General features: G+C 35.8%; 1 protein-coding gene and 1 non-coding gene across 3 annotated transcripts; one reads left to right on the top strand and one right to left on the bottom strand.

The window, feature by feature from the left end:
* The first annotated feature begins 22931 nt into the window (after positions 1 to 22931).
* Positions 22932 to 38093, top strand: LOC145611882 (uncharacterized). 2 transcript variants are annotated; one of them, XM_081667263.1, is made up of 8 exons: positions 22932 to 23226; positions 23402 to 24728; positions 27712 to 29032; positions 31652 to 31931; positions 34815 to 34922; positions 35006 to 35284; positions 36351 to 36494; positions 37328 to 38093. In XM_081667263.1, the coding sequence occupies exons 2-8, from the start codon at positions 23561 to 23563 to the stop codon at positions 37514 to 37516; spliced, it is 3489 nt and encodes a 1162-aa protein (XP_081523389.1). In that variant the 5' UTR covers positions 22932 to 23226; positions 23402 to 23560; the 3' UTR covers positions 37517 to 38093. The 2 variants fall into 2 exon arrangements, with proteins under 2 accessions (XP_081523389.1, XP_081523387.1); XM_081667261.1 differs by having other exon boundaries at positions 22932 to 23221.
* A 33354-nt stretch (positions 38094 to 71447) lies between these two features.
* Positions 71448 to 71553, bottom strand: LOC145612810 (small nucleolar RNA R71). The gene has a single exon (XR_014106726.1). It is a non-coding gene; the product is annotated as a small nucleolar RNA R71 (small nucleolar RNA).
* Between the last annotated feature and the right edge of the window lie 536 nt (positions 71554 to 72089).

Raw genomic sequence — 72089 nt, forward strand, 5'->3', positions numbered from 1 at the left:
ACTAATATTTGTGATTACCATAATATTCAGTAGGAAATTTTTTTTTGCGACTGAAGGATACGAGTAGTCGCTAATTTTGCGACTCATTTTACAGTCGTTGCAATGCGGGCGCTAAATTGCGACGCTCTTATTTTTTTTGCGACAAATTTGTAGTTGATGGGGTTGATTATTTTGAATTATTTTTTTATTTAAAAATTTGCGACTAATATTGCAACTAAGGTAGTCGCTACCATTATTTTTGTAATTTATAAAAGATATTTTAAAAAAAACCCTTAGTATATGAGTAGTTGCCGCAAAAAAAATTAAAAAAAAAAACCTTAAAAACAATTTGTTGCCGTAAAAAAATTTAAGGAAAAAAACTTAATCACTCTTTAAAAAATTATCTTCTTAAACATAGTACAGAGTACAGACACTCTTCTTCGTAAAAAAAAATGCAAAAGGCTTCATTTCAAAGAATCAACCCTCATTGTTGCTCTTCATCTTCCTCCGCTACACCACCACGTCTCTTCCCAGGTAAGTTGTTTAAATGCCTGACGTCCCTTCCACCCTTCGCTTATTGAATTTTGCCAGCTACGATTTTTAGGGTTATTGTTGATTTTTTCGTTCAACTATTGATTTTAATGTGGTTTCCATGGTTTAATTGATGTCAATTAATTAAAAATCATTCACAATTGATTGAGTATGCAAAAAGCCCTAATTATTTTCAATGTAAAAGTCCCAATTCTGGTAATTTCGACACTTTTTTTTTTCTCTCCACTAGTTATTAAATGTGTAATTTCTGAAGAGGGGGGGTTTGTTGGTTGTTTGTTAATTACATTCTCGTTTTGTTCTGAAATCCTATTCATTAGTGGGTATTGAGGTTCGCTAGTTCTAATTGAATTCTTTTTTTTTTCTCCGATATTATTCTGTTTTTTAGCCTAATTTGTTGCTGGTTGGTTGTCATAACAATGGTTGTGGGTGGTTGCTGCAATGATGTGGTGTTATATACTTGAGTTGTGGGGGCAGCAAGTTACGGGCTAGAATAACAGTAGTTTAATTGAGTGCGGAAGCATTTTCTATTTTTGTTGCTGAATTGTGAAAAACCTGTTTGGATGCATCTTGTCATGACCTTCCCCAAGTATAGAAGATAGCATGTCATGTGAATAAGTATAGAAGATAGTTCGTAAGTCTTACTTAATTATTTGTGATTGTACTTTCTGGTAAGTTAATTGTTGCTTTTCAGTATTTTAACTCGAATTATTATGTTAGCAAGTATGTTAACGAATAGGATAATGCTTCCAACTATTTAAAACTCTACCAGAAAGTTATTATAATTCTGAAACTGCTTTGTTGATTGAGCTATTCGATCTATTGTGAACTTAATGATGTATGTTCTCCTTCTCTTTATTTTCTGTATATGTCTATTTCAGTGTGAGTGTGTACACTTGACTGTTTGTGCCTAGGTTATGTTTGTTGCAATGTTATATTCAGCAATGGAATATTGGGGATTATATGTTACAAGTGGGTAAAGGTTTGTCTTAAGACTCTAAATTACAGAAGTTAGCTTTTCAGCCTTGTATTGAAGCTATAATGTTCATAACGTTTATTTATAACTTTCTCTTCATTGAAATCATTTTTTGTCTATGCTTAAAAATTGATATGAGTTTGAACACTTTTTGCTACTGGATAATGGAATACTATTGTAGGGAATATTTCAAGCATTACGATAACCCCAAACTTGAACCCCACTGTGATCATACACTAAAGTACGGTGGCGTTCCATAGGGAAAGACAAAGGGCAAAAAGAGTCGCCAACAAGTTTTAGGAACTTGTAAACCCAAAAGACAATCCAAAAGGACCATCAACTACTCCATAAGGTCTTGAACCAAATAGGGTCCGGGGATGAGGGTATGAATCCAATCTACAAAAGAAAGGACCCGCCCTATAAAATAGGCCTCGACTTTGTTCTGCTCGTATTCATGTGCGCTTTTCGAATAACATACAAACATTATATTAAACCTAACCTGTTTATCTATGTTGGTTGAATATTAATGCACAAATAATACTATTATTGGCAATCAATGGAGTTAAAATCACATTAGCCTAAACCAAATTATTAATTATCTTATTAAGCGTGATTTCAAGTACAAATTCCCTTTAACAATCATAAAAGGCGTGATCAAGCAATAACAATAAAATATAATCAAGCAACATAACGGTAAACAATAAATAATAATAACAATAATAACATGATAAGGCATAATAAAGCTTAATAATGATAGCAAGATCCTAGGCATGATACTAACAAGATTAATAACAAATCCTAGCATGTCACTAAACAATAAAGATCAAAGTTTTAAACCTAACATGGTACTAACATGATATTAGAAAGAGTAAAGCAATAAAAGGCACCCTAAACATGATTCTAGAAAGCATAAAATAACATTCTAACATGATACTAGGAATTAAATACAATAATAAACATGCTTTCTACACTGAAAGAGAGTAATAAGATTACATACTTTGAAGCCTCGTACCTCTTTCTAATAACAAAATACACAAGTTAGTAAACTTCAATGAAAAATCAATAAAGAATAATTAAAGAATTAAATTGAAATCAAATTAAATAAAGTTTTGACTAGTTTTGGACCAAACCCTCAGAAAATATCAAACCTTGCACGTCTAGGGCGAAGGCAACTTCGAACTTGGCTAAGAGACTCTAAGTCTTGTGAATGCGAAATATTGTATGTAAAAAGCTAGTTTAGAAAGAGAGGGAGAAAGAAAGCATATATTGCTCAAGAGAGAAAAGAGAGAATTGAGGAAGAGTTAATGAGAATTGATGATAGTTGATGATGAGAGTTGATAGTGATTGATGATTCTGAAAACAGGGAGTCGGACGCTATTTATAATGAAAATAGTCCGGAAAATCATAGAATTTGATAAGGAATAAAACTCCACGCTGTCGCCAGGAATTAACTCTGTCGCGACGCGACAATGTCTGTCGCGAGGCGACAGGGTCTGTTGCGTGGCGACAGACTTGTCGTTTGGCGACAGCCTGTATTAGCGCGTTTTTCTTCACGCGGAATCCGATCTTTAATCAACTTGATCTACGGAACCCGTACAGAAGATAAAATACATATTTTTAAGATAACAAAACAATATTTTATTCCAAATAAAAATCTTTTAAAGATAATTAATTATTAAATCTAACAATATTAGAATTAAAAAGAACTGTCTAGAAACTTCTAGAAAACTATAATTAATCCTAATAATTTTAGGAATAATAATTAATATTGGGCCCTCCTCTAGATCATTGGGCCGTATTAAAATAATTAACGAGGCCCAGTTTAGTATTTTGGCCATAACTTCCTCATTATTCATCGGAATTGGGCTTATAATATATCGTTGGAAAGGTCTCTTCGAGCCCCATCCAACTACACTATTATTGGACCTTAATTATGGACCAAACTAAACTGGTTCGGCTATTTTCAAATAAATAAAGTCATTTTCAAAATCAGAGAGAAAAGAATTTAATTAAAACTAAACCGCAACACTCGGCTTTCAAATCACTTTCACCTAATTCGATAATGACACAACGTACAAGGCATTCATCACTGGGTTTGGTTTTGGGGAGACACAAATGGGTGTCTACAGAAGCCCCCACTTTGACTGAGTTTGGAGAAACTTATGTTTCGAAAAACGAGAGTCAAAGTATTGATAGGGACGGAGAATGATTCAAAACGTTCTGCAATTCCAAATCATTCTTATAACGCCGATACCTGCAAACTAATCATTAGTTAAAACAGATAAAAGAGTTAAGAAACGCGTATCTTGCACCGTCGAGCACACGTCTCTTAAAGTAATCATTTTGTTGTTGCATTTGTATGTTGTTTGTGACAACCTCCACAGTGCCTCGTGAACGCCATCGTTGAAGATAACCATATGTCGTCGCCTTCAATATTCTTGGTGACAATCCTCCACAGTATTTCGGGAACATCGTCGAAAATAAATGTATGTCTTCATCTTCTAGGTGTGGCCGTACGTCGCCACGGCAGTACGTCGCCGCTATAGACAATCTCTTCTTTACCTTGAGTGACCGTCGAAGGTGACCTTACCTCGCCATCTCCACTATTTGTGACATTACCTCACCACGGCTGTATTTCGCCACTAGACAACTCTCCACATCCTAGGGAACACTGTCTATCATTGCTGCTACATCTCGAGCTTTTCCTTGAATCATGGTGACAACTTTCACAATCTTAGTGACTGTCGTCGAAGATCGCCTCATCACGAACCGCTCTTCTCAAATCTAGGTGACAACCTCCACAATCTTAGCGAATATTGTCGAAGACCGCCTCATCACGAACCGCTCTTCTCAAATATAGGTGACAACTTCCACAATCTTAGTGAATGTCGTCGAAGATCGCCCATCTCGTGCTATCTTCTCAAATCTTGATGACAACTTCCAAAATCTTAGCGAAGGTCGTCGAAGATCGCCCATCTCGTGCTATCTTATCAAATCAAGTGATACCCTTCACAATCTTAGCAAAAGCTATCAAAGACCGCTTCATCTTGAATCGTTCTTCTCAAATAATAACCTCCGCAATCATAGTGAAAGCTATTGAAGGGCGCTTCATCTCAAACCGTCCTTCTTAAATCCAAGTAATAGACTCTTTTCAATCTTAAAGCCCCCTGTTGAAGGCTCCGTCATCTCGAATCTTCAAATCTTCTTCTATCCTAGGAATTCGTTGTGAACCGTTACTTTGGTGCTTGCGATGAGTCAATACTTAGGCGCTTTAAGCTAAGTGAGACAATCTTTTGTCAGGTCGATCACTCATTGTGATTGTAATCGAGCCGACTACTAAATCATGTCAAATTGCTTAGAGGGGCTAACTGGCGTACCAAGGAACCCAAACTGCTAAAATAGGTCCATAAAGTCATTATGTGGGGCCCAGCATCTTGTCGCCGCTCTGGCGCTAGCCAGAGACAACTGTCGCCGCGATATCGTTCCGAACTTTCAATTTGGTCGTTTCCTTACAACCAAATCTGCTCAAATCTTTTGCAAATTAAGGCTCTTCACCTATGATTTACTGATCCATATAATTCTTGCTCAAACTCCTCTCATCTTGGAAGAATCTCATATATCTATATTCGCGGTTTTTCGAAAAAATCCGGGAATATTCTTGCTCGCTGGAATGTACCTGCATCTATATTTCAGACTATAGGTTTTTGCTCATCTTTTATTATCTTAGGGTTGACCTAAGGCTTAGTGTTGCTTGACTCATTGACATGACTTAACTCAAATCGTTTGACACATGTGTTAGACTCAACTCGATGTGATATGACACAACATGACTCAATGTACATGACTCGAAAATGCAAAAAAGCAAAAATTTTCCGTCATTTTTGTGGAGGGTACCGACTTTCTCCCGAAAAAGAAAGACGCGAAAAAGAATCGAAGTGTTTGATGGTGCATGTTGAATGGACTTAATCAAGTATATGCATTTGATATTATCCCTCAAGGTATAAGGATTAATTCATCCTAAACTATCTTAGTTGACTCAATTATGAAAGTATTTAGGTAAATTAGGCGCGGAGGCTAAGTACTTCATACTTTGATACAATGATGATTATAAGTGATGAGTGATGAGTGATGAGTGATATGACAAAGCATGCTTCAACGTTATGTTAAGACTTCATGACAAAGGGTTCCTAATTGGAAGTCTATTTGGTCATGTATCTGTGATGTGTGTGAAAGTGACACTAAAGTTAAGCTGCAAAGGCTAAGTGTATGGAAAAGTATTATTTGATAAGAGTCAAATAATGATGACTCTTAGGCTAGGTAGGCTAATGATGTAAGGATCAAGCCCCCAAGTCTAGCTCTAAGTAAATAGGGATGAGCATTGGAAATCCCTTGATATGATCGTGGTGTAAGTGTGTGAATGTGAAAATGAATGCATTTTTATTATGGCCGCACCTCAATATGAGGTTGCCTACGTATCCGTTAGGAATCAGGCCAAACGTAGCTCTAGCCGAACCTCGCACAAGTGTGTGTATACCTCAAAAAGGTCTTTTTTTAAGGGTTGTAACGTGGTTAGGCTAAAGGTTGAAGAAGAAGGGGATAAAGGCTCAAGACCCTAGATAAGCCCCCAAGGTGTGTAACCTTGCTTTTGAATCTTTGTATTTTTATGCTTGAGGTTTCTCATTTTTGAGCTCTCTTTTTTTATTTTTTGCTCTTCTTTTTTTTTGCTTTTGCATTTTTATTTTATTTTCATAAGTGTGGGCAATCCCGATCATGCGGTCTATCACTCACTTGGCATTCATGTTTCTCAGGCACGGTACCGAGCACTCGATAAGAGACGCAATCTGAGACATGTTCTTATCAAAGATATTTTTATATCAAAGACATTGGAACACTTGCCCTTTTGTACACCTTTATTTATTTACTTATTTTTATTTTATTCTTTTGAGATCACTCAAGCTTTCATATTTGTAAATTGCATAAGTTACACACCATCCCATCCCAAGGTTAGTAGATGTGGGTTGAAAAATGAAAGGTCTATCGTTAGACGAGGCTCAAAGTGGTTTATCAAAAAAAGGATTATATATTTAAAGGGTGAAGATATGATATGGCTACAAAGAGGTGCCTCAAATCATTGGTATACCTTGTGCTTAATTCAGCGTTTTTTTTTTTTTTTTTTTTTTTGCAATGATCATATGCAAGAAAATAAAATGCTCATTTTATTAAAAGGAAAAAAGTAAATGAAAGTCTTAGGGGAAAATGAAAAGTGTCTATGCTAGACTTTATTGGGGAAAGGAATAAAAAAAGAAATAGAAAAAACAGGTCACGAAATCTTGTCGTTAAAGCCCGCCTCTTGTCTTGTGCTTTATCATCACCCGGTCTTCTTGCCGACTGGAGGTATAGGAAGCTTGTTATTGTCGATCAAATATTGGATGGCCTCCTTTAGCTTCCAACAGCTCTCAGTAGTATGACCCCTACCTTGATGGTACTTACAATGTGCATCTGGATTCCAACTAGGCAGTCTCTTTTCAGGTGCGGGATCTTGAATAGGTCCAATGGGAGTAATGAGCCCCTTAGTATGGAGTCGATCGAAGGCAACATCATAGCTCATCCCAATAGGAGTGAATTCTTTCCTTAATTCTTTCTTAGATTCTTGGTTATTCATGGCTAAGGCTTCATTGAGGTCAAAGGTACTAACATTGTTACTAGAGTGGGTGTTTTCAGAAGAAGAAGGATTGTCGTTCTTCTTTCCTTTCCAGCCACTGTGGTTACTATTGTTAGTAGCTTTTTGTTTTGCAAGGTCATCTTCAATCTCAATGCCTATGTCATAGACTGCCCTGAAAGTGTTCAAGTTGTGTTGATATCTCAAATGCTTCGAATACTTCTCTTGTAAATTCTTGATAAACAACCTCACAACCTCCTTCTCAATAGGGACTTCAATCATTTTTGCAGTAGTTTCCCTCCATTTATTAAAGAAGGAGGTGAAACTTTCATTTTCTTTTTGTCTTAGCATCTCAAGCTGTCTATGGTCGGTTTCAATTTGTATATTGCATTGATATCTATTGACGAAAGCATTTTTTATTTCTTCCCAATTGGAGGTCTTCTCTTTATCAAGAGAAAAGTACCATTGTTGACATATAGCTTCTAAAGACAAAGAAAATACAGAATGAAAGGCTTTCTTGTCTATCCCTTTAATATTCATTATAGTTTCAAATGCTCTTAAATGAAAGTAAGGGTTATCCATGGGCTTAAATTTAGGGATGTCATTGGGATTGAATTTCTGCGGGAGAAGGTCCTTATCCACCGAGACCCCTTGTGAGCTAATCTCTTGGAATCTAAAGTCATTGGACAGCTTGCCCAAGCTTTCCTGGATTAGGTCCATTTGTTTCTGTTTTTCAGGATTATTTATTTGCAGCGATAAGTTTTGTAACATCTCAGTCAAGTTGGCTACCTATCCCTTGACCTCATTAAGTTCTTCTTGACTAGCCATTGCCTTCTTAGCTTTCCTTTTCCTACCGATTGGTTTGTCAAAAAGTAAAACTTGAACAAAGGTGTTGTCCTTGATTAAACGCCCTTCTCTCCTTGACCAAGTACTGTAGAAAGGGAAATTAGGGATAAGTTTTATACCAATTATTTTGACTCAAGCTTTATTCAACATGCAATAGATGGAAAAAGATCATGAAAGAATGAAGGGAATGATATGTATGGAGAAAGTATGTGGAGTGTAGGAAGAAGATGTAGATAAAGAAATATGGAAGAATTAGGAAAAGAATGGACCCCCAACTCAAGTGACGGAAAAACGACTCATGCATGAATCTAATACATGGTCATGGCGACATGTACAAAGTGTGTGCTAAGACTAATGAGTTTAGGTGACATGTTAAGACTTGTGTCATGACCATGTGGCTAGACTATGTGACTAGACTCAAGCAAAGACTAAGTTAAGACTTCACGTATGTGCATTAAACTGGACAGGCTGTGGTATTTTTAGTCATAACTTTTAGTCTGTGACTCTGATTGGGATGAAACCAACGCCAAATTAAAGATAAAACCCAGGGCTACAGATCCATAGGTTGTACGACTCATGGTTCTTCTTAGAACTCCGGCTATGACCAAAACAAGTTGACGCATGTGCAGTATGCGGGAATAAAAATCCGGGTTGACTTAAAGGGGTTTGACTCGACTTAAGGGAATTTTATTAGTTCAAATTAATTAATTAATTAATTAAACAAGGTCTTTGACTCTTAGTGTATGACCATTGGACTTTAAGTGTCTAAACTCAATTAAAGACTTAACATGGTTTGAACAATTAATAAATTGATAAACTGATTAGTAGACTGTGAATTGGACTCGTCGCGATGACTCGAGCAAGAACACTGGACTGTCGCTAAAACAACAGGACTGTCGCCACTGTTTAGAGCCTGTCGCCAGACGACAAAATTGTCGCCAGGCGACAGACACTAAACTGCAGCGCCACAGTCCAAATTTCTGTGCCATTGCTGGAGCATTAATCTGGACTGTTTCCAGTAATTTTACTCTAAATGGACATGCCTAAAGTCATACTAAGTCGAATTGATTAATTTATTAGCCTTTAATTAATTCAAAATTAATTAATTAGACAAAGTCCTTTTAGTCATTAGTCAATTTATTTAGTCTTTAACACAAGTCAAACAAACGGTTAACACATATATAATACATACAAGCAAGGGTGCACAAGTAGTTCACATAGTCACAATATGATGAGTTTGCAACCTAACCATGGCTCTAGTTCTCTAAAGTTCGAGGATATGGGTTAAGTCAAAAAGGTCCATGGTTAAGAATCCATATGCATTGCACACAAGCCTACCGGGAGGGTTGGAGCGAATGGACAGGATTCCGCGAGTTCGTGATGAAATCGAACTCGACTCCATGGTTTGGTGGATTCACAAACTTTGCACGTACCAAAATCTGAACTTTGCACATGATAGTGGGATATTCCATTGGGCAGGTGAAGCAGGAACCCCCAGAGGTAGAACACATATGGGTTCAGAAAAGTGAGAAAAGGACTCAATCAATAAGCAAAATCAAGCCAACAATGCTAGAAATGGTCAAAGCAAGAAGGCAGACCCCTGGCTCGGTATTGGAAGAACTTGGCGCCAGACTACAGGGACTGTCGCCGCAAAAAAGCTCCTGTCGCCAACTTTTTACGGGCGACAAGCCCTGTGTTCTAGACGCTAGTTCCTACATGCCTTGGCAAGTTTCTGTGTTCTTCGAATTTTCCAGATTTTGCATCATCTTTTCGATTCTAGTCATGAAAGATATTTCTCAAATTTCCTACGTGTAAAATTCCTATGGATTGACTCATGGGGTGCTCCCATGAGGACCTTTTAATGCATATGTTAATCAAATCACGCACATGAAATACTTAGAATTTTTCAAGTCTCATCCGCTCATTCTAAATAATTGCCAAAATTAAATAAATTTCAGGAATATAAATAGAAATCCTCCCCAGTGGAGTCGCCAAAAAACTGTAGGGAATATTTCAAGCATTATGATAACCCCAAACTTGAACTCCACTGTGATCATACACTAAAGTACGGTGGCGTTCCAAAGGGAAAGACAAAGGGCAAAAAGAGTCGCCAACAAGTTTTAGGAACTTGTAAACCCAAAAGACAATCTAAAAGGACCATCAACTACTCCATAAGGTCTTGAACCAAATAGGGTACGGGGATGAGGGTACGAATCCAATTTACAAAAGAAAGGACCCGCCCTATAAAATAGGCATCTACTTTGTTCTGCTCGTATTCATGTGCGCTTTTCGAATAACATACAAACATTATATTAAACCTAACCTGTTTATCTATGTTGGTTGAATATTAATGCACAAATAATACTATTATTGGCGATCAATTGAGTTAAAATCACATTAGCCTAAACCAAATTATTAATTATCTTATTAAGCGTGATTTCAAGTACAAATTCCCTTTAACAATCATAAAAGGCGTGATCAAGCAATAACAATAAAATATAATCAAGCAACATAACGGTAAACAATAAATAATAATAACAATAATAACATGATAAGGCATAATAAAGCTTAATAATGATAGCAAGATCCTAGGCATGATACTAACAAGATTAATAACAAATCCTAGCATGTCACTAAACAATAAAGATCAAAGTTTTAAACCTAACATGGTACTAACATGATATTAGAAAGAGTAAAGCAATAAAAGGCACCCTAAACATGATTCTAGAAAGCATAAAATAACATTCTAACATGATACTAGGAATTAAATACAATAATAAACATGCTTTCTACACTGAAAGAGAGTAATAAGATTACATACTTTGAAGCCTCGTACCTCTTTCTAATAACAAAATACACAAGTTAGTAAACTTCAATGAAAAATCAATAAAGAATAATTAAAGAATTAAATTGAAATCAAATTAAATAAAGTTTTGACTAGTTTTGGACCAAACCCTCAGAAAATATCAAACCTTGCACGTCTAGGGCGAAGGCAACTTCGAACTTGGCTAAGAGACTCTAAGTCTTGTGAATGCGAAATATTGTATGTAAAAAGCTAGTTTAGAAAGAGAGGGAGAAAGAAAGCATATATTGCTCAAGAGAGAAAAGAGAGAATTGAGGAAGAGTTAATGAGAATTGATGATAGTTGATGATGAGAGTTGATAGTGATTGATGATTCTGAAAACAGGGAGTCGGACGCTATTTATAATGAAAATAGTCCGGAAAATCATAGAATTTGATAAGGAATAAAACTCCACGCTGTCGCCAGGAATTAACTCTGTCGCGACGCGACAATGTCTGTCGCGAGGCGACAGGGTCTGTTGCGTGGCGACAGACTTGTCGTTTGGCGACAGCCTGTATTAGCGCGTTTTTCTTCACGCGGAATCCGATCTTTAATCAACTTGATCTACGGAACCCGTACAGAAGATAAAATACATATTTTTAAGATAACAAAACAATATTTTATTCCAAATAAAAATCTTTTAAAGATAATTAATTATTAAATCTAACAATATTAGAATTAAAAAGAACTGTCTAGAAACTTCTAGAAAACTATAATTAATCCTAATAATTTTAGGAATAATAATTAATATTGGGCCCTCCTCTAGATCATTGGGCCGTATTAAAATAATTAACGAGGCCCAGTTTAGTATTTTGGCCATAACTTCCTCATTATTCATCGGAATTGGGCTTATAATATATCGTTGGAAAGGTCTCTTCGAGCCCCATCCAACTACACTATTATTGGACCTTAATTATGGACCAAACTAAACTGGTTCGGCTATTTTCAAATAAATAAAGTCATTTTCAAAATCAGAGAGAAAAGAATTTAATTAAAACTAAACCGCAACACTCGGCTTTCAAATCACTTTCAACTAATTCGATAATGACACAACGTGCAAGGCATTCATCACTGGGTTTGGTTTTGGGGAGACACAAATGGGTGTCTACAACTATTGTTTCCTTAGGAACTAAATTTAATAGTTGTTATGTCTACATAATTACATGTATTTCTCAATTCTCTTATAGCTTTATTAGATTATATGCTAGTGACCAAAGCTCAAAATACTGATGCGAGAGCTTAATATTTCCACAATTATACTTTCTGGAATATAAAAGATAAGATAGAGTCATCACTTTTGAGGCGGTATCTTTATTGCCGTTGTCGTGCAAGGGCTAGTTGTTGCCATTTTTTTCTTTTTAATTTGTGTTGCTTTGCTATTATTACTATGTATTGCAGTGAAGCAAGGGCTAGCTTATTGCCACCCTGACCATTTTCCTAACTTCATATTTTATAATTCATAAAATTGATTGATTTATGACACCGTTGATTTCTTCGATTGCATTGGAATATTGGATCATAGACATTTTTGCTCTAACCTTTGTTTCCTTCACCCCATTTTTCTAATCAATAAAATATTAATGCAGCCATTGAGCATGCTAACTATTAATAGCTCAATGTGAATATCATAACTTATGCCTTAGTGTTTTTGAAATTACATGTTAATTATAATTAGGACATTTCATCATAAGCACTACATATGAATTGATATGCAGATTGTTCTCCATCACCATTTCCTTATCTTGTCTTATAACTATTTTAATTTTGTGATCTAAGCAGGTTTAGTGTGGTGGCAATGTAACACTTTACATGAATAAATTGTTGAGAGTCTTTGCGAAAGAGAAGAATACAAGGGAGTAGTTTTGTAAAAGAGCTTTATCAATATTTGTTATGCTAGTATGTCAATGAAGAGGTATAGTTTTTTTTAATGGAAGCCAATTCTTTATTGATTTCCTTTATTTGATTATCAGTGTAGAAATTTTTTTTGGTTATGGATAATATGATCCATGTTTGTTTATGACAATGATGTGTGTCATAAATGGCACACATTTGATGAGCATTTAGGTCCTTTTTATCCTCTTTTCATAGCTTTCTTGCTCAATAAATGCTCGGTTTTATGCTTTCTCTCTCTTTTCTACCTTTCTATGGTTTTCTAGTATTTTCTCCTTTATTTCTTTTATTTTCGTTATTTTAGTTGTTTTCTCTTTATTTTAGATTTTATAGATTTAGTTTTATTTTATTTTAGTTTATTTGATTTTATTTTCATTTCATTTCCTTTACTTTATTTTATTTTCATTTTATTATTTTTCCTTCCTTTATTATTTTTATTTTCATTTTATTTCTTTTACTTTTATTTGTTGGTTTTAGTTTTATTTCACTTTGTTTTATTTCTCGGTTTTATGCATGTTTTGTAGGTGTTTGTTCCAAAGTCCAAATTGGTTCTAGCTACTGCATAGTTGAACCTTCATCACCATCATGGTGATGATGGTGATGGTGATGGTGTTGAAAGCTGCCAAGAACTCCTCACTTCTCTTCCCCTGTTCCTGCTCTCCTCTTCCCCTGCTCCACACAAAGCTTCCCCTGCTCCGCACTTCACAGCAGCACCTTCTACCTCACGCAACAACACCAAGCTGCTGCTACCTCGCTCCCTCACGCAGCAACACCAACATCCGCAATTAACTCCAGCCACATACCCCGCAACACCACACACGCAGCCACTGCCCCTGCTCCATCTCCACTGCCACGCAAACTCCTAGCAGCCCCTGCTGCCCCTCCAAATCTCCCACCAGTCAGCCACCAATTGGCCCCGCAAACAGCAGCAACAGCCCCCAATTCATGCCACCAGTTAACCACCGCAACCCCCTTATTTCCCCAATTCAAACACCAATTGCGCCACCTTCCTCCGCAGCCTCCAATTCCGCCCAGCCACCTCACACAACAACAATTGAAGCATCTCCAAGCAGCCGTGCAGCTCCAGCTAGCTTCCGCAGCAAATTGTGCCACCTATCCCCTCCGGCAGCCCCGCCGCTGCTCCTCCTTCATTCACACCTCAACAGGTGCGGCCGCACTCGCAGCTCCCGCGGCCGCACTCAGTTGGGTATAAAGGAGATGCGTGGGAAGGAAGCTAGAATCTTGGGCCGTTGATTAACGGCTGTGATGGTGTGTGATTTGATGATGAAAAATGATGATGAGATGCGTGCTTGGCCGTGAGATTCATGGGATTAATTCCCATTCTTGAAGATCAGTTTCGTAGCCCCTAACTTCTATTTTTGGGGATTTTTGCTTTATTTTATTCCCATTTTATTTTTCTATTTTCCTTTTACTTTCTTTTCTTTTGTTATTTTTATTTTATTATTTCTTTCCTTTTTCTTTTCTCTTTATTTTTATTTTCTATTTTATTTTCTTTTATCCTTGTATCTATATATACCCATTTTTGGGTAGAGAGAGAAACAATTAGAGAAGTAGAATTAGAATTAGATCATTTTCCTAGCTTAGTTGAGAGCTTCTCTTTCTAGTTTAGGGTTAATTTTAGGAGTAGATTTTAGAGAGAGAAAGTGAGGAATTTCAATGGTGATTGAGAGATTGAAGATCAAATGGTGACAATTGTATTGGAGATCTACTCTATTATCAAAGAGCATTTCTAAACTCTATCTCATTTATTGCTTTGTTTAATATTCATTGTTTGGATTGTTGATTTTGATTAGAATTTGATGATTTGATGATTGATTTTGGATATTCATGTTTGTATTGGTAGAATTGATGATAATGTTTGAGTAGTTGTTTGGTTAGGGATTTGGTGAAGCTTTGATGTAATGAATTGATGTAAATTGGGGATAATTGATGGAGTTGATGATGTGATTAAACTTGGTTGATTGATCATGTGCATGTGTGTGATTAATTAGAGAGTAGCTAACTTTGATTATTGCACTAGATTGCATTGTAAGTTCACACGATTGAGGTGTCTTGTGATGTTTCCTAGCTAGAGTTTATCGTAGTTGACGCTAGTTAGACCTTTAGGAGAATAGCTTGACATGCTCTTTTGGTTGCATGATTGATTTTCCCTCACATTGCTTGACTTAGTCGACTTTCCATTCCAATTTGCATTGTTCATTGCTATTATAAGTGAATCCTAATCCCTAGCTCTTATATTTGTTTGGTTTCTTCGTTTTAGTAGTTGTTAGAGTCACCTTTTATCTCTTGTCTTCGACCTAGCTTAGGCATATAATTGGAAGCACTTAGGCATTACCGTTCCTTTGGGTTCGACCCTTGACTTACCTCTATACTTGTATTTAGGTTTGTTGAGTGTATATAAATTTTGTTTGGCTTAGGGAAGATTAGCCCAACGACCTAGTTTTTCCCACGTCAGACAAGTACTAGGAAAATACACATGTATAGTGTCTTACTTTCTTTTAGTTGCATATATCTTGTTTAAATTCGGAGTATGTACTAGTAATATTGTTGGATCTTGGAGGGAATGAGAATTGATTACATATTGGCAATGACAAATGATTATACATATTTATTTAGTGGATTGGAGTCTTCGAATGATTCAGATTTATCATCTCATTTTTTGCTAGCTAAACATTCTGTAATCTTACTGTTTAGCTAGCAAAAAATTATGCTTTGTAAAGAGCTATGATGGACATTTTCTTTTTGCAATAACTTCAAGCTAAATTACTGTGTAAGATGGTGTGGCCTGGTGTGACCTATTGGTTTATTGCTGAAATTTTTTAAAAGCATTTCAATTTAATCTGTCTTGAAATTCTATCATGGGGTGTTTGCTAGAGTAGGATTAAGTCTAAAATGTTATCTTTCTGTCATGACAAGGGTGCAATTTTGGTATGCGCTCTTCCTTGGCTGAGGAAATAAAGCAAATTTTAAATAAGATATATATAAGAGAATACTCCTTCTGCTGCTACCTTACTACTGCTGCTGCTACCACACTTGTTGCTGTTGTTACCACGCTGTTGCTACTACTGCTGCACTGCCATTAAAGCATCGCTTCCAATTCCATGCGCTACACCGTGTTATAAGAGATTAGTGTATATTATGATTAACATAATCTACCCTGTTTTTTTGTAATATAAACATAAATTGTATTAGATTGTGAACTTTTATCTATATAATTGGTTAATTATTAATTAAGCATAAATAAAGCAATTTTTTTAAAAATAAAATATTTGAGCCATTTTTTGCTCTGGTTTTGACAAAAAAAATGAAGCAAATAACCACCTTTTGCGACTATTTGTCACAAAAGTAGTCTTAAAGCATCGGTTTTCATAGTCACTAATTCATCACAAATATTTTACAACGGACAATGATTTGATTGCTAAAATTTGAAAGGTAGTCGCTAAATGGCAGTTGCAAATTCGTCGCTAAATTTGCAACTATTTAAACCGTAGTCGCAAAAGTTTGGTCTTATAGTCCCTAATCTGTTGCAAAAGTAGTCTTAAAGCATTGGTCTCCGTAGTCGCTGATCTGTCGCAAATATTTTACGACGGACAATGATTTAGTTGCTAAAATTTGAAAGTTAGTCGCTAAAAGGCAGTTGCTAAGTCGTTGCAAATTCGTCGCTAAATTTGCGACTGTTCAAAAATTAGTCGCAAAAATGGATTTGCGACGAGGTCTTTGGCAACTTACCAAAGTAGTTGCAAATCCGTCGCAAATAAAAATTATATGAACCATAATAAAATTCCTTCTCAATATTTCAAACCAAATTAAACATAATGCATTCTAACATGCCATAAATAAAAGTGTAGTCCATATAATCATGCCAAAAACATAATTTTCCAATCCATAAACCATCACAAATAATTCATGCTTCACAATTCAATCACCAACACCAATAATTCACAATATATTCCATACATAAGCCTTAACATGATACTACTTGTAATTGATAGAAATCAAGCCTAGCATGATACTACATCATCAAAATATGCTAAGTACGCGAACGAACCTTGAGTACGATCTTAAAATCGCCACGACTAATAGAAATTGCTTACTTCGAAATCTCCTACACATTAAAATCATAATAGAGTATTAAAATCCACTCTAATCAAATTTCCAGCAATATATACTATTATAAAACCCCCTCATAATTTAATTAAAATAAGCTGAAATTATATCTAAAACACCATACTTGAGTCCCAATTATGGGTAATTGAAATTCCTTCAAGAAACATAATATTAAGTGCTCTACATAAAATTCCAGCACTTTATTTTAATTAAAACTTGCTGTAAATTAGTCTTAAAACACTTTAATCAAATATCTAAACCAATATACATCATAATCCTTCAATGATTCATAAATCAAGAACCTAGGGTTTCAAAATTTGGGGCTTTTTATTTAAAACCAAATCTGAAAATTAATCAACATAATTATTATAATCAAACATCAAAATCAAATCCCAAAACTCATAAATTACAATTAGATTAAAGCATAGATTAGTTTTAAAAAAGAAAGATTAATTTTTTTTTCGGAAACCGTGAATGTCAGCAGCAGCCACCACGGCACGGCTGGGCTGCTGCCGCCCCTGCCTGTGCCGCCGCGGCTGCTGGCCGTGCACCGGTGGGCGCGGTGGTGGCCGGTGGTGTGGTGGTGGTCCGGTCGTGCAAAAAAGGGAAGGGAAAGAGGAAAAAAAGAAAGAAAGAAAAATAAGGAGAAAAGGGAGAGAAATTTACCTTGGGTTTTCTCCACTCTGGGCAAAGTTAATTTGCCTCATAAGAGGGATATTTATACCCCTTCTCTACCAACCCTTTTTCCCTAAACTTTCCTCTTTTAGTTTTTCCTAATCCCTTCCCTAATAAAACTTGTTAAATTTTTACTTTCTTAAAATAAAACCCCAACTTTTATAAAATAAAATAATTAAATATACTTTCCTTTGATAAAAATATTTCCAACTTACATGGAATAAGTGGTTAAAATACCATAATTAAAATATTAAAATTATCTAAATACTTTATAAAATACATATTTTAAATAAAATACGTATAATAATACGGGGTATTACAACAAGAATCAAACTTTGCTTGCCATGGTTCAACCCAAGATTTAAAGATTTACAAAATATCGTTTTGAGGATATGCATTAGAACAACAACAATTGCGAATATACTTAACAGAAGCTTAACCAAAGCAGTTGAAAAGATGTCATAAGAGTTATGAACTGGAAATGTTCCAAAGTTATCTTTTCTAGAAGGATTAAGGGATTATGAAATCAATGTAAAATGTTTACAAAGATAACATAATAAACCCTAAATCAACGGTATTATTCCTATAATCGCATAGAAACAAAATGTTTGTTGCTCGCGATAATGTCTTTATAGAAAGAAAACTCTTCCTACAAAGTCAAGTGGGAGTAAAGTTAGATCTCGATGAGATTCGAGACGAGCAACAAATGGATGTGGATAACACTACATCACAGACGAAGGCGCATGAAATCAGCTAATTTGATAAACCATGTGTCGAAGCAAGCTAATTCAACTAGCGAGACTTCTATCGTCCTACTAGAATGGTTGAAGAGAATAATTCTATTGTCGCTCATACCTATCATAGGTTACTTAGGATCAAAACAAACAGCTTGTTGGAATTCTGTTAAAAGGTGGATTCTAAAATTTTCCTATTGGAATGGTTGGAACCCATACCTACAAGCAAGCTTTGGACAAGTGCCAACTCAGGAAGTGGCTTAAAGCCATGAAATCCAGGATGGACTCCATGTCTGTCAAGATGTGTTAGTCCATGATAGTTTTACAAATGGGGTCAATCCTGCTAGTTGCGTAAGCCTATTCGGATTATTCTAGTTATGGAGATCAAAATTGCCTTCATGAAATGTTCTTGATGGATGTACGCATATGATACAACCTTAGAGTTTTGAAATCCAGAATTTCCTAGAAAGTTTTGCAAAATTCAGAAATTCGTTTATGGATTGAATTGAAGTAAACAGTAGGGAGTTGGAACATTCGTTTTAATAGGCAATCAAACAATTTGATTTCCTTATAAGAACGAAAGGGAATCTTGTAGAGACAAGAAGTTTAGTAGGAGCAATTGGTCTTCTTAGTCTTGTATGTAGCTGACATACAGTTCATATGAAATGACATATCAATGCTTGAATCAGTCAAGCAGTGGTTAGAAAGATTGTTTCTATATGAGAGACTTAGGAGATGTTGAATACATATTGGGGATCAAAATCCAAGAAGTGAATCTTGAAGAGTAATTGAACCTAATCAAGAGACTTATGTTGATAAGGTTCTTGATAAGTTCAAGATGCAAGACTCTAAGAGAGGAAATTATCCCATGTTTCATGGTATACACTCAGTAAAACTCAATGTCTTAAAAAGCTAGTAGAGTTGGGTTGTATGGATAGTGTACCTTATGCTTTTACAATAGGGTCCATTGTATATGCCATGAAATGTACAAAGCAAGTTGTTACATATGACTTGTGCATATGTAGCAAGTTTTCAAGCAAATTCAGAATAACCATACTGGAAGTTACCAAGAACAAATCCTTGAGTACTTGAGAAGCACTAAAGGAATTATTTTAGCTATGGTGTTAAAAGTAAACAAGTTGTCAAAAGGTTATACGGATGCAAGTTTTCCAAACAGACAAGATGATTCTAGATGTTGATCTTGATGCATATTTATCTTTGGATGGTGAAGGACAGTAAGCTTGAAGAGTTCAAAGCAGAAGACTGTTGCATACTCAATGTCAGAATATGTGTATTTAGCTACAATAAAAGTGGTTAAAGATGAAGCTTGGATCAAATTGTCATATGACTAAAAAGGTGCCTTTGCTAAAAACAAAGGAACCAGGGTCACATCACAAATCCAAACAAATGGATATGAGATATCACCTCAGTTATGAGATCATTAACCAGCGGAAGATCATGTTCTGCAAAGTTTTATTATAAGTGAGAAATCACTAAACCCCTTCCATAGATTAAGGTATGAAAGTCATATTAAAGTCTTGGATTGAAGCAAATTATGTAATTTAAGTTGTGTATGTTTTGAGAAAACATATTACATGAAAAATGCACCAATTTGCAGAATTATGTTTAAAACAGAAATTATTATTTCTCTTATTTAATTATGGTTTTGGAAATTAAATAAAATGTCCAAAATAATTATGGATTGATGGGCTCATCAGGTTGATGACCTGGTGAATTGAAACCCCACAGGTGAACAAAATTCATATATTATTTGAGTTCCTAGTTCGAGATCATTAAAGTGGACATAAATGATTTCAATAAATGGACTAGCGTGTAAGATTGATTGGATATCGCAGTTTCATGGGCTATAGGGGCATAGTGATGCTCGGTCAATCACTTGGATATGCATGAATGATGCATGATCGAACTAATAACCTACTTTGAAGTTCAAGTATAGAGCTTCCGGATATATTAGTGGATTCCTTTGACATGAGTGGAACATTGATTTCATTCAATGGATGTTATGGTTGTGGTGCACTCAAACGTCTACCCATAACCGGAGATTATAAACGGTGCTTCCAGCTGGTTATTTCAAAAGTTGAGTGGGAGCCTTGTTGCCACAAGATTGGATAGAGTCTATCTATTAAATTAGGAAATGTGTCATGGCCCCTTGAAGAGGGAGAATTCTGAAAATACGTGGCCGCGTTCAAATGCATTACTTAGTGATCGTTTGGTTTTGTAATTCTAACTCAGATTTCAAGAGACTATTTGTAAATTAATATGATCTCGACATGTGATGCAATCATATTATCAAATCGACACATATTGACTTAAGGAATTTGAATATTGCACACTTGTCTCAGACAAGTGGGAGATTGAAGGATTTATGTCTTCGTCATGTGCAATTACTAGATATATAAATGGATCAAATTATGAAGATAATTAAGTCCCAACATTTGGGTCGTCGTTTTTCCATAGCTAGAGGTACTAACGATCTTTGGACTAGTAAAATAGGCCAAAACCCAATTGGACGGATCCTATAAGGTCACACAAAGGGTCTAGATCGGGCACGAGAGGACAAGGCCTATTATGGGCCTCATCATGTAGTATGGTCGGCCATATGGAGTAGGATAAGAGAGTTTTGGGCTTCGTGACCTAGTCTAATTATAATGAGATTATAAATAGACTAGGTGCCTAGGTTTTGCTGGTAAGGAATTAAGTGATCAGTAAGATCAAACCCTTATTAGCAAACACGAAACCCAACCCTCTCAAAGTCCTCTTTCTTTCACGGCTCTCTCATCCTTCTCACGCTGGTGGTGGTTCGTGGTGGTGGTGGTGATTCGTGGTGGTCGGTCAGTTCTAAAAGGTAGTGATCGCGGTTTTCCTCAATCACTCGACCAATCTAGTATTGGTGGACGGCTTGTTCGAAGCTCGTGGACTAAGTAGAGGAGCAACACTTGGGGTTCTATTCTCTACCTGATTTTCCTGTCAAATAGCTACGTGGAATTCACGCATCAAGGTATGATTATGTGTCTTGTGTGTTATGCATGCGATTCTTGGGATTAGGTGCTTTATGAATATGATTCATGTTTTCCGCCGCGTAGTACCTATAAACTTCTACAACTCTAACTAGCTGTGGAGTTTAGCTTTCGTAGGGTGCAAGTGGAAAGTGACTGTCAAGGTTTGGTGACTGCAATTTGTGAGCAAGAAAGGGGAGGCAGCAGTCTTCATTTAATTCTAGATGATATTTATCATGTTTGTAATATAATGCTTTAGAGTTTGTGTCTTGGAGTTTTACTCGTAGGGGAGGGAATAAAGTCGCCCATGAGCTTGCTCATAGCCTCATGGGTGTGACAGGTAGGTGGTTTGGCTATCAAACTTTCCAAGTTGTATTACTTCTTTGGAACGTTGATTCCCCTACTAATGATATTTAAGTAGCTTTTTGGGCTGATTACTAAAAAAAAAAAACACAAACTATTGGGTCAGTTCAGCCTGACCAAATAGTTTGTCAGTCTAAACTTCTCACACCCTCATTTGTTTCCACCACCACCAACAATACTCCCACTTAATCCTACTTCACTCTCTCTCTCTCTTCCCTCACCTTTAACCCACCCTTATTTTCTCTCTCCTCAACTTCATGCTAAATCACTCCATTTGATTTGTTCATAATTCATGCTTGAATTGAAGATTTAAAGAGGATGGTAAAAAAAAAGTGAAAATAAACATTGTTGATTATATTTGTCCATGATTTATGCTTGAATTGGCTTGATAATTGATTGAGATTCTCGGATTTTTCGAAAATAGCCCAAAAAATCAATTTGGGGCTTTCTTGTGTGATGTATAATTGTCGAAATTGATTGTTCTATATGATTGTATGTTGAATTGTGAGCGTTTTGATAACATATGCATGTATTTTGGTTGAGAAATGAGCATGTTATTGTATACCCATGAGTTTAGTACGGGACTTTCAATGGTGATTCCACCATTGTTTACCTTTTAATTATTTTTATATATTAAATTCTATTTTCTTGATTATGTCACTATAATAAGTTGGATGATATCATCCATTGTCCATATGATATCCTGTATTAGTTCCATGATATCCTTTATTAGTTCAATGATATCTTCTATTATATAGGTTTCATGATATTATCTATAGTTTGGATGATATTCTCTATTGGTTCTATGATATCATGTATAAGCTGGATGATATCATTTATTGCCTAGATTATATCATATATAGGCCGGATGATATCCTCTATTAGTCTGTTGGATGATATCAACCAATAGAGGATATCATATAGCTAATAAAGAATATCATCCAATTAGTAGAGGATATCATCCAGCCAATAGAGGATATCATCCAACTAATAGAGATATCATCCAATTAGTAGAGGATATCATTCAACTAATAGAAATATCACCTATCAATAAAGGATATCATATAGCCAATAAAAGATATCATCCAGTTAGTAGAGGATATCATCTTGTCAATAGAGGATATCATTCCGCTAATTGAGAATATCAAAAATCCGCATTTTATCAGTTTGGACTGAAGAAATTTCGAGACGGACACAATACCTTCTCTAAAAAAAAAACCTGAGTTACTCTGTATTGTAAAGGGGTTGTAAATTGTAATTGGTTGTATGGAAATCGTTTGAAAAACGTGCAAAGCTGAAGTTTGGCAATGGAAATAACCAAACCAAAAAACTGAGTAATAAACGGCTCAAGCTAATTCGTGTCATCAAATTTTTTTCATTTCCCCAGTTATTTTCCCCCCTTTCTCAACTCTCTCTCTCCTCGTTTGTTTAATTTCTTGCCCTAATTAAGAAGATCTGCGCTTTTTTCTAGGGCTTTCTTGATCCTAATTTCAAGCCCTAATTTCGATTGTTTCCTCCAAATGTTCGTTCTATTCTGTTCAATTCAAGTTCAGCTTGATTGAGGTCAGGTATCTGATTTTTTGCAGTGATTTTTTTGATGTATTTTTTTTTTTTATAAATTTCTAACTTGATCTGGGTTTTGTGAGTCTTGCATTGTTTGTAGATTTGCACCATATTTGTTCAATGTTTCAATTTAGTGCTAAATTTTTGAAGATAAACTCAATTGGAGGTTGTTAATTTCAGGATACCTGCAATGTGACGAAGAACAACGGTTGAATTAAGACATTTTAAATTCATTTTTAATTGCTCGAGGATGTTTTCGCTTAATTTGAGTTGAATCTTGTTTTGAGTTGTGTTTGAAGGGGGCAAATTGCTGCCTGATTTGTTCTTTTAGTTGCTGTAATGGATAATACAGGCTCCGTTGATGTAATTTTGGAGTTTTTGCAAAAGAATGGATTTTCTCGGGCTGAGGCGGCACTGCGCAACGAGTTGGGTAACCGGCCCGATAATAATGGGTTCCAGAAACTAACCCTTGAAGAGGAGAGGGGTAAGAAGGCAGTAGAAGAGAATGTGGAGTTGATACCGGTTCGAAATCATGAGTCTAGTTCTTGGAATAGTTGTGATGTTTCTAAAGAGCTTATTGTCAAAGAAATAGAGTGTGGGAGTACTAGTCTTGGTAAGAAGAGTAAGTGGAACTCAAACACAACCAATGTCGAACATAGAACTTCTGGTGAAGCAGCCAGAGTGAGCGAGAAAAACTTTTCTTTCTCGAAAGAATCTGATGACACTGTGCTTGATTTATGTACTTGGAGGTATAGTCAAAACAACGGTGCTGGGAATCCCTGTAAAAGCAGCAGTACTATTGTGAATTTGGGTGTTCCTGAGTTGCAGAGTAGTGAGTCATCTAATGCAGGGAAAGTTGATTTGCGACCTGAAAATGATAGTGCTTTCCCAGAAAAGCGATTGACCTGGGTTTCTAGCTCTGGTAAAGCGACTGTGGATACAAATTACAAGACTAACCAACCAAGCAAGGTTAAAGATGTTGACAAACGAAAACGAAATGACATTATGCAGTCTAAAAGCAATTTTGGAGATGAATTGGAATCCAGAAATGAAGAGGCTTCGAATTCCTCATCAGGTCAATGGAATGAATGTGCAGTGAAGACTGTCCTGTCGTTTTCTAACATCGATGTTCCAACCACCAGTGATAGTGTTGCTGATTCTGGCACTAAGGAAGGTTGTAGGAAACCAGACATGGTTGACATTAGAGCAGCTATTAAGGAGCAAGTGGATGAGGTTGGAAGATCTCTATACCTCGCAAAGCTTCATGGGACGTGTGACAAAAAGGATCATGACTATTCGGGTTTCTCTCTGGTTTCTGAAAGTCAGAAGGAAGATTACCCAAGGTTGCCTCCTGTTAGACTCAAGTCAGAAGATAAGCCTCTGAGTGCTAATTGGGAGGAGAGATTTGATAATGATGGATCCAGCTTGAAGTTAGGTAGTGCTGATACTACTTATCTTTTAGGTTCGTATTTGGATGTTCCCGTTGGCCAAGAGATTAGCTCATCAGGTTAGCTTGTCAATTTTTATCTATTGCAATCCAGTAGAACTGTTTAAATCTTAGTTGCATATGTTTGCCAACTTTAAATGCACAATGATGTGTTGTTCTAAAGCTTCTCTAGTACATGTTCAGTTCTTGGAATAATCAGTTATATGTATATTAGTTCCAAGAAATTTTGCAATTTAATTTTTTTTTTCAGGCTTCTGATTTTTTCATTTGAAAAGAATGAATTTGTTTGATAACTTAGTTATAATCAATCTGGGGCCTCATGCCCTTACTGACTCAAGTTCCAGGTTCTGATGGGTAATGATCTCATGAAGGAAAACATGGAGCTTTTTAGTTTTTGGGGTGGGGGTGGGGGGGAAGTCTAATTTCTTGTGGCTTGTTTATTGTGGGACTTTGCATGGGATTAGGTAAATAACTGAAATAGTAAAATATATGCCAGTAAAATTTGGTAAGCAACCTACCATGCTAAGAATGAGAGAGTATAGCAGATCACTTCCTAACTACCCAGATAGGGTCATGGATTGAAAACGGGCATATATCCTAGTGTTAAACATGCTTAATATCCATTTGGGACATAAGGACATTGTTCTGAATTTGGACTAGTTATTTGGGTATACAAGTTACATGAAATGTGCTCCTATTATTTGTAAGAGTTGTGTATATGCTTTTCATGATACACACATATATATATGCACATAATTCAGGCTGACTTATTTGCTAGATATATGGGATAATCTAATGTCAAGCTCTCTATCACATCACTTTCTCCTTTCTCCTATCTGCTTTCTGTTTTTGTAATTACTTTTCAGTAGGATGTGCTCTAGATTAATGAGAAATAGAAGCAAAATTGTTGGGTATGGGTTTTATCTCCTTGTCAATGTGTGGAGTCTTCAACATTATAAAATAAAGAGTCTATCTTTTTGAAGGTGATAGTAGGTTTTATTTGCCTTCTGTAATTGCAGAGTAATAGCTTGCCCTTTCCAATTCTCTTTCCTGTGCCAAGTTGTGACTACCACCTCCACAACTCACCTCCTCTGTGATATAGACCACAATTGGTTCCCATTACCCCTTGACTCATTCCTATCCTTCAAAGCTTGGATTTAGCTATAATTATATGTAGGAATGTTTTCTTGAGCTTTAAGGTTCCATGTGTTTGATGATGTAATGTTGTATTTTCATCAAGAAGGTTGAATCCTGAAGTTCTTAGAAATTTTGTGTCACATTGTGCGCTGTATAATTTACAGCTGTATTTAGGAAAGAGAAGAGGGGGTGAATGAGTGGGGAATTATTTGAAGAGGTATGTGTGTAGTGTGTTTGGGTTGTTTTGATATCATCTTGCCCACTGTCATTGTCTTTGACCATGTTGATTTTATTGGCTGTATTATATAATTCTATTTAAGATCCAATTTGTCATGGGGATATCTATCTAGAGGCTGGACCTACATAGTTTCTGAGATTTGATGGTTTTATACTGATTTTCTGTGTCGTGTTGCTGAACCAGATCTTGATTACTTAGATTAAGCATGGGTATTATACTATTATGGGATAAACAGTCAAAATGAAGATATTGGTTGGGGGATAGCCAACCCAAAAAATTATCTTAATCATCAAATACTGTAAAATATTGCACTTCATTCTGGATTATCAAGCTTTTCTTTTGGGCTGTTCATATTTTTTCCAAAATTTAAAAGAAAAAAAAAGGGAGAACTTGGATTTCCATTGTATTCAACTATCAAATCTTCTTCTATGAAAAGTATTTTGATCTGGTTTCAATAAAAGAAGTGATTTCACAAAGGTCGAGCCTTTAGAGCCTGGAATCATAATATTTTGCTCGATTAAACTAGTGTATGTATTTCTTGTCTCTTGATCTTCACGGGAAGCATGGTATATTATTGCCTATACAAGGATCTAGTTTGTGATTTGAAACATGGAGAAAGGAGAGCTTGTTGTGGGATAAGAGGTGGAATTTGGGGAAATGAGGTGTGGGGCCAGCAAGATGTGAATGGTTGTCTCAGTATCTCAAGGAGATGTCTCTTATCATCTGCGAATCAGGTCTATGATTTAACTCTTTCCAAGGTCTCAAAACCGAGGAGTTCCATGATGTGTGTTCTAATGAATCTAAATGATGTGTTGATCGCAAGCTGTGTCTTGATACACATATAATGTTATTTTATAAAAAAATTATATTCATTGTGTGCTATTAGAGTATAGTAATAGGCTTAGAGCCGTCATAGAGAAGATTGGGTAATCTTTCACTATATCTGTATATAGCAAGTAACTTTGTAAGTGAAACACGTGATGTAGCGTTCAGTGCATGTGGGGAAGGGGGGATTCGGTGTTGTTATCTGTGATTTGGATGAGATTGTGGGTTTTGAAACAACTTGTAATGAATTGTATTAGTTCGGTTCGGTCTATTGAAAATCCTTTACATCACAGCTGAGCCGAAATTATGCAACTCTATGTTTCTCCTTTGCTGCTGAATAAATTGTGGTCAGTATTTTCTTTTCTTTTTATTATATTTTATTTTCTTTTTATTTTCAATTGGAAACTGAAAATTTGTCATGTGTAGTAATGTTTTAGATACACTAATATTTGCTATTTTGATGTGTTTATCCTCTTACTGCTTTTTTCATTTGTGCCAATCTGTATGCTGTGTGCCTGTGGAATGATGCTTGGAAAAAACATTATTTGTTAATTGCTTGACAAATTCCAAATTTGACACAGGAACTGAATCTTGCTTTTGTTGTCTGCTCAATTATTCTATGTGCATTTTTTTCTTCTTGTTTCTTTTCCCCTTTACTTCATTCCATTTCTATGGTGGACAGCTCCTTTTGATGATTCGTGTTAACCCCAAAATGAGTTTGGGACTAAGGCTTTATTTTTGTTGTTGTGCAAATCCCAAGTGACTAGTATCTTGCTTGGTTTTATTGAAAAGCTCTTTTGACATTATATAAGATCTAACTTGATATTTGATTTAATGATCCAGGTGCCAAAAGAATGACAGGAGGCAATTGGCTATCAGTCAGCCGGGGAATAACAGAAGATGCTTCAGATATGGTATCTGGCTTTGCAACAATTGGTGATGGATTAAGTGAATCTATTGATTACCCTAATGACTACTGGGACTCTGATGAGTATGATGATGACGACGATGTTGGATACATGAGACAACCTATTGAGGATGAGGCTTGGTTTTTATCTCATGAAATTGACTACCTAAGCGATAATGAAAAAGGAACTGGACATGGGAGTATTCCAGATAATCAAGAAAGAGCTATAACTAAAGTGGAGGAGGATGATCAGTCTTTTGCTGAGGAGGATTCTTATTTTTCTGGTGAGCAATATATTCATTCAAAAAACTTGGAGCCTATATCAGCTTCAGATGATCCTATTGGACTGTCTGTTACAGAGGTGTATGAGAAAGCTGATGGTAATGATATAATTGCTCATTATGATGGGCAGTTAATGGATGAAGAGGAACTGAACCTGATGCGTTCTGAACCTGTATGGCAAGGCTTCGTGACGCAGTCAGATGACATGATCATGTTGGGGGATGGCAAGGTTATGAATGAATTTGGAAGGCCTGTGCTGGATGATGGGTGCATTGATGATGACCAGCATGGTTCTGTTAGATCAATTGGTGTGGGAATCAACAGTGATGTTGCTGACTTTGGCAGTGAAGTACGTGACAGTTTAATTGGTGGAAGCAGTGAAGGGGACTTTGAGTACTTTCATGATCATGAAATTGGTTTAGGTGCATCTAAGCATCCTCAAATTAGGACAATCAAAGACAGGAAGAAAGCATCCAGGCATGATTCTGATAAATATTTGCTGGAATCTGATAAAGATACATGCTTACAACTCAGAAGTCATTCAGATGTGGGGTTTTCATTTGCTCCTCCTGCGAGAGGTGAGCCTGCAGGCTCTAGTAAACCTATGTGGTCAAGCAACAACAATAGCGTGGGCGATGAACATAATGATTGTATAAGAAACGATGGTATGCTTGCATCATGGAAACATAAAAGTAGTGGTTCTTCACCTGCCCGGAGTCCTGAAGATGAAACTAATGCTCCTGTTGTAAGATCAGCAGAATCAACTCCTTCTACACTCTCAGACTATGCGTATGTTGAAAAGGAGCGTGTGAAAAGGGCAGATGATGAAAAGACAGCAAGTATGAGAGAAGATGATGTTGGAGCATGTTTAGAGGATGAAGAAGCTGCTGCTGTTCAGGAACAAGTAAGGCAGATAAAGGCGCAGGAAGAGGAATTCGAGACTTTCAATTTGAAAATAGTGCATAGAAAGAACAGGTAAATCCTTTCTTGCAAAATAACTTTTAGATCTTTTATTCTATGTATCATATATAACGAGAAATTTGAGGAATTTGTCTTCCTCTTGCAATTAATTTTGAACCCAACTAATTGTGCTTCTTGTTATGATTTAAGAGTTTTCTTAATGTGAACTATTAGGGAAATGACGTAATGAATGGGTTGTAAGTTATAAGAGCTGATATAGTTCAGTAATAGCGTATAAAAATGTTGGTGTTTTAGAAAAAAATGATGTATCTCAACAATCTATCATGAAATTGTGTGTGGGAATTACATACTCCGTAATTCCCAGTTGGCCATTCATGATGTAACAGCCTTTAAATGACTCGATTTTATGAATTTGCATATGGGTCTAATGTAGGATTTAGGCCTGATCTTCATATTTGCTTCTCTAGTCCACTCTGGTACTGTTCACTTACATTAAACTTACTCTGGCCTGTCTTTGGACATGAAGTTAATATGTTTTAAATCCACTGAATATTCTTTATATAAATCTCTCATGCTTTTATATTTTTCCCTCAAAACACAGAAAATAAAATACTCCCTCCGGTTTCAATTATCTGCAACATAGACAACTTCTACGGACTCCTAGGCAAAACTTTTAGGGAAGTTTAATGATAAGTTAGGGTGTTTAATTAAGTTGGAAAAAAGGAGGGAAATAGGAGAGAGAAAGTGGTGCATGTGACTTAATTTTGCATGTGGGTACATTTGAGTGGGAAAAAGGAGAGAAAAGGTGGTCCCCTTTGTGTATAATTAAGATAAGTTAAACAATTTTTAAAACAAAAAAGTAAGGGTAAGGATGTCTTTTTACACTATAAATTTTACTACAAATAGAAATAAAAACATTTGTTGCAGATAATAGATAGCACCCAGTTATGGCAAATGTTGCAGATAATTGAATGCGGAGGGAGTAGTAGTTAAAAGTGAAAAGGAATTGTGCATAGTGCATGGTCAAAACCATAATGGTGAGTGGTGAACCATTGGTAAATTTGATGTCAGATAATTTTCCCAGTGTCAAGAAATGAAGTGATTTAGAGGTATGTTGACAAGAAGATCTTAACAAACCTCAGAAGGGTGGTCAGACATGGCTTTAGGCAGAAATTGTGAGGGTGAGAGAATAGCAGTGGAGCCCCTTTATTGATGTAGGACTCTTCCATTCTGTTTACTTTTTCTACACAAAACATTTTATGCGATCTTTGTGCAGGAAGTGTTCTTGTTGCATCAATTTTTTTTGCTAGCCTGAATTCAAAAATGCTGATATGGGATGGACTAAATTTTTTTCATTGGAACTTATGTTGTTGTGATAAGCTGATAACACATACTCTTTCCACATCATCCGTCCGGATAACTTTTTATGGTTTTTACTTTTTACTATGAATTCTATATATTTTTTTTAATTATTTTGTGTAGTTGCAGTTTAGTTTTATATAAAGTACTTATCAAAATTGGTGTCAGGTGTTTGCACTAGCCTTTGAAGCTTTTTTTCAGGTTTCTTCCCCTCCCATTATCAGGGCCGTTAAAGCAGGCCTAGCAGCCATTCTCTCTTTGTAGATTTTTTCTGCTCATCTTACTCCTGTTTCTTTCTTTAGGGTTTGGAATGGTGATAATCTAATTTGGAATTTGCATTTAAGGAGGTTGCCTCATGATAGGGAGAGTAGGGAGACTATTTTAACGGGTATCTTTGATTCTGTCTGTGTCTCTGATTCCCTTGTGTGTGGTAGGCGGATTTGTCAGGATCTTTATCCTGTAGCTCCGTTTATAAACACCTTTGATAATTGCTTATTCATTATCTTCTCCTTAGTCTACTTTCTTTTGGAAGCCTAAGTTTCTGAAGAGAATGAAAGGCCTTTTCTGGGTTGGTAGTTTGGTGAAACTTTATACTTAGAAGTTCATTTAATGTTCTTTATCATATGTCAAGTGAATAAGTTAAGATATGAGATAAAACCTACCAGAAAGCTTGTTGTTGTCGCCTGGGGGGTGGGGAGGAAGAGATTGTGCGTGTGGTATGGGTTTAACCTGCATAGTTTATGTATAGCTGATTTTGGTGGCGCTGGTTAATAGTGTGTTGGTGAGGGTGGTAGTGCCTTTGTGTGGGGTTGTGTTAGGTTGATGTGGTCGTGCTTGGTGGGTTCCTGTAGTGGTTTAATGGCTTTATTTTAGAGTTGGTACTAGTATTAGCTTCTGGAATATCATTCTGGTAATTTTTCACCGTCAAGAGATGGTGATTAGTTATTACTGAACCTTGCTTACTGAATTTGATTTTTTTAAAAAGAAAAATTAGCTAATAAAATAAAGCAAAGAAAATTAGCTGTTCTGACTGCTTAGAGATCAGTTCTATGAATTAATCTTATTAAGCATGTAATAGTTTGCTTGTTCTATCATTATTGTATGTTTTGCTAATCTGCAATTGAATAATACAATACATTTTGGCGCAATTTTTCATTAATTTTGCTGCCCTTCACTGACTTGTCTGTGTGGTCAAAGTCTCTTGTTGCTTGCAATATATGTTTCTTTAGCATTTATAACTCTCAAACATTTTACTTGTGTACAATGTTTCGTGCTTTTGACTTTGGTGTCCCTGGACTTGCTCTCTTTCCCCAGAACTGGCTTTGAAGAGGACAAAAATTTTCATGTAGTATTAAATTCAGTCATAGCAGGGCGCTACCATGTTACTGAGTATCTAGGATCAGCTGCATTCAGTAAAGCTATTCAAGCACATGACCTGCACACAGGCATGGATGTTTGTGTTAAGATTATCAAGAACAATAAGGATTTTTTTGACCAGAGTCTTGATGAGATAAAGCTTCTCAAGTATGTAAACAAACATGATCCTGCTGACAAGTACCACCTACTTCGGTTGTACGATTATTTCTACTACCGTGTAAGTTACTAATCTTATTATAGTACCTTCCTTTGTTCTTTTATTATTTTCTTCCCACTTTTTATCATTTTCCATGAAGTTTTCAGCATTCACCCCTTTTGTCATTTTATCTGGGTGTGATAATTGTTCCTCCTTTACTATGCATTTTAATACTTGTGCCCGTGCTACCTTTGTTTTTAGGTTATTTTGACTTTTACCACCTGTAAAAAAAAAACAAAAAAATTGCTTACCATCTTCATAAAAAAAAGTTGTATTTTACCACCACATAAAAAAATGAAAGTTGGCTTTGACCACCAATCACCAATAACTAACGGATTCCGTCCATAAATCCGTCAGTGGGCCTACCATGTCCACGTGTCACCATATTATTGGGTTTTGTTTTTTTTTTATTTTATTTAAAAATTTTACCCAATAATATGTTGACACGTGGACATGGTAGGCCCCACTAACGGATTTATGGACGGAATCCGTTAGTTGGCGGTGAGCCGGTGATTGGTGGTAAAAGCCAACATTCATTTTTTTATGTGGTGGTAAAATACACCTTTTTTTATGGAGGTGGTAAAAGCAAATTTTTCATTTTTTGCAGGTGGTAAAAGTCAAAATTTCCTTATTTTTATATCAAGCTATTCCTAATGAGATTGTGAACAAAATTATGGAAAGCAAGATATGGACTGAATTGAATTTGGATTGGCACATAAATCAGCACAGAACTAGATCATTAACATATTAAGTTTCCTAAACTTTAGATATATAGAGCCAGAATTCTGAAAACGAAGTTATTCAAGCACATGGAAATTTAATTCGGTCTGCCATTTAATGTTGATTTTGCATACAAGGGAATATAGAAAAAAAAAAAAAATTACCAAGTAATATAAAGTAAGCAAGTTGAGCTTGAAAATGTATCAACAAAAAGGGTTCAAGCCTTACTGTACAGTAACACTAGGTTGGATGACTATTGCAGTTGCGATTTCGAGCCTTGTTCCTTTTTTTGTTGATTTAATTTTGGCTTACAGTTACAATAGGTTGGACTGTTGGATGATTATTGCAGCTGCGATTTTGGGCCTTGTGCCTTCTTTTGTTGATTCAATTTTTTTTTTTTTTCTAAATTGTCTAGAGGCCCAGAGGACCCTCTTCTAAGAGAACAATGACTAACCATAGGTAGAAGGATCATGACCATCCTTTGTCCGAATCATTGGCTTTAGTCTGTTCTCCAAGTCGTGTCAGAAGTTGCTCCTGAGAATATCAGTACTTAAATGATTTAGTAATTTTGTGACAATTAACCTTTAGATTATGGAACACAGCCCTCTTTTTTTAGGCATTGTCAACAGGTCAAGTTTACTAGGTAGCAGTTCCCCTTAATTGAGGAAATTGTTCCTTGTCGTTTCTCCATTCTGGTCTGATCTCTAATTCTCTTTACCCCCAGATTAGCCCAAAAAGCAAAGTGATCAGCAAGTACATGTAGTGGCTATTGGCTTATTTTATGCTCTCCAAGACTAGTGGCTGTATTGCTTGTATAACTTAGAGGTGGAAATTTATGGGTCAGATCTGGTAGTTTACTCAGGCTATATACAGGCTAAATCTGTTTATTTTATTCAGGAAGTGGATGTCCATGATGGACCAAAACACTTTCCTATAGGAACTGTTTTATTTATTTTTTATAAACTTATTTATTGTAATATTTTTTTTAAATGCATATAATTTTTTCTAATTCTTCTGTTCTCTCTAGTACAATGTTACCAACTGATAAATGCGTAATTTATTCCCCTAAAAAAAAGTGTAAATTGTTAGGCTATCTTAATCTATGTTACTTGGACTCGGATGAAGTGTCCAATTAGACACAGGTGTCCAAGTATCGGACTCGCCCATTTTCTTGAAAAAAATTGTGTTTTTAGTTAAAAATGAAGTGTCCCAGTGTCGGTGTCGGTGTCTGACACGAGTCGTGTCGACACGGACACGTGAGGTAAATGAAAGAGTCCGAGTAACATAGATCTTAATATCAACAATTGAAGGATGGAGAAGAAGTAAATGATTAATTACTGAGCAGAAGGGATACATACTAGTTAAAGAGTACAACAAGAGGGTATAATGGAGTAAAGTAGTAAACAAGGGAAAAAATCATTAGGGTTTTGCCTACTAGTTTCCAATGTGTGAATTCTGAATGTGAGGTGATTTTGGTGCAATATAATGTTTAAAATCCAAAAATATTCGCTTGTTTATTTCGTCATTAATGCTTAGATACGAGGGTGCATTCTTGAAATCTTCTTCTGCCTACCTTCTCCTTTCTTCATGAGTCCAGATGATCATATATTCAATATTGTAATGGAGCTTGGTCGCAGAGTAATCAGTGCAGTTGTTCTGTGGTTTATAGTTAGGGTGAGGTGACAGCCAGTGTATGAAGCATGTAGAGTTGGGACAAAGTTTGATGCTGATAAGGTAGATGGGAGAAGTGCGCATGGCAACACTTTAACCTTTCTATACATCCAAACAAGCATTTCTTAAGAAGTACGATATTTATAAACTTTTTAACCAACTGGTACATCCCTATGCCTTCCCTTCCACTTTCCTTTCCACCATCACCTTGTAGCCACTAATTCTTTGAAACAAGTTTTTCTAATGCACAACATATTTATCAGGTTGCTTAATACGTTTCTTTTAGTCTTTGACATGCTTTCCAGTGGTGGTATTTGTAGAACATAACCTGTACTTGCTGCCTTGTTTATTTGGTCTTCAAACTGAATGTCCATATACCTATGTCAATATTCACTAGAGTTTCTCCAATAATTTCAAAAACAGTGTAACCTGCCAAATGCAAGTTTGATGTTAAGGTCTCCAGTTTCTTGGTTTATAAAAGCTACGAGCTAACAAAATAATTTGTTGTTGCAGGAACATTTGTTAATTGTTTGTGAACTACTCAAGGCAAACTTGTACGAGTTTCACAAGTTTAACAGAGAATCTGGTGGGGAGGTCTATTTTACTATGCCAAGATTGCAGGTTGAGAGAGTGCTACTTTGTGGTGTTACTTTTTTCTAGCATAATTTGGAGCTCTTTTAATATTATAATTCTTATTTATGCAGTCAATAACAATTCAAGTTTTGGAGGCACTTCAGTTCTTGCATGGCCTTGGATTAATACATTGTGACTTGAAGCCTGAGAATATTCTAGTTAAAAGCTATAGCAGATGTGAAGTGAAAGTTATTGATCTGGGAAGCAGCTGTTTTGAAACAGATCATCTATGCTCATATGTTCAGTCGAGGTCATACCGAGCACCAGAGGTTATATTAGGCTTGCCGTATGACAAAAAGATAGATGTATGGTCTCTTGGTTGCATCTTGGCAGAACTTTGCACAGGCAATGTAAGTTCCCAGGGTGTTGATTCTGTTTTACTTTGCTGACATAATTATTATGGTTACATATATGCAATAGTTGGTGTTTATACTATATGATACATTATGTTACTTTTGGCTTTGCTCTGTTCATCTTAAAATAAGAATCTGGAAATACAAGTTCAATTAAGTTTATATGAGTTCCAATAAGTCTGTATGAGGCTGCGCAAGTTCAATTGATAACTCTTACTGAATCAGCCATTCTTAACATTATTGGTGGACACGTGTCAATTTCTCATAAAAAAATTTCCTGCCTAAACAACTCTAGACATCTTTTTCTATATATATATATACATATTTATATTTTTTTATGTTCCAATATTTAAAACGTTATAAAGTAATGACTACCCTCTTAAATGAAAAATAAAATATTATTTAAATGCTACGCCACAGGGCTAACCTAGTTCATATATATAATCATGTCATCTTCTTCTTAATGCCTGTTGTAGTCAGCTATATGTGCACTTGGTGTTATCACTGCTGACTTGATAATGAGACTTTCTAGGATCATCTATAAACTTATGGTCCAAAAATAATAATTGCAATGTTTTTTTTGTAGCCAACAGTATTCTGTTAAAACTCTATATACTCCAAAGAACATTTCTCAAAAAAAAAAAACACTCCAAAGAGTTATAATATGCCAAAATTTGTCAAGCTGAGTCATTCTACTTTAAAGAGCTTGAAACCACCACTATCATGAAATCGTAGTATGGAAATGCAGACCTTGTTAAAGAGTTGAGGCTTCTTTTGGTAAAGAAGAACATCAACCAGCTATGGAGCTGTGAGGCATAGAGCAGTGTTCCTGGCGTCCTTATTTTTTGATATTATAATTTTTTTTAACACTGTCTTTCAGTTTTGCTGATGACCTTTCTATACTACTCTCTCAAGTTCTATCTTTTATCATTTTACCTTGATATAGTACACTAATGTTTAAAGATTCTTAGTAAATTTGTTTTAGCTTTAATTGCATGTTATTGTACTGGGATAAAATCTTCTAGATTTAGCAGAGTTTGTACTAATGAAAATTGTCATATAGGTCCTTTTCCAAAACGATTCTCCAGCAACATTACTTGCTCGGGTTATTGGGATCATTGGCCCCATTGACCAAGACATGCTTGCAAAGGGAAGAGATACATACAAATATTTTACCAAGAATCACATGCTTTATGAACGAAACCAGGTAAGTAATTGTTTTGCTTTATCCTTAAGATACAAAATCCAAAGTGGAAATGCCATTTAATAATGCATGTTTCTACTACAATGTCCTCTTTGTGAGCCTGGTATGTACAAATATCTGATTTGTTGTCTTGAGCAAGTTCTTAACTTTGAAATTGATGGATGTTAGGCATTTATAAAAACATTCCTGCCACAAAGAAATCCAGAGTCGAGTCTAGATTACCTTTGATATCCAGGCAAAAGTGAATAATTTTTGTTTTATCTTATAACTATCTGCTTCATCATCATTTTAAATTCTCTTTTAAACTGGAATCAAGTTGGCATGAAAATCTGTTTTATGTTTCAAAGTTTTCAGTTATTTGTCCCTTCAATTACGAAGATGGAGTTGCCATGGAATTTTGGTTGTGTTTTCACTATTTAACTCTTGAATGTTCCATTCTTGTAAATCTGCGACACACCAGCAGGTTTCTGAAATACTTTGTATCTTCAAACTTTGTGGGATAGACCATGGTGTATTCTGTTTATTTCAAATAGTCATCAAAGTTTACAATATCATTTAGCATAACTGGGAAAATAAACTTTAAAAAGAATCTCAAAGTAAACAATCTTTTAACCTTTTCGACATTGTTTAATCAATTCCTGATGATTGTGATTAGAGCTTATTGGGCGTAAGCTTTTATTAGACTGTTTGATCTGATGTCCAAGGTACCGCAAACTTGGACAAGGGCTTATTGTGTTATATCATAGTGGCCGGATTGTTTTTATTTTTTTGACATTTCCACTAATGGATATGTTAGTTGAGCTTTGGTTTACCGGTGGACACATGTTCCTTTTCAGGAAACAAGCAGGCTGGAATATTTGATTCCGAAGAAGACATCCTTAAGGCATCGGCTACCAATGGGAGATCAAGGCTTCATAGACTTCGTTGCGCATTTACTTGAAATAAACCCAAGAAAGCGTCCATCTGCATTTGATGCGTTGAAGCACCCTTGGCTGTCTTACCCATATGAACCTATATCGTCTTAGAATAGTAAAAGGGCTAGGTCTAATGACGAGCAGGTCTTCCACTGAAGTACCTGTGGACCTGTGGTAACCTTTTCTGGGCTACAGAGCCTACCACGATCCAGTTCTAACTGATCATCTTTGAAGGGATCTATGATGTCATTTGTCCTTCTGCTTGGCCTGCTCAGTGCTGCAACAGGTGTTTTCGGCTCTGTTTTGTGTTCTTCCCCAACTTACAGGCTCAAGTTGTATTCTATCTGAAGCTTTGATTTGCTACTAAACTTGTGTTCTTAGCCAATTAGTCTGCGCTCATTTTTTCAATTTTCACTTTCTATTAACTTTTTTTTTTCTTTCTTTTTATTTTTTTTTATTTTTTAAATCTGAGGGATGGTTTTTCTTCTCTTTGATTTTTCTTTTATTTAATTGGGGTGGGGAGGTAACACTGTAACAGTGGGAGGACTCTTGGAGTTGGGCGGTTGTAAATGTTGTGAAATGTGATTATCCTTCTAGTTCTAGCGTTAGTCGATTATGTCTTTCTTTCTTGCTTTCTCTCTTTTGTTGATATTTTTCTTTATATATAGTTTTTTAATTTTTTATTGAATCATTATTACTTCCTCTATTTTATTTCTTGTATCACGTTTTTGCACACATTTACTTAATCTTTATAAATCCTTTTAGTTACCCACCTCCACCCCGTCAATTACTAAACTCATAACCATTAACAGACACAACCAACTCCTCTACTGCCATAGGAGCCAGCTCCAGCTCTACCACCATTACCACCACTACAGCGTGACCACCCCAACCAACTCCTCAAAATTGACACCGTCTAACTGCTCAACCACCAGTACAAAAGAAGAGAGATAATTCAGGAATGAAAGAGGAGACAAATCAAGAATCTATCCTTGACAACAAAACAAGAGAGAGGGAGAACCAAGGCAAAATTCAACCCCTAGGAGGTGGGCAAAGTAAATTAACTATGGGTTGAATTTGGCACTTGCTCTCAATTTGTACGAAAGTCGATAGTGGTAGACTGTAGACTGCTGGGTGGCGGTTGAGTATTTGGGTTTTGATGGGGTTGGTACTGGTTTTAAAGAGAGCAGTGGAGGTGAGTGAGCGATGAAGGTGATTAGTGGTTTTGGTGAGGTTGGTGGTGGGTTTAATAGAGAACAGTGGACGTTGGTAGTGGTTGGTGGAGATGGGAGGTGAATTTGGTGAGGTGAGCGGTGGCTACGACATGAGTAAAGGTGAATGATTTGTATGATATTCTTGAGAAATTGGGGATTTGTAAAGGTTGAGAGGAGGTTCCTAAACATGCTTACTTGTTAAGTGACACTTTTCTTATTTATTCGAATTTATTATTTCATATGCTAAGTCAAAATACGTACATCAATTAATCGGGGTTTTCACTCTATATATGTTTAAATAAAAATATGTTTTATAAAATTTTAACCCACAACCTTAATTATATTATCTAACATGTTAATCACTAAGCTATTACCATATTACATGTCATTCAATCAAAATTAATTACTAATAAGGATTTTTTATGATGGAAATAATGTAGTTGAATGAAAGTGAAAGGTCTTCTACCCCACTCTCACTAATGAGTTGTGCAATCAATTCCTCACGACAATTAGCTTTGTTTGAATGTATTTGACTTTCATTTGATTCGATTAGCTTTGTTTAATGCATTTATCTTTTATTTAATTGATTCAATATGTGTTGTTGGATGCATTTGACTTTCATTTGATACAATTATCTTTGTTTAAAGTATTTGACTTTCACTTGATTCAATTAACATTCAACAAAGCTATTAAATCAAATGAAAGTCAAATGCAATTAACAAAGCTAACTGAATCAAATGAAAGTCAAATGCAATCAACAAAGCTAACTGAATCAAATGAAAGTCAAAACAAATTCAAACAAAGCTAATTGAATCAAATGAAAATCAAATGCATTTATAAAATCTAACTAAATAAAACGAAAGTCAAATACATTCAAAGAGAGCTAATTAAATCAAATAAAGTCAAATGCATTCAACAAAACTTATTGAAATAAATGAAAGTGAAATACATTCAACCAAGCTAATTTAATCAAATAAAAGTCAAACACATTCATACAAAGCTAATCAAACAAAATGAAAGTTAAATACAATAAACAAAACTAATTGAATCAAATGAAAGTCAAGCACATTCAATTAAAACTTATTTAAATTAAATGAAAAACCAATGCATTCAACAAAACTTGTTGAATTAAATGAAAGTCAAACACATGTAAACAAAACAAATTGAATCAAAATAAATGAATTGATTTAAGATTTTGAATTTAAGTACCACATAAGTAGTTAATGAAAAAAAAAACCTTGCAATTTTTATTAGAATTTTTAAAAATTAATTACTATTCAAAAAAAATAAATGAATTAGATTTAAGACTTTTAATTCAAGTGATTTATAGTTTAAATCAATTATGAAAATAGAATTTTATCTTATTTATTAGAATTTTGATTGAAATATTTAATGTAAGAGAAAGAAATTTACCATTTATTTTACAATAAAAAATCAAGTAAAAAACAAAAAAGAAAAAAAAAATTATGTAAATTGTTAATTCGTAAATACTTTTATGCAAATAGTTATAATTTTATGAGAAACTAGTGTGTATCTTGGACAATGTCCTCACTTAGTTATATACACTAGTTAAAGATTATTGTCGATCAGAAATCTGTCCAATGTCCAACAACCCAATGTATTTCTCTATAAATATAACTGAGAATTTAGGATACATATTTATACCACTATGTTTCAGCTGTCTTGACTCTGTCTTTTAACTACATTCACTTAACAAAAATCCATTGAGGGCCAGAACTTTCTATAAAAAAAAATATATTAATGTATAAGTCATTAAATAATTGCAAATTTCTCATACAAATGCTAAATAATATCAAATATAGCTCTTGTAAACTATACTAGGGTCTCTTGGATTTCTTGGAGAGAATATTGTTAATTTCTTTAGCAATATCTGAATAAAATGGAGATAGACAGATAATACCTTAATCAACTTCGATACAAATGATAAGGTCTCCAAAATTTTCTTTTTTAGTCACGTGCCAACAAATATTGATAGAAAAGATGAAGTGGAAGGTTAAACACCTGGAAAACCTCTAACACAAACAATGTTACCCGTGCATTATGATAGCTATGTTTATTATTTTCATTGATTGTAAGTCGTGTTATTGGTTTTAACATAATGTTACTAATGTATTATTTTTAAGAGCAAACATAATAATAAACCACAATAAACCATAAGTCAAATCATTTATATTATTCTTTTTTAAATCTTCCACTTCATCCATAATCACCTTCGTAATAATTTTGTTAGTAAGCAATTAGTCGTTTATTTATAAAAAATAAACAGTTTTTTAATATTAATCTCCACACAATTTGTTTTACACTGGTAACTATTCTTAAAATAAAAACTTGTGTGAATTTTGTAATTTATGCCGTATTATTTGCTTAATTTCTTATACATAATTTTTTTTTTAATAAAATTGTATTTGAATATGTTATTTTATTTTGTACCCTCTATTCCTAAATGATGTACAATTTTATCATATTTTATGATAGTTAAGGATAGTGGAGAGAGTACATAACACTCTTGAAAGTAGGAGAATGTTATATAGAAAAGATAAAAAGTAATTAATAGTATTTCGGGTATATGTGTAATTTATATGGAAAATGTTAAAAAGCCATTTAATAACAAAAAAATTTATAAATGCGTAAGAAATTTATATGGATAAGGCAAAAAAGTTGTATGAATAATAGATGTATTTTATCCGCTATTATTTTATGTGCTATTATATTGGACAATGATATACATACATTGAATGTATGTTGTCCCAACATAAATTACCAATTAAAAATTGACAGCTCATCATTAGCTAAAAAAATGAGAGGAAAAATATTTTGGTTTTTGACGCCATTTACCATAAGAAGGCGGGACAAAATTCATTGGCGCCAAAAAATCTCTCTTGTTACTAAAAAAAATTTTAGGTTACTAAAATATATAATTTTGTTACTAAGTATTATTATAAGAATCGAATAATACTTCATTTGACGATATTTTACAAACAACTAATAAAAAAATCATTATAAAAAAAATCAATGGAATTATTTTTTAAAGATCTTTTTATAGACATCCATATCGATATATTTTCAAACAATTTATGAAGTTGGACATTTTAACCTTACTATGTTTGTTAACTTTTTTAACAAAATGTTTTATCATTCATATTCATCAGAATAATTAATAGAGAAAATATTTAAAATATATAATGAAATGAAATTAATAAAATAAAAGACCAGTCATTTCATCATTAACTCCATTATAAAATGATTTATTAGCAGAATAAGAAAACCCAACTCTTGCTGGTGATTCAAGATACAACATATCTGCTTGTGCAATCATTAACAATGACATTAATTAACCAACCCTAGGACACCAAAATCGGTCGGCGACCTCCCCTAACCTCCTCAAAACGGCCCCCAAAATCATCAGCCATTTGTGCAACAATGCTTGAATTTGTTGGAATTGGGAGTTATGAGTTGCGTGGTTGGTAAATGGTAGCTGTTTGGGGTTGAGCATGAGAAGGGAGGTGGCTATTTTAGGGCCGGGGTTGGGTTTTTGGTGTAGTTAGGTAGTTTCCCGGCGTGGGTAGCGGTTTTCGGTGGTTATTAATTGGTTTTTCGGCGCGTCAAACGACGGTGGAGGCGAGAGGGAGAATGGTCGAGATGGAGGGTCTGGTGCCGGTTGCTTTCAATAGTTGGCGGTCTGGGGATCGGGCTGGGTCTGGCCTTCGCGTGGCGGAAAGGAACGGTGGTGGCTGGGAGATTTCTTTGGTATTTTTTTTTTCCTTTTTTCACTTTTTTTTTTTTTTTTTTTTTTTTGAAAATAATTGTATTGGACTTGGAAATGACAATTAATTTGAAATTCAAACCTCTAAATTTTCATTCAAATTTGAATGAAAACTGAAAACTAGTGGATTTTGGGCCCCTTTAAAGAACCAATAAAACGTCGCTATATCACAATATATGTGGGAGCCACATACATTCAATGTATGTGTAGCTTATTCCCTATTTTATTCCCCGTCCCATAGGCACATTTATACCAATTTGAGCTTTATAAAGCTAAAAAGTTGTATGAATGATAAATGTGTTATAAAAAATAAAGAAAATTATTAAACATAGAACAAAAGTGGAAGTTCTAGAGAGTACAATTGTTGGATCACTATCTTCATTAGGTAATGCCTACTAATTTATACATATGAGTATAGTAACTCCCTAAAGCGATGAATAGTCACATTTATGCAAAAGTTACAAAGTAGATGATAAAGCTAAGGGGAGTTACAAGGGAAGTAATTATGTTAAGAGGTTACAAAGATATAATGGACATACATAAATAAACATTTTACAACACTCCCCCTTGGATGTCCATCATTAACTAATTTGATGATAATGTGCATAAATGTTTCCTTAGATGTTCATATTGAAGATTGTGCCTCGTTAAAACCTAACTAGGAAAAACCCTGTGGGATAAAAACCCAGTGAAAGAAAAAGAGTACATCATTCTTCATAATATGCTTGAGTTGCTACCTCGTTAAAAACCCTACCACGAAAACCCAGTGGGACAAAATCATGGTTAAGGGAAAAAGAATGTAGTGTGTATTTTCTCCCCTTGATTTTTACATCACTTTAGATCTTCAATGTATGAGTCAAATACTGTATTTTAACACAAGGAACTTCTCTTGTGTAGCACCAAAATCTTCATTGATAATTATCAATTTTCAAAAATTAACTTGAGTTTTTCAATCTTCACTTCAATCGTTAAATTATCTTCTTGTCATATGATTAATGATAATAATACACAGAGAATATAATGATGAATAGATCTCTTTCTTATGTACAAATGTTTTGACAAATTCCAAATACATATATCTTGATAATAACACATATCCTCATGTAAAAGATTGTGTTTCTAATCTAATCCATTTATATATATTTGACTTAAATTACTTGTACCATCTTTTGGAGGAAATTTATCAATATTTGATCAAATACTCGTTAAACATATAGATATCATCATTGTCAAATAAGAATTATCGGTAATATGAATCGTCTCAATGCGTCGCTAGTTGGTTCTTCCGGACCAGAACAAAATTATTAACACAGATAAGTATTTCATGATTGCAATTATATATACATTTTATGGTTGATTTGAGATATCTTTGGAGAATACAAATAATAAAACATTACAACTCTCACATGCTCAAACTTCATGTTGAGATGTTATGAATTTAGTTCAGAATAATCTTTAGAGTTTTGAATATCATCAGTGCTTTGATATGCAAAAGTAAATTTTTAAAGATAAACATATAAAATAAACAATGAATAAATTCTCCGATGATAAATAACCTTTCATCGCCATTATTGGTCAGGTTGAGTATTTAATCTTTGGAGTGCTTAAATCCATGTTCAATCAAATATAAACTAACCCAATTCCTAGCCCATTTCCCCAAACCATAACTTATTTTCCTCTTTTCGTGGCTTTAAACCCAAAATCATTCATTTTGTGTCCTTTAAAATCATTCATTTCGTGTATCAGGTTGGAACTTGATACTTAATACCATGTGTTTGGTTCAATTCTGGAATATAATATCATCCCCTTAATTTCATGTATTTGTTACTTAAAGGTATGAAATGAGCCAAACCCACCCCCCCAAGGTTTCTAAACCCCATACCTAATGTGTTTGACAACCAAACGCCCCCTTAGTACTTATACGCCTCAAATAATAAACTTTTCACACTTAATGCAATGAATTTGCAATTATGTGAAAATTAATCAATCTTTCAAGCACTAATTACTACTAAGTAACCATGCTTAAAGAGGTTCAAAAATGCAGAAACATTAAGGAAAGAACCAAATACATAATCACCATAAATATGCAATTAACATTCAAGGTTAGAAAGACTTAAAATTTTTCGTCAAAACGATAAATCCCTCGAAAAAGACATTTCTGGTTAGATTTTGGCCTAAATCACTGTCCTAAAATGGTGAAACCATTTCCGCCTTTTCCACCCAAATTCACTATTTTTGGGCGAAAATCTGGGTTCGAGGGCTAAAATTGCATTAAAAACGAGATTCAAATTATTAAAACCGAGCTACTAATCGAATTAGCAACATAAAACCAGAAAAAATAAAGCTATAAAAACACCTTGAAAATTATGATTATTAAAAATATATAAGCAAGACTCCGATACCTCTGTTGGGTTTTTACGAGTCTGACTCATCGCGAAAGAAAACCCGAGCCAAGATCAAACTCACAATTTATATAATCAAAAGGCATAATTAACATAATCAACAAGATGGATTAAGGAAAGACGAAATTACCCTTGTAGCGTGCTTTACTCGTACCCCGAGCTCTTACTTGAAAAAGCTTGAGTTTCGCGTTACGCGAAAACCTCCTACGGTATCCACCCGCAACACAACCCCGACTAGGTCTATTGGTTAGAGGTTAGCTAAGCCCGACCAAACTACTCGAGTAATTATATGTGTTTGGTTTTCTCAATGGAGATTTCTTTTCTAATACCTTACTCAAGTGAGTTTTCCCATACCCCAACTTGGGTATTTATAGGGAAACTCATGAGTGAGATTTTCTCTCCCATCAATGTAGGAGAATTGGTAAAATAATTATTCTCTTTTCATTTTTAAATCAAAAACAAAAGAAAATAAACAACAACTAATTAATCAACAAGTGGCACACTTAGAGGATGGGTTAGGTGAGGACCACGTGGGAAAGGGGGGGGGGGGAGACCAAACTTGAATCCCAAGCTTTCCCATGAGAACCGACCAATTCACCACACACACCAATCCATGCACGCCACCAACTGGCGCTGCTAGCCTTGGGCGCCAAGGCTGCCCAGCTCCTTGGCTGTACATGATAGCTGGGCGCTTGGCCTAGCAGCGAGCGCCAGCACGACTCGCAATAATGCGGGCTGCTGGGCTCTGCTACTTTGGACCTTTGCTGCGCATGCTAGCGAGTATTGCTAGCAGTGCTAGCACGCTGCTGGCTCGATGTTGCTGCTTGAGCATGCTAGCAGCGATGGCGCGCCATGGCTTGCCGCTGCTATGTGCGCGCCATGCTAGCTATGGTGCGCTAGCATGCACCAGTCAGCCTTGGCTCGGCTTGGTGCGCATGCTAGCCACCTTGCTAGACCATATGCCCCAAGCACTCGGTTTTCTCGGGGCATTCCAATACTAGGGGTATTTTGGTAATTTTGTTGATTACTTATTTATTTTACTGTCTCGTCTTTTATTATTTCGACTCGACTTTCGATGCTTAGTTTCGACGTTCTTAGCTCGATTTCCGACGTCTAAATATAATTACTCGAGCGACTCATTAATTTCCTTCCGAATTAAATCATCGTGTCGGTTCGTTTGTTGCTTGGGTGTGACCCGAAGGGTTTAGTCAAGATTAAGCTGTAATATAAATTATACATTAATATTACTGATCGGAAGCAACCTCTACCTAGGCATTTCGATCACTTGACCTCACTGAATAATTAGCTTTCTAATAATTCCGAACCCTCTATCAGAATAATACACTTGGTCGAAGGACACCATTCCTTTCAGGGTTACATAGGTTGAATTTGGGCAGTAGTAAAGCCTTTGTGGCTGCTGTGAAATTAGAGGAGAAATGGGCTAAATTAGCTCTCATGCAAACCTTAACCTAAGCTACACTAATGGGCTTGATTGAATGATTCATTGAGGCTTAAGGGATCAAGGAAGCTAATAAACAAGCCTATCTCAATCAATTTAGTCATGAAATTGTTAAGGCAAAACCCAACCCATACTCAAATTCTAGTTGGCCTGAACCTAGAGTGGGAAAGGAATGTAACGGGAGGTGATTTGAAACACGTTTTAAAAACGATAATATATATATTACATTATTGATATCTCAATAACGATTACAATAGTAATTGTGAAAACAATAATTTAAATTACGATATAAAAATATATATAAAGTTCACATTTTACAGAAAAGGAATATAAAAAGGCGAGATATGAAACCAATAATATTTATAATGACCTAATTAATAAAAGGATATTATAATAAGTTTTCGGAAAATTTGGAAAATACCACCATATAAAGTAGTGAAATTTTACATTACCACCTCAAGTATTTTTTATTTAATCGTACCACCTAGTTTGTTCCAAAACGTTTAAAAGTACCACCACTAATCTGTGTGATGTCATCATGGGTCCCACTTTTTCATTTTCCCTCTCTTTCCCTTTCTTTCCCCTCGATTTCCCCTATCTTCTCCCCTCTTTCTACCTATTCATCTTGCAAATTTGATTTCAATTATAGCATTTTCGCAAATTAGGGTATTAATTTATGCAATTAAACCTTCAACGAATTGAATTGATTAGTGTTATTAGGGTTTGCTGGTTTGGGTAATCAATTGGGTTTTGCTCAATTCAAATAATTAGGGTTTATGGATTGATTAATTGGATGAATAGCTGGACAGTTAATACATGTAATTGGGGCGAAAACACAATGAAAACATGTAATTGGGACGAAAACACAATTAAAAATGTAATTAGGGAGAAAGCTCAGAAAAATGGTGGTACTTTTTAGAGTTATGGAAAAAACTAGGTGGTTCAATTAAATTAAAAAAAACTTGAGCTGGTAATGTCAAAATGCACTACTATACATGGTGATATTTTACAAATTTTCCTAAAAGAATAGGTTATAAACAATATCAAATTGATAAACGAGTTAACGAAACCACCCAATACCACTTTATTTATCGATATCGATACAATTAAATGTAAAACGTCTTAAACTTCCTAAAATCATTTTATACGTATAGAATTGACACTTTATTCAAGGAATCACCCATGATGACCCGTATCAATTTTAATAGGTTAAATATCTAAACACTTAAACTTAAGGAATCACCCTTTAAAGCTAATATCAATTCAGACAAGTCAAATACAATTTGAAATGATTAAAACTCAAATATAGAACCTTTTAAATAATACCTTTGAATCATTTTGTTAAAATATTATAATAATTATATAGGGTTTCAAAAGCTTGGGATGACCCTTAAATCAAATAACGATTTTAATAATTAAATTAACATTTTAATTTACTAATAGAGTTTCAAACTAGAAATTAGGTTTAATAGGTTGAAATGCACATAAAATAGTGGTTCAAAATTACTGGGCGTTACAACAGTCATCATCATAATATCAACAGAACATCATTAGCAAGATCCTAGGCATGATACTAAACGGATTAATAACAAATCCTAGCATGTCACTAATAATAAAGATCAAATCTTTATTCTAAACATAATACTAGAAACATGATATTAAAAATATTAGTTAACATCCCAAACATGATACTAGGAATCATAATCAACATCCTAAGATTCCTAACATGATATTAGTAATCAAAATCAACATCCTAACATGATACTAGAAATCATAAAGACATCCTAACATGATAATAGGAATAAAAATAATATTCTAAGCATGATTTCTATATCAAAGGAATAACTAAGTAATCAAATTACTTAATTTTATATCTCGTACCTCTTTATATCAAAACAATACACATGTTACTAAACTTCAAGAAAGATTAAATTAAATAATTAAAACAAATAAATTGAAATATAAATTTAGGACCAAACCCTCAGAACTATCAACCTGTCACGTTGAGGTCAAAGGCAACTTCGAGAAGGGCTTGGAGTATTCGAGTCACGCAAAGGGCGGTATGAATGGTGCTTTTTTTGGATGTATTTAGGAACGTATTTACGCTAAGGCTAAGGTTAAGAAAGAAATAGAAAAGAAGAAGCTTAAAACTTAGAGAGGGGAAAAGATGATGATAATTGGTGATCAAGTTTGTTGATGATTGAAAATGGGGTGAAACGGTCTCTATTTATAAGAAAAAAGAGGGTCGAAAGATAAAAACAGAGTCAGAATCCGACTCGGAGTAAAACAGGATCCATTGCGGCGCGACAAGCTTATTGCAATGCGACAAACTTTATCGTGGCAGGACAGGCTTATCGCGACACAACAAGATTTATCACGGCGCGACAGGCTTATTGCGACGCAACAAGATTTATCGTGGCGTGACAGGCTTATTGCGACTCGACAGCCTTATCGCGGCCCGATGGTTTTTTTGAAAGATTAAATCCGTACGGAATCCTACTTGCAATGAAATTGGGTTAATCATATTTCGTACGTAGTATTCTAATTTTATCAGAATTAGGATCATTGAAAAACAAGTGTTTTATCCAATGTAAAATTCTTGAGTCTTTATCTTTAGGAAAATAGGATATATTAGTACCTTCTAAAGGATTCTAGAAGCTAATAAAATAAATCTTAGTGGATTTAATATTGAAAATAATTTTCTATAGGATACTAGAAGCTAATAATAAATCATAATTAGTTTAGGAATGAGGTTAAGGTTAATGGACCCTCCACATGCTCATTGGGTCGCAGGTAAGGCTTGGTTTGGGCTAGTTTATTATTTTTGTCATAACTTATTCGTTATAAGTCTGATTTGGGATTAAAATATATCATTGGAAAGCTCTTTTCAATCCCAATCCAAATAAACAATAATTCGACCAAGATTATGACCAATGTAAACTAGTTTGGATGTTTTATAAAGAGGACACGAAATGAATGATTTTAAGGATACGGAATGAATGATTTGGTTTAAAACATTATAGGTAGGGTTAGAGATAGTCAAGGCTAAGGGGAATTCACGAGACTTTTCAACCCTTCACTTAACTCGATAATCAAAGACGGGAGCTCATCATTGAGTTTGGTTTTTGGGGAGACACAATCAAGTGTCTACATCGTTATTTCTGATAATAGGGTCACCCAGTCACCCTTGAACATGGTGCAAACGCCAAAACACATGAGATCAAGAAAGTGTGAGATTATTCAACCATGAATTTATATATAATATATGTTACTTTGTCTAAACCACTTAAATCTATACATGTACATTTCAAACTTTAGTTTTTAATGTTTTTTTTATTAAAAAATCTAAGTAGCTAGAATTTCAAAAGCACCTTAATAAAATTAAAAGCGTGTCACTTGGACCTCCGTGTAGGATGAAAATTTAAGGTGATATTACACTATTCAATATCAGCTAAATTAAAAAAAAATGTTAGTGTCATAAATAACTCGTAGCGGTGAATCGGCTTGATATGTGACTCGTCATTCCTTTTTTTTATGAAGTTGAGTTTTCTTGTTGTAAAAAAATTATTTCAAAGGCTACGAATAATAAAATGAATAAAGTAATTGTTTAATCAAAGGAAGATGGTGTGGCGTGACTTTGTCATTATCTTTGAAAACGAACTCCGGCTCAACCAAGTTGCATAATGTATCGCCGGTACGTTCCCTAAGGTTACACACCAGTCTGACTCAAAGGCACTTTTGGATGACAGGTGGAGTCATATAAACTTATACCCAAAGAACAAATGTGTTTTACTAGTTTTTTTGTTTATGATGTATATCTAAGAAGATAACCAAGCAAAATTTATAAGGATAGAGTTTCAAGCTAGAGGATGAATCTTGACATCAAAAGCTGATTAAATCACCATAATTAAACATCCACTTCAATGGGAGGTGACAAGAGAATCCAAGATATGAAGGAAGAATGCAAAAAGGTGAATGTATGTAGACATGAAAAGTCTACTCCACAACCCACTTGTGGGCAATCGTTGTTGGCCCCAACCTACTTGTGGAGTAGGCTGATTTTTCTTATAAAATAGACATAAAAAGTCTACTCCACAACCCACTTGTGGGAAAATGTCGTAGGCCACAACCTCTTTGTGGAGTAAACTGATCAATTACCAAAAAGCATGGTTTTTACTCTCTTTAATCCATCAATCCCCCACTAAAGGGAGGAAAAACAAAGTCAAAAGAATAAAAAGCAACATATGGGCATAAGAGGAGATGTATTACATAACACTTAGATATTACAAAAGTAATTTGAAATCAAGTGATTAGTGGTAGGAGGTATTGAACTACAAGTCCAAGGGTGTACAAACCTTGAAACCCTTAAGACTCTTGAGCGTGGAGTGGACGAACCTTGAAACTCTAAGATTTAGTGCATGATCCCCACAACACATACATCACTCCAGAATTTATATGAACTCCGCGAAGTGATATGCTCTTTTATAGCCAAGCATATTCACCTTAGGTCTGGTGGAGGCTCTAGGAAATCCGCCCAAGTTTTCCATAGCAGAGGGCTAGTCTTCACAACCATATAGGTGAATCACAAGTACTTATCAATAGTACTTAGTCGACAGGGTTAAGGTGTTCATAAGAACTCAACAAATGCTGCATTGTAGCCATTAACCCCCACAAGACCATGAATTCTATAAGAGCTTAATGCTCAACCTCACAACAATCATAAACAGTGGTGATTCCAAAGTTTTAGTGCGTCCACTATAAAATTTGGATTCATTAAGAGTTTAATAAGGACTCAACCTCAAACGGTGGATCAATCAAGTGCGTCTCAAATAGCACCAACCTAAATGGTTTATTGATCCATTAAGAACTCAAAGAGCTCAACCTCAATCAAGCATTACAACACATGCCATAGGGATAGGATAGTAATGCTTTAAATCTTTCCACATGGGCTTAAGGCCTATCCCCCTCGACATTTTCAAACGGTATAGAGGATTGTTAAATGTTCAAAATTTCCTTACCATAGTGCAAACATGTTTTTTACTAGAACACTTTTCCAATAAAGAAAACTAGCATGTTACCAACATCAACTTAATTTGCACAAATGGTTAGAAAACATGTCACATTCACCATTAGATGAATAAAGTAACAAGACAACCCAAAACTTGAAATTTCAAAAACTAAATCAAGTCCAATCCTTGAAAATAACATAGCCGCAATAACGAAATTTCTTGATCAACCATCAATTACCAACACTTGCCTTCTAGAAATTTTTGAACAACTTTTCCTGTAAGTTTGTGTATTATTTCACAACTTTCGTACCTAAAAAGATACTTTATAAAACTTGAAAGCAAGTTTAAACAACGTTAGTCATTCACTATTAAATTTGTAAAATGTTACACTTCAACTATTTCACAAATATATGCTATGTTAAGATAAAATGCAATGCATGTCACTATCACATTGCTAAACGTATTAGCATATATACTCCACTCAAGACATACTTTAAGACCTCTTTAAAGAACACATAATTCATGCTAAAACATATTCCACTCAAATGATGACATGAACAACATATATTATTGTGGTACCTGGTTTTTAGAGGACAAAAATTAGTCTATAAAGGTTCCACTTAAGTGTCTGATAAGATTTATAAATAAAACTTAGGGTCGCCACCTTATTTTTATCCGAATAAGGGCGGATTTTAAAACAGTCAATCTAATCTTAAGAAATAAAACTAAAAAAAATCAACTCTAGCTCCATAAAAAGAAATGAGGCACAGGGTTCGGGGTTTAGATTAAGTTAATCGAAGGTCTGGAACTCGCCTTCCCTTCCGATCTAAGAAACAGGCTCTTAATATTGCTTTGTTAGAAAATCAAGTTTTAAGATATGTTAATCACATAAAAACGATACAATAATCAATATAAGGTAGGTTTGAGCACCAAAGTTGCACTACGCACCGATCATTTTGAATCCACTCACGGATCAAAACCTTCGTAGTTCGGACAGATGCCATGTTTTAAATAACCAATTCCATTAGATTTTTAATTTGGGTTGTTGACATTAACGTCATTTTTGTAAGTGGGATTTTAGTGATCTTTGACGGATTCACTCATAAAAGTAAAATGAACCACCTTGGTTGAGGAAAATCAACCAGATTAGTTATCACCAAAAATGTCTTTTGAATAAGACAATTCAACAAATGCGTCCCAATTGACAACTTTTTAGTGGGTCAAGGTATTTTTGGGGTGATACTATAAGGGTTCACTATATAATCTCACTTTGGGTTTAAACTCACTCAAGGGTAATTTTTGTAAGATTTTAAGGGTTATGTGTTTAGGCTTAATGGAATTGACCAAATAAAACACGACACCTATTAAGGCATTACTTCCAAATAAAAGGAAACAATAAACTATTTAGTCATATCCGTTTGTCAATTAATCCATCGGGTAATTATAATGAGATATAAGCTTATTTTTATGGAGATGGATAATTGTTACAACCTTATACAACTAAATAATCAATATTAACCTTATGGTTGGAAATGAGGCCATAACCTTATATTAATTATTAAAAATAAATAAGCAAAGTTATGACTCATTATTGTGTTACAAAAGGGTTTGAAATAAGAAGGTTCACAAAATTATAAAAAAAAAAAAATAAAGTTTGTTAAAACGTTTATTTCTGAAGTCGTCTTAAAATAAAATTAAAAGTCCTTAAGATATCATTTATTTCGAAAGTCCTCTTAAAATAAGATTAAAGATTTTTAAAACAACAACATTTAGAATTTAAGTTTGTTAAAAACTCTTATTTCTAAAGTCATCTTTAAAATAAGATTAAAATTTCTTAAAGCAACAATTAGAATTAAAGTTTGTTAAAAACTCTTATTTCTAAAGTCATCTCTAGATAAAATTAAGATATTCTAATTAAAACTCCGTAAGTTAAGAAGTATATATATAACATATTGTAATATAGGTTTCATAACACAATTAGTTTCTTAAAAACAAATAAACACAATTTTAAAAAGCAATTAAGAGGAAAAAAACATGCCTTTTTTTTTCTTTTTGATAACTTGAACTAAAACAAATCATTATAAATCATAGAAAAATAAAAAAAAATATTGTAAGATACGGTTGGAAAGCTCTTGAAAAATTCTATCACTTGAGCTAAACAAATGAAACTGCTTCTAGATCTAAGGGTTGTTTAATAGGTCATCTTTGGGACGTGGTAAGTAACTCTTACTCTTGAATATCCTTTACATTACCTTTTAATTCCTTAGGTCTTTAAGCTCACTTTAAGAAGTAAATCATTCTTAAAAATGTACCTTAGGCAGACACATGAACGTATTAACCTTTTATATTTGGAAAATTTGTCAAAAATAACACCACCTTTTACCGGTCTTCCAAGAATAGAACGACCTTTGGATTATTTCAAAATAAAACGACCTTTGATGCACATCAGCCAAAAATAAAACGTAACCAGTTGGTAACCTATTAAATAGGTTACTAGTGACACGTGTCAAAATGTCATTGGTTAATATTTTCTAACATTTTTTTTAAAAAAAAACTTAAAATAAAAAAAATACATAAAATTAAATAAAAAAACTGAAATAAAATTGATTCCCTCTCCCTCTTGCAGCCACCCCCATCACCAAGTCCTCCCCTTAAACGCCGGCGGCCAGAGCCTCCAACCTCGGTGCCTGAAAATAGCTTGAAGATCTTCTTCTTCCAATTATTCTTCGATTCAAGCTTTCTCTCTCCTCTGAAATACCCCCAATTATCAAGCCCTCATCAAAAAGTCGAGAGTTTTACTAGGTTCATCCCATGGTTCGATTCGTTGGGTTAATTTTGAGAGTGATAATAGTAGCTCAGTGGCGTCGTTGCATCATTTGGCGCTTGGGAAATGGGGTGGAGACGGCTTGCGGGACGGCGGGGAAATGGGTTTGGGTGATTGTCGGTAGGAGATGAGGTTTTTCGAGGGGAGGCAGAGGGGTTTTTGGGTGGTGGATCGAAGGTGGTTCAGGGGAGGGGTGGTCAAGATGGGGCACCGCCGGCGCCGGGTAGGGGAATCTGGCCGCCGGCGGCGGCGGTGGTGTTGCTATCAATAAGGGGAGGGGTATTTTCTTAAAAAAAATTCAGTTTATTTTAGTTTTAAGTTTTTTTTTTTAAATTATTTTTTTTTTAAAATCATTACTATTTAAAAAATTTTAAAATAAATTTTTTTTTCAACCAATCACACATGGACACATGTCAAATATAACCTGTAAAACAGGTTACAAGTTTTTTGTTCTACCACTTCACCAACAGGCTTGGCTTTCTAATGTGGAATAATTAAAGAATTAGGGCTAATTTAGCACTTAATAGCGTCATTATCTCTATTGGTAACATCACATGGAAACAAACACATTAGTTAGCATAATAATAATAATTAAGGAAATTAAGAAAGGAATAAAGACAACACCTTGAGCTCTATAGCAATTTTTGGGATAACCCCTTATCAAAGATTAAAAGATGATAACTCCTTAATTAAAGTGAAATAAAAGAGTCTAAGTGATATTTTTTTTGGAATTTTGAGATATTAAAAGAAATTAGTGCAAAAAAAGCTAATGAACTAATTTTTGATTAAAGAGAATAAACTTGAAAAATAAAGCTAAATCTTTAGAAATGTAGGGAATATTTCAAGCACTATGATCCCAAGCTTGAACCCCACTGTGATCATACACTTAAGTATGGTGGCGTTCCAAAGGGAAGAAAGCTAGAGCAAAAGAGTCGCCAACAAGTTTTAGGAACTTGTAAACCCAAAACGATCTAGGAGATCGTCAACTCCATAAGGTCAGGAACCAAACAGGGTTCGGGGATGAAGGTACGAATCTAATCTACAAAAGAAAGGACCCGCCCTATAAAATAGGCCTCTACTTTGTTCTACTCGTATTCATGTGCGCTTTTCGACTAACATGCAAACATTAGATTTAGCCCTAAACCTGTTTAGTCTATGTTGGTTGAATATTAATGCACAAATAAAACTATTATTGGCGATCACTTGTATTAAAATCATATTAGCCTAAACCAAATTATTAATGATCGTATTAAGCGTGATTTCAAGTACAAATTCCCTTTAACAAGCATAAAAGACGTGATCAAGCAATAACAATAAATATATAATATCAAGCAACGTAATAATAATCAATAATAATAATCATAGCATAATTATAATTAGGCATAATATAGCTTAAATATAATAGCAAGATCCTAGGCATGATACTAACAAGATTAATAACAAATCCTAGCATGTCACTAAGCATTAAAGATCAAAGCTTTATACCTAACATGGTACTAACATGATATTAGAAATAATAAAAGGCACCCTAAACATGATTCTAGAAAGCAATAAACAACATCCTAACATGATACTAGGAATTAAACAATAATAAACATGCTTTCTACATTGAAAGAGAGTAATAAGATTACATACTTTGAAGCCTCGTACCTCTTTCTAATAACAAAATACACGCGTTAGTAAACTTCAAGAAAATATTAAAGAATTAAATTAAATAATTGAAAAGAAAGAGTTATAAAGTTTAGACTGGATTTGGGACCAAACCGTCAGAAAATATCAACCTTTCACGTCTAGGGCGAATGCAACTTCGAACTTGGCTAGGTGTTTCAAGATCTTGTGAATGCGGAATTGTGTTTGTAAAAAGCTAGTTTAGAAAAACAAGACGGAAAGAATAAGCTATATTGCTTAAAGAGAGAATAGAGAGAGAATAGATGATTGTTGATGAGAGTTGATGATTAAAAACGGAGGTCGAGGACCCTATTTATAAGAAAACAGTCAGGAAAATCATAGAATTTGATAAGGAATAAAACTCCACGTTGTCGCCAACAAACCGACCTTGTCGCCAGAAATTTATCTTGTCGCCAGGCAACAGGGTCTGTCGCCTCCTTGTCGTTTGGCGACAAAGACAGTTTCGTATTCCTTGCATATATTTTTCGTTATTGCTCGGATTTAATATTATAATATATAATTGGAAAGATTATTTCAAGATCTATCCAACCATATAAAATTTGGATAAAAAATATGAGGCACGAAAATAATATCTGACCGTCTATGAACATGTTTAAACTCGAGTAGAATTAGGACTTTAAAAAAGGAAAGTTTTAAAAAAGGAAAGTTTTTATTTAAATCAAATTCCTTAGTCTTATCTTTTCAAAAAAGGATAATTAAGATATTTTAGAAACTTATAGAAGATTCTAATCAATCCTAATTAGTTTAGGAATAGGATTAAACCTTTGGACCCTCCTCATGATCATTGGGTCGTAGGTAAAATCCGGTTTGGGCCCTGTTTAGTATTTTGGCCATAACTTCCTCATTATTCATCGTAATTGGGCTTATAATATATCGTTGGAAAGGTCTTTTCAAGCCCCATCCAACTACACCATTATTAGACCCTTACCATGGACACAACGAAACTGGAATGGACGTTTTTATAAAATAAGATTGTTTTCGAAAATAGAAAGAAAGATTTTTAATAAAAACTAACCGCAACACTAGACTTTTCACACTTTCACTTCATTCGATTATTGTTCGACGCGAAAGGTATTCATCACTGGGTTTGGTTTTGGGGAGGCACAAATGGGTGTATACAGAAGCCCCCACTTTGACTGAGTTTGGAGAAACTTAGGTTTCGAAAACAAAAGTCAAAGTAGCGATAGGGACGAAGAATGATTCAGAACGTTCTGCGATTCCAAATCATTATTATAACACCGATACCTGTAAATTAATGTTAGTTAAACAGATAAAAGAGTTAAGAAACGCGTATCTTGCACCGTCGAGCACACGTCTCTAGAGGTAACCGTTTTGTTGCATTTTTGTTTTGACGACCTTCTACAACCTAGAGAACGCCATCTTTGAAGGTAACATTGCGTCGTCATCTTTAACATCTCTTGGTGACAATCCTCCATAGTGCTAGGATGATAAAGGTCGAAGAAGGGGAAGGAAGACCCTCCTAGGTGCGGGCGCACAGGTGGCGCATGCGGCCGCACAGGAGGCGCGTACGGGCGCACCCCCCTGGGTTTGTGCTCGTGCGCCTCCTCTTCTCCCCTATGTGCGGCTGCACCGACATGGGTCTATTTTTGGACGTCATAACCGACTTCTCCCTTGTATATATAGTAGTTTCCTTCTATTTTTAGATAGCTTTTCATTAGATTTTAGATTAGATTTTTCATTGATAGATTTTTAGAGAGAGAATTAGAGCTTTGTTCATATTTTGTAGAGAGAGAAACTCTAGTTTGAAGAGAGAGAAATTCATGGTGTATTGTTGATGATTCAAGATTTCTCCATTGCAATTGATCTTTGATCAAGTTTCGTAAGGACTACTCATCTTTGATTTCAATATAAGTTTGATTTTAGTTGATTTCATTTGTTTTTCATATGATTGTTGATTGTTTGATGTTTGATTGAAGTTTGATTGAAGTTTGATTGATTTTTGTATTGATTTTAGATTTCTAATATGATGATGATGAAATTGTTGATTAGTTGTGTTTTGATCTTAATTACTATGATTAGTGAGTAGTATTCTTGCTAGGGTAATGGTGAAGCATGTATGAGTAATGGATTAGTGTTAATTGGGGATAATTAATGGAGTTGATGATGTGATTAAACTTGGTTGATGAATCATGTGCATGCGTGTGATTAATTGAAGATTGGCAAACTTTGATTGTTGCGCTAGATTGCATTGTAAGTTCACATTGATACGGACCATTGATTTGTGGCTTGCATTTACACGATTGAGGTGTCTTGTAATGTTTCCTAGCTAGAGTTTATCGTAGTTGACGCTAGTTAGACCTCTAGGATCTTTTGGTTGCATGATTGTTCTTCCCTCACATTGATTGACTTAGTTGATTTGACCTCCCAATTAGCCATCTCCATTACGAATGCATGTGGATCCTAGTCCTAGTGTTTATCATCTTTGATTTTCTACGATTTTATTTGTGTCATTAGCTCTAGTTCTAGCTTACAACCCCACTTTCGACTTCGGAATAGCTAAGCGCAAGACAATAGACTCTCAATCACTATTCCTTTGGGTTTGACCCTTGACTTGCTACTATACTTGTATAGGGGTTAGTTGAGTGTATAACTTTTGTTTGACCGTTTGGGGAAGGTAGCCCAACGACCTACCATTTTACCATCGATCAAAATGGCGCCGTTGCCGGGGAATGGTGTCTTGATTGTGTGTTGTTGTTGAGTCTATTCCATTTATTTGAAAAAAAAAACAAAAAGATTTTATTTCTTTCTTTTAGGCTACACTTGTAGCCGTGTTTCTAACAATTTATTTGAGATTTTGCATGCATAGCGCTCGTGATCGATCTATTGTGCCTTTTGATCCGGAAATTGAGAGAACACTCTCAAGGAGAACAATAGCAAATAAATCTTTGCAATATAGTTCTTCAAGTGAAGAGGAGTTTGAAGAAGAGATGCAAGAAGGAGGAATGGGAAAGAATCCAAGGGTAGCCTTGAAAGAATTAGGTATTCCCGCTGCTTATAGGTTCGAGAGTGGGATTGCTCAACCTACAACACCGGCAAATGATTTCAAGATAAGACCGGCCATGATTACCTTAATAGAAAGGAGGCAATTTAGTGGAGCCAATTGATGTGTTCATTTTATATATATATTTACTCCCGTCCCTTGGTCGTAATTAGTAATGTTTTTGGCTCCTTCGAGCCACTTTTATTACTAATTTGTGTTTTCCAGTGTTTGTGTAGTTTTGCTTGAGTTTTGTAGGAATTTGCGTACTTGGAGCATTTTCCCGGGTTTTCGAGGAGCATCTACAAGTGTTGGAAGACCGCGACCACTTTCGATAGCCCAAGACCGATTGGAGGTAGCAAATCGGTGACTAAGGGCTCAGTTTTGGAGATACAAGGCATTTGGGCCAAGTTCGGAGGCCCAAAGGAAGAAGCCCGAGGCTAAAAAGCCTCGCCCGGATCCACCAAGGGCCGCCCGAAGGCGCGCCCGGCCGGGCGGGGTGAGACACCACTTGAGGAAGCCCGCGCCCGGAGCACGCGCCCGGCTGGGCGTGAGAAGGCATTATGAGAAGAAAAAGGCGGGCCCGGTCGGGCGGCCCCTTGCCCGACCGGGCGCGTGTAGCTTCTAGGAGTTTTAGCTCCCATTAATTACGTTTAGTTTAGGACTCTTGCTTAGTATTAATGTAATTTTGTTAGGCAAGACTAGATACTTCTTTTCACTTCTCTTTACTCTAGTTTTAATTCCTTCTCTCTCTACTTAAACTTTCTCTCTCTAGACTTTACTTTCTCTTGTTTTCTAAACTCCATTGTAATTCGGCCGTCTTGGTATGATTTCTCTCTTATTAATCTCAGTATTTTTATTCATTCAATTTCTTATGTCTTGTTTAATTATTATGTTTTGTTTAGCTTTAATCATGTCTGAGTAGTTTTCTTTCTAGGGTTTATGGGGATCTAATAAATAATATGAAGTGGTAATTTTATGATTATTAATTATTAATGTTTAATTGATTTCCTATTGATTGTTTAAATGCTATGCAATTAGATTTGGTCAGGTTTAATTGTATGAGTTTAGCAATATTGATTCGAGATTCGAGAGATGAGAATTGATGTTTAGGCTTAATTTCAATAGGCATATTAATTTATAAATGGTTAGGTCGAGATTCGAGAGATGAGATTTAATACCGGTAAATTAACTCTGTGATTGTAATACGTAGCGAAAGCCCTTTATGATCTGATTAATTAATGCATTGATGATTGATTATTATCTTTTACCCTGGAATATTGTTTATTAGTGAACCTATGCCCTAGGCTTTATTATTATTGATTTCTTCCCTGATTATTCTTCTTACTCATAATCTCCGTAGCATAGTTTTTACTCAAAAATATTGGTTACTTTAATAATTTAGATTATAATAATTGATTAGGAGTAGAAAGACTTGTGTCCCTGTGGATTCGACCCTACTTCCCTATCTGCATAAGCTAGTGGACTTAGGTAATTATTTTTGATTAGGTGATACGACTTTAGCCTATCAAAATTTGGCGCCGTTGCCGGGGAAACGATTTTATTTTTATTTCTAATTGTTTTTGTAGTTTATATTATTTTTCTTTTGCCTCAAAGGACATTAGTTCTTTGAGGTAGTTCTCATATCTGCCTTTTTAGTTCTGTTCCAGATCAGGTTACATTCCATTCAATCCTGAGATCGAGCGCTCTTTCCATAGACAGAAGAATTTTTATAGGCAGATCCTGGCAGCATCTGGGAGTAACGATATTCCTAAAAAACCATTACCTAACTCTAGTGATTAAAAGCACTCTTCTGATTCAGAATTAGAGATGGGTACACCACCTCCACCTCCACCTCGCAAGCTTAGCGATTATTCGCAGCCATCCCTGACGGATTTTCCACATCTTTCTCCTACACCTGATTTCGAGGGAGTCCAGTTGGAGATCAAGCCCCAGTTTACAACGATGATAGAAAGAAAGCAGTTCAACGGAGCTAAGGGTTAAGATCCTAATCTTCACATTGCAGATTTCAGTCAATACTGCAATACTATTAGGCAGAATGGGGTAACGCAGGATCAAATCAGGGAGATTCTTTTTCCCTTTTCTTTATGTGGAAAAGCTAAATTGTGGTTTAATGGTTTGAATAGAGCTGCACTTGGTATTACTAACTGGGAGACACTTGCTTTGAATTTTTATAATAAATATTACCCTGCACAGCTTTACTGAGAGGTGCCATCCAGAATTTTGCCCAAGAGCCAGATGAAGCATTATATGAGGCTTGGGAAAGATTCAAGGATCTGCAGAGGGAGTGTCCCCACCATAACTTGGCAAGGGGCAGTTAATTCAAGCTTTTTACAATGGATTAGGAAATGCATCAAGGACAATTTTAGACTCCGCAGCTAGCGGTAGATTTATGAATCTTAATGTTGATGATACAGGTAAGGTTATTGAAGATATGGCGATCCATAATTCCCAATATGGGAATACGAGAGGTTATGCTAATAAGGGCAAGCATCATGTTGATTCAGTAACCCTTATGCAAGCTCAGCTTACTTCTATTTGCCAGAAATTAGATAACCTTAGTACTAATATTCCTAATTCTATTGCTAATGTTTCTGCTATTTCTAATAATGCTAATGATGCTTTTTGTGAAAATTGTGGAAGTGTAGGACATTTTGAGCAAGATTGCAGGAGTTTGATGGAGCAAGTTAATGCTTTCCAAACCTACAAGCAAAATAACCCATACTCCAATTCCTACAATCCTTGCTACCGGAACCATCCCTACCTATCTTACCGTAGCACCAATGTTCAAAACCCTGCACCTCCACAACAACCACAACTAGCACCCCCTCCACAGCAAAAATATTACCACCTTCATGCTAACCAGAAACCCCCATCACAAGCCCCTACTACATCTTCTGACCCTACTTTATCAGAAATTAGGGCAATGCTGACCAGTATGCAAAAACATATGGAGAGTAGAGACCAACAAATTGACTCTATTATAGCCCATAATAAAGTCATGGACACCCAAATTGCCCAATTGTCCTCTACCCTTCAATCTCGCCAGCAGGGAGCCCTACCAGCGCAGGGTATTTAACCTACGGAACATGCAAATGCAATTATCCTAAGGAGTGGTTCACACTACGATGGGCCCCCAATGCCCAAAGAGGATGAACCTGATTTAATTAATATTGCTAATCCTGATTCCGTTGTACCAAATGCCCCTACAAGGCTCAAGGGAAAAATTGCTAATACTAATATTTCTGATGATTCATTGCAGGGTACAACCTCAGGGAAGGATGCACCCCTGGGGAAGAGTAGGGAAGCACCACCAGTTATCAAATTACCTTTCCCTAATCACCAACTAAAGACTAAGTTGGACAAGCAATTTGGTAAGTTTCTGGAGGTTGTTAAAAATTTGCAGGTAACGGTCCCTTTTACTGAACTTATTACACAGGTTCCCGCATATGCTAAATTTATGAAAGATATTTTGACTAGGAAGAGGGCCTTTAATGAAGTAGAAACTGTAGCTTTTACTGAGGAATGTAGTGCATTATTACAAAATAAATCCCCTCCTAAATTAAAGGATCCTGGTAGGTTCTGTATCCCTTGTCATATTGGTAATGTCTTCATAGATAAAGCATTGTGTGATTTGGGTGCTTCTGTTAGTGTCATGCCATCGTCTATTTGTTCTAAATTGAATATGGGTGAATTAAAAATTACTAATATTACTTTGCAAATGGCAGATCGTTCTGTTAAATATCCCCTTGGTATTTTAGAAGACGTCCCTGTTAGAGTTGGTAAATTTTTCATCCCTGTTGATTTTGTAGTTTTAGACATGGCTGAGGATACACAAATTCCCATTATATTAGGTAGGCCTTTTCTCCATACTGTAGGAGCCATTATTGATGTTAAAAATGGTAAACTAACCCTATCTATTGGTGATGATAATATTACATTTAATTTAGGGAAGGTTTTGAAAGGTCCTATGCTAGAGGAAAATTGTAGTTTAATTGATGTTATTGATATAATGGACGATATTTGTGATGATAGCTTGACACAGATTCTTGCAAAGGATCCCTTGGAAGAAATACTTTGTGGAAATTTGTCTACAGGTGATGCGAGTATCTGGAGTAAAGAGGTGGATATCATTGAAAAAGCTCTTGCCATAGGAGAACTTGATGCTAACGAGAATAAGAAGGTAGTAAAATTAGTTCAGGAATCAAAACCTGCAGAGGTAAAGAAACCTGAACTAAAACCTCTCCCTTCTCATTTAAAATATGTTTTTCTTGATGATCAGGAAATGCACCCTGTAATCATTAGTACTGCACTTGATGACCCACAAACTTCCCAACTTCTAGAGGTTCTTGGAACCCACAAAAGGGCAATAGGGTACAGTATTGATGATCTCAAGGGTATAAGCCCAGATTTTTGTATGCACAGGATACACTTAGAGGACAACTACAAGCCCTGCATTCAACCCTAGAGGAGGTTGAATCCTAATATGCAAGAGGTAGTCAAGAAAGAGGTTAAGAAATTACTTGATGCAGGTATTATCTATCCTATTTCTGAATCTAAATGGGTAAGTCCTATACAGGTGGTTCCTAAGAAGGGTGGGATGACTGTTATAAAAAATGATAAAAAAGAATTAATTCCCAGTAGAACTGTTACAGGGTGGCGTATGTGCATTGATTATTGTAGATTAAATGTCGCCACTAAAAAGGACTATTTCCCTTTCCCCTTTATTGATCAAATGCTTGAGAGGTTAGCTAATCATAAGTTCTTTTGCTATTTGGATGGGTATTCGGGATTTTTCCAAATTCCGATCCACCCTGAAGATCAGGAAAAGACTACATTTACATGCCCTTATGACACTTTTTCATATCGTAGAATGCCTTTTGGTTTATGTAATGCACCTGCTACTTTTCAACGTTGCATGATGAGCATATTTTCTGATTTCATAGAGTCTATTATGGAAGTCTTTATGGATGATTTTAGTGTCTATGGTTCTTCATTTGATTCATGTCTAATTAATTTAGCTAAAATCTGAAAAGCTGTGAAGAATGCAACTTGGTCTTACATTGGGAGAAGTGTCACTTTATGGTGACAGAGGGAGTAGTTCTTGGTCACATTGTATCTGATAAGGGTATACAGGTAGATAAGGCTAAGATTCCAGTGATTGAGCAATTACCTCCCCCAGCTAATGTTAAGGGAGTTAGGAGTTTCTTGGATCATGCGGGGTTTTATCACTGTTTTATCAAAGATTTTTCTAAGATTGCTAAACCACTAACTCACCTTTTGCTTAAGGATGCCCCGTTTGTTTTTATTGACGAGTGTCTTGAGTCTTTCAACAGGTTTAAGCAGGCATTGATATCGGCACCTATCATATGTGCACCCGATTGGAATCTTCCATTCGAAATCATGTGTGATGCAAGTGACTTTGCTCTAGGAGCCGTGCTTGGACAGAGGAGAAGGAGTTTCTTGCTGTTATTTATGCTTTAGAAAAATTTAGATCATATCTAGTTGGTTCTAAAGTTATTGTTTTTACTGACCATGCAGCTCTAAAGTACTTGATAGCCAAAGCTGAATCAAAGCCTAGGCTACTCCGGTGGGTTCTCTTGCTCCAGGATTTTAACATTGAGATAAGAGACAAAAAAGGTGCAGAAAACGTAGTGGCAGATCACTTGTCACGAATTAGGTATGATGAGGGTAAGGATTTTCTTCCTATACATGATTCATTCCCTGATGACAACCTGTATGCAGTTGTAGAGCAACACCCCTGGTATGCTGATTTTGCTAATTATTTAGTGGGTGGTACTCTACCTCTTGACTTGTCCTACCAACAAAAAAAGAAATTCCTTTTTGATGTCAAACATTATTTTTGGGATGATCCTTTTTTGTTTCGTGAGTGTGCAGATGGATTATTTCGCAGGTGTGTTCCCGAATGGGAGGTACATGGTATTCTCACTAGCTGTCACACTTCACCTTATGGAGGACATCATGGTCCCTCTAAAACGGTGACCAAGATAAATGAGTCAGGATTCTATTGGCCCACCATGTTCAAGGATGCTAACATTTTTGTGCAGGCTTGTGATTCTTGCCAGATGACTGGCAACATCTCACGGCAGCATGAGATGCCTCAAACTGGGATTTTGGAAGTTGAAATTTTTGATGTTTGGGGTGTTGATTACATGGGACCGCTCCCCTCTTCTAGGGGAAACCGTTATATTCTAGTCGCCGTAGATTATGTATCCAAGTGGGTGGAAGCCATTGCCACTCCTACCAATGATGCCAAGGTGGTCCATAGGCTCTTCAAGAAAACCATTTTTCCTAGATTTGGAGTACCTAGAGCCATAATTAGTGATGGAGGATCCCATTTTCATGAGCGGAAGTTAGATACCCTCCTAAAGAAGTATGGTGTTTACCATAGGACAGGGTTAGCCTACCATCCCCAAACTAGTGGCCAAGTCGAAGTGTCTAATCGTGAGATTAAGGTCATCTTAGAGAAGGCGGTAGCAAAGTCTAGGAAAGATTGGAGTGATAAGTTGGATGACACCCTTTGGGCCTATAGAACCGCATTTAAGACCCCAATAGCTAGGTACCACCCCTTATAGACTTTTGTATGGTAAAGCATGTCATCTTCCGGTGGAGTTAGAGTATAAGGCATATTGGGCTATTAAGGAGCTCAATTTGGATGATAAGCTAGCGGGAGAAAAGAGGCTTCTACAACTTAACCAGCTTGATGAGTTTAGGTTGATGGCCTATGATAGTGCGCGAGTCTACAAGGAGAAGACTAAGAGATGGCACGACAAGATGATCCTTCCGAGAGAATTCAAAGAGGGTGATAAGGTGTTGTTGTTTAACTTTAGACTTAAACTTTTACCTGGAAAGTTAAAGTCAAGGTGGTCAGGTCCTTTCACTGTAAAAAGGGCCAGTTGTTTGGTGAGCATGGTAACGAGTTCAAGGTAAATGGTCAGAGACTCAAGTTATATCATGAAGGGGCTACAATTGGTGCAGTTGAATTACTACACCTAATGAGTTCCAGTTCACCTTGAAAATACTATGGTAAGAAGGTCGTGCGGGACCTATATAAACCAGCGCTTTGCGGGAGGCAACCCGTATTTTGCTTCCTTTTATTTTTGTTTTTCTTCTTTTTCTTATGAGAGGTGAGAGGAGGGAATTTAACGAGTTTTATGAGTTTTTTGGTATAGATTAGAGGAAAAGAGTTAGCCAAATTTTGAAGAAAAACTCACGTCCCTCTTTGCTCTCAGGCCTGGCCAGGCGAAACTTCGTCCGACCGGGCGCGAGTGTTGACGTATACGGAGTTTAAATTGGCCCGACCGGGCGGTGAGCTGCCCGACCGGGCGCGAGAAAAGGATAGAAAAATGGAGAAAATCGCCCGACCGGGCGCGAGACGAACGTGGAAGGGGCGTAGAAGATTGCCCGATCGGGCAGTGTGGGCGCCCGACTGGGCGCGAGAATGAAGTTGGACGACGCGAAGATCACCCGATCGGGCGAGGCACATACCTCGTCTTTTTCTTTCTCTTCTTCTTTCTTTCTTCTTCTTTCCTTCCTCATTTCTTACCTCCTCCATTGATTCTCTCTCTAAAACTCAAAAATCCTCTACCTTCTCTCTAAGATTCCTCCTCCATTTCTCACCCAAATTCAGAAATTCTTACATATTTCTAATCCTCTCTTCATCCTCTACATTTCTATACAAAAATTTACATTTTCCACAAATTTTATTTTCGACCACTACCCTAAATGGCGGCAAAAAGAGCAAGGAACTTACTCGGAGGAAGCTCGAGCGGCTCTTCTCAGCAATATGATCTAGCCTTGCAACTTCCCCAGTGGCCGATGATCAAGATCGAGACGCCGAAGCAACGGGAGAAGCTTGAGGTGCTCTATGGACGAGAGGTAATTCCCTCACGGTGGTTACACCGTCCTACTTTAGAAGCTTTAGGAATTTATGGTTTTCTTAGAAGATTTTTGAATGATATTTGTATGAGAAAATTTGTTGATATGCATTACTCTACATACCGTGAATTAACATGTGAATTCTTGTCTTCTTTGATTGTACAAAATCATAAAAGTGGTCCGAAATTAATTTTTAGGCTTAATAATAGAAATATCACTTTTTCTTTTGTGGAATTTTGTAAATTATTTGAATTAGAACCTGATTTGGATCGTCAGTGGAATGCCGAGTTTAAAATGGAAGATGTTTATTTTGCTTTAACTGGTATTTCTTCTGTAACTACACAACATGCTAGTGCTAGGCCGATCCACCACCCCGTCCCCAAAATGTGGCAAAGATTTGCCGGTGTCTGTTTCCTAGGTAGGAAAGAACCTCATAACTGTCAGACCAATGAACTAGCTGTAATTTGCCATTACATTTTTGGGTTCGGGAAGTTGAACATAGCCAGATATATCATCCACCACCTAGGTAGGCACGCCACGGCCAGTAACACAGCCACTACCCCCATCCGTCTTGGTGGCATTATCACTAGGATAGCCATCAAGAAGGCCGGTTTTGTAGAGAGTGGACCCCACCGCATGACTAAAATGGGACCCGACACCTACATTACCTCTAGGTACCTCGAGGAGCTGGGGTGGTTGAGGGTAAACAGGAGCCAGGTCACCCATTGGTGCATTAGGACAGGGACTGAGCACCCTTTACCTATTTTTCCCTTGCCCAACCCCGACCTGACCGCTTTTCCCCCAAGGCAAGAGTCTTACACTTATGCCCTGTTGGTTGCCCATGCTAGGGGCGAGGATCCACAGCAGGCCCAGCCACAGCCAATAGTTGAGCCTATTCCACAACCACCTTCACCACCCCGACAGTCCTATTCCGTCCCTCATGGTGACTCTGACCCGGTTTGGGATTTGCAGAGTATAGGTCAGGCCATAGGTCGCATAGAGCATAACCAGACTGATATGAGACGGATGCTTGGATCTGTCGACCATATGCTAGGCTACCTAGAGAGGAACCAGGGTATGGGAATCTACCCTATTTATGAGATTATGCTCGTCGGGGAAACATTCCCGACGATGCTATTTACCCAGCTGGTTCCAGCCACCACCTCAGGGATACGATAGGGATCCCACTGCCCATGGTATTTACACAGACTATTCTTCGTTCCATGGGTACAGCCAGGACATGCCTTTAGGGGGACCCGCGGGGGGGGAGTTACCATGCTAACTATTTTGGTGGTAGCTCTTTTGGTGTAGATGGTGCAGGTTCCAGTGGTGGAGCAGGTGGGTCCACACGGATGGACCAGGATGAGGAAGAGTAGCCAGCTGGGCTAGCCTCGAGCTAATGAGGACATTGTCTGATCTTGGCTTAGGGGAGATTTTTGGATTTGGTATATATTTTTCCTTCCTTTTTCTTTATTTTTGTTTATTTTTGGTGTGTTTTGTTAGTTTAGATTTATTGCTTTCTAGATTAGTTTTATTGCTTTCCTTATTTGAAAAATACAAAAAAATTGAAAAATAAAAAAAATAAAAAAAATACGAACCAATGAATTGTAAATCATGCTTCCCTGTGCCCCATACTTGAAAAAAATTGTTTTGATTCTTGGTATTTGATTTTGAGCATTGTGGATTTGTTGATCATGATTTGAAGTGTAATTACTTGAATTCCTAAACATGCGTCAATTTTTCCCAACTACATGTGAATATAGTGCTTGACTAGTTGATTTGGTTAGGAATGTGTTTAGTTCCTGGTATGTCAACGAATTTGAGTATTGGTTTGCAACTATGAGTAGTGTTTCATGACTCACTATTATGCACATGTTGAGGACGAAGGCATTTGTTCTTTTAGGTAACCTTCAGATTTATTTAGATACATTTGTTCCCTTCTTGCTACCCATGTTGTTGCTTGTGCCCTTTTATTGTTTTTAGCCACATTACAAGCCATGTTTGCCCCATTGGTTACTAGTCCCAAGCTTGGCTTTGGGGAGCTATTAGTGAGTAAGGTAAGGGAGTTTGTAGTGTGCACGTTATTTGCACAGTTTGGGTGGGTTTGAGAAGTTATTTGTTCTTGATCATATTTTTGTTTTGATGAGTTTAATAGTGTCTATATTTGAAAAAAAATAAAAGTGTGATTGAAAAAAAAAAAGAAGTTTAAGGAAAAAAAAAGTGAGAAAATATAAAAAGAAAGTGAACTTCTAAAAAAAAAAATGAAAAAAAGAGCAAAAAGAAAAAAGTATGATGTTCAAATTGTCTAAGTGAAGGTTTATCAAAAGAAAAGAAAAAGAAAAGTTGAGTTTCATTGTAAATATTTGAGTTTGAGTTCAAAGTTTGTTTATTCACCCAAGTTCTTTATTATCATATTTTTAGGGGTGAAATTTTGTAAGTATTGGGTTTGGTTTTTATGATTGGAGTATATTTGGTGGATTTGTGTTGGAGTTAGTTTTGTTGGAGAAATTTATGATCATTATTTTTGTCATGGGTTTATTAGGATATGGCTCCCTTTTAGCATAGCTTTTCTCTCACATATTCCCAAATTTATCCTACCCTTTTACCCTAGCCTTACATTACAAGCTTTAAAAGACCTTCTGACCTTGTGCATAGAGTTGTGTAAATGTGAAAGTGTTGTTTATCAATGCAAGTTATGACTTGACATATTCCGAGTCGACTATTAGGTTGAGTGTATGTCTTTTTAAACGCACGAGTGTTGTGAGTTTGGGAGGGCATTGTTCACATTAAAGGGGTTGGGATGGAGAGCGATCGAGTACATATTTTACTCGCCACATAAATGAGAGTTAAGTGTGTGAGCACTAGTCTTGAATTCTATATGCTCTTGTGGTTTGCTCTACTTGACAATTGTTGGGGAGGAAGGGTGATTAGATGGATAGGATTGGTTGATTTTGAAGCATGTTCACTTGATTTGCCTTGAATCGTTTGTGCTTGATTTTTACATTGGGGTGAGGCATGTTTTATTGTTCATTGAGGAGTTCTTTGCTTAGGGACAAGCAAAGGTTTGGCTTGGGGGAGTTTGATGTGTTCATTTTATATATATAATTACCCCCGTCCCTTGGTCGTAATTAGTAGTGTTTTTGGCTCCTTCGAGCCACTTTTATTACTAATTTGTGTTTTCCAGTGTTTTTGTAGTTTTTCTTGAGTTTTGTAGGAATTTGCGTACTTGGAGCATTTTCCCGGGTTTTCGAGGAGCATCTACAAGTGTTGGAAGACCGCGACCACTTTCGATAGCCCAAGACCGATTGGAGGTAGAAAATCGGTGACTAAGGGCTCAGTTTAGCAGATACAAGGCATTTGGGCCAAGTTCGGAGGCCCAAAGGAAGAAGCCCGAGGCTAAAAAGCCTCGCCCGGATCCACCAGGGGCCGCCCGAAGGCGCGCCCGGCCGGGCGGGGCGAGACACCACTTAAGGAAGCCCGCGCCCGAAGCACGCGCCCGGCCGGGCGCGAGAAGGCATTATGAGAAGAAAAAGGCGGGCCCGGTCGGGCGGCCCCTTGCCCGACCGGGCGCGTGTAGCTTCTAGGAGTTTTAGCTCCGATTAATTATGTTCAGTTTAGGACTCTTGCTTAGTATTAATGTAATTTTGTTAGGCAAGACTAGATACTTCTTTTCACTTCTCTTTACTCTAGTTTTAATTCCTTCTCTCTCTACTTAGACTTTCTCTCTCTAGAGTTTACTTTCTCTTGTTTTCTAAACTCCATTGTAATTCGGCCGTCTTGGAACGATTTCTCTCTTATTAATCTCAGTATTTTTATTCATTCAATTTCTTATGTCTTGTTTAATTATTATGTTTTGTTTAGCTTTAATCATGTCTGAGTAGTTCTCTTTCTAGGGTTTATGGGGATCTAATAAATAATATAAAGGGGTAATTTTATGATTATTAATTATTAATGCTTAAATGATTATTAATTATTAATGCTTAATTGATTTCCTATTGATTGTTTAAATGCTATACAATTAGATTTGGCTAGGTTTAATTGTATGAGTTTAGCAATATTGATTCGAGATTCGAGAGATGAGAATTGATGTTTAGGCTTAAATTCAATAGGCAGATTAATTTATAAATGGTTAGGTCGAGATTCGAGAGATGAGATAATATCGGTAAATTAACTCTGTGATTGTAATACGTAGCGAAAGCCCTTTATGATCTGATTAATTAATGCATTGATGATTGATTATTATATTTTACCCTGGAATATTGTTTATTAGTGAACCTATGCCCTAGGCTTTATTATTATTGATTTCTTTCCTGATTATTCTTCTTACTCATAATCTTCGTAGCATAGTTTTTACTCATAAAAATATTGGTTACTTTAATAATTTAGATTATAATAATTGATTAGGAGTAGAAAGACTTGGTTCCCTGTGGATTCGACCCTACTTCCCAATCTGCATAAGCTAGTGGACTTAGGTAATTATTTTTGATTAGGTGATACGACTTTAGCCTGTCACCAATAGTGAGAGTCCGTTGAATCACCTCAAGGAATTTAAGAAGTATTGCAATATTATCAAGGTGAACGGCATTTCTCAAGAGTTCATTAGGCTAAAGTTGTTTCCCTTTTCCCTCATTGGTCGTGCCTTAGAATGGTTGGATAAAGAGGTTAAGCCTAATTCTCTTAGAACAAGGGATGATGTTACTAGAGCTTTCTTATCTCGCTTTTACCCACAAAAGAAGACGGTGGAGGCTAGAGCATTAATCCAAGGATTCAAGCAAAGGCCTAATGAGAATCTCTATGAGGCGTGGGAGAGGTACAAGGAGTACCAAAGAGAATGTCCACATCATGGGATTCCTACCTATCAAGTGATCCAAATTTTCTATGGAGGTTTGAGTGCTCAAGGCAAGTCATGCCTAGATGGAGGAGCCGGTGGTCCTATAATGAATAGGATGGAGGAAGAAGTGGTGGACATAATAGAGGATGTTGTGAGATACTATAGAGATTGGCAAGAAGGAGAGAGAGAGTCTACAAGCAAGAGTGGCTCAACGGTGTATTCGGTGGATCACCTCAATGCAATCAACAATTTGTCATCCCAAATTTCAAATCTAGGGAAAGAGATGACATCAATCAAAGAGAAGCTTGAGAGTGTGTCCATGAATTCTTTGAGTCTTTCCTCCCAAACCAAAGGGAGAGGTACAATCTCTAACTGTTCTCCTTCTACTTCTAATAACATGCCAAGTGGTTGTATGTTTTGTGATTTATGTGGTTCTTATGATCATGATTCTTCCATGTGTTCACAAGCTTTTGTTGATGGATGTGATGATGTTGAAAATAATGAATGTGAACATGTGAACTTTGTGTCTAATGCCAATGGTGGTCAAAGGTTTG

Source organism: Chenopodium album, chromosome 24, assembly GCF_948465745.1.
Source record: "Chenopodium album chromosome 24, dcCheAlbu1.1, whole genome shotgun sequence".
NCBI lineage: Eukaryota > Viridiplantae > Streptophyta > Magnoliopsida > Caryophyllales > Amaranthaceae > Chenopodium > Chenopodium album.

Coding starts and splice junctions, on each gene's coding strand:
- LOC145611882 (XM_081667263.1), top strand. CDS start 23,561: ATGGATAATACAGGCTCCGTTGATGTAATTTTGGAGTTTTTGCAAAAG. Junction 31,932..34,814: donor ACGATTATTTCTACTACCGT/GTAAGTTACTAA, acceptor TTGTTGTTGCAG/GAACATTTGTTAATTGTTTG. Junction 34,923..35,005: donor TTACTATGCCAAGATTGCAG/GTTGAGAGAGTG, acceptor TTATTTATGCAG/TCAATAACAATTCAAGTTTT.